The 72,089-nt window shown below is 33.4% G+C and overlaps 2 protein-coding genes across 2 annotated transcripts; one reads left to right on the forward strand and one right to left on the reverse strand.

Annotated features, from left to right (window-relative positions):
* Positions 1–21,213: 21,213 nt before the first annotated feature.
* Positions 21,214–24,956, reverse strand: LOC127080735 (uncharacterized mitochondrial protein AtMg00810-like). Its single transcript, XM_051021032.1, has 4 exons — positions 24,830–24,956; positions 23,690–24,139; positions 23,328–23,578; positions 21,214–21,312 (listed from the first exon to the last, which is right to left on the reverse strand). Exons 1-4 carry the CDS (start codon positions 24,954–24,956, stop codon positions 21,214–21,216), a joined length of 927 nt encoding a protein of 308 aa, XP_050876989.1.
* Positions 24,957–30,837: 5,881 nt separating this feature from the next.
* LOC127084728 (nudix hydrolase 10) lies at positions 30,838–33,909 on the forward strand. Its single transcript, XM_051025236.1, has 8 exons — positions 30,838–31,038; positions 31,132–31,328; positions 31,893–31,958; positions 32,109–32,246; positions 32,352–32,429; positions 32,532–32,582; positions 32,787–32,930; positions 33,232–33,909. Exons 2-8 carry the CDS (start codon positions 31,140–31,142, stop codon positions 33,427–33,429), a joined length of 864 nt encoding a protein of 287 aa, XP_050881193.1. The 5' UTR covers positions 30,838–31,038; positions 31,132–31,139; the 3' UTR covers positions 33,430–33,909.
* Positions 33,910–72,089: the final 38,180 nt, after the last annotated feature.

The following is a 72,089-nucleotide window of genomic DNA, read 5'->3' on the forward strand; positions in this document are numbered from 1 at the left end:
TCTTCACTTATAACCATCACTACTACAAAATAGAACTTTCGTAACACCAATTTTACAATGGTCATAGTGTTAACAATGGTAATAGTTTATTTATGGGTGTTTTTTTTGTATTTACTAAAGGACATGTCACAACGGTCAAATGAAGCAACCGTAGTGAAAGGTACATAGAGTGAAATGGTTTGAATCCCAACACCAATAATTATTCATTTATCGTGATAAAAATATGATTGCCAATGTATATCACCATGGTTTTTATTACCAACCATGATGAGAGGTGATACTTATTTATATATAAGAGAAATTATCTCTCGCTTAAGTACATAACAACCGTCTCTCTCAAAACAAAACCCTGACAACTATTTCACTCGTCTCTCTCCAAACGAAACCCTAACAACTTTGTCACTCGCCTCTCTCATATGAAAACCCCAAAATGAAACCATAACATCAAATCTTAACCAATGAGTATTTATAGGTTCGTTTTCTCTATATATTTTTTTTCAAAATCTATTTCAATAGCTTGTTTCATGATGTATGAACTTTTTTTGTTTGTTTTGACTTATAGGAAGGGATACTTGTTTCAATAAAGAGGACGAAGCCAAAGTTAGCGTTGCAAACTTGTAGGTAGGGATGTTAAGTTTGATGTTCTAAATTTAGCTTTATCCTTATTTCATTGTGGACACGCCATTATGGGACATGCATGGTACGTTTCTAAAGCATTATATGACTTGATATGTTGTATTTGTTGTTTATGGTTTATTATTGATGAATGTTGTTGTTAATGTTTGTTTAAAAGATGAGTTTATTATATATTATGTGGTTTGAGTGTTTTTTTCAACCCCTTACCAAATATATAACTTTTCAAACTGCATTAGCAAATTATGATATGATAGATAAAGTTGTATTAGAAAATAAGTACACATTCAATTTTTGACAATAGTTCTTCACACCGTTAACTGCATGTTGCTCTTTGATAGTTATAACTTGGTTTAATGACTGTAGGTCTTCAACCGCTTCTCTCCACCTCTAATATTGTTTTCAAAGTAGGTAATATTTTACAAAAAGAACTAGAGGTGAAGGCAGGGGCGGTTGAAAAACTACAATTACTAAATCAAGTTCTGACGGTTAAAGAGCAAAATGCGGATAAGGAGTTGAAGATCTCTTCTCAAGCATTGAACATGAATTTGTTCCTCTAATATAACTTAATTTGTTATATTATAATGTTCTAGTGCAGATTGAAAGATTATATGTTTAGTGAGCATTGGTGAAATAAACATCTCACATAATTTATAATAAACTCAGGTCTATATATTACAACGGTTATTTAGCACAACCATTGTTAAATATTTTGCATTAAAGGATATCACAACGATTGTTTAAAGGAGTTGTTATAGTAGGCAGCGTGCTATGTAGATACAATCACGGTCGCACATCCATGGTAAAAAGCATTATACATACAATCATACCTTATCTCACAATGATTCGTCTGATATGGTGGTTTCCATTTTCCAACCGTTGTGATATGTGTTTTTCATAGTAGTGCATATGGAAAATACTATCTTGTACCATGGAATTAGCGTAACAATTATAGTTGTTGGCGTATCAGTTATTGTTGTTGTAGAAGATAAACTTAAAGAATTGTTCAAAGTGCTGCTCAATCTCATTTGTGCTAGAAAGAATCCTTTTATCCCTACTATTAGTAACGTGGATTTGATTTGTCACCGCTTTAAATTTATATAAGCACTCAAATTAATTGTCACATTTTTTCACACTTCAAAAATAAATTAATAGATATCTTTTGTTATAAATGACATGAATATCATAATTATGGATATACATCAATTAGAAATTTTTTGATTAATTATTTATTTATCATATATGTTCTATAAATATAACTCATTGTATTTAAATCACTCATTTAAAATGAGAATAATATAATAAACTATTTTCTTCTCTTTCTCTCCTTCGTCTCTACTCTTCAATTATATTTCTTCTTATTAATTTCATAACACAGTACAAAACTCTACCAAACCTTAATAGGACAAAACACGAAACTCTATCAAATCTTAAAAGGACAAAAATTAAAACCCTAACTATCACAGGTAATATTAGTTCATTATTTTATTATTTTTCTTATTTATTATCCGGGTTAAATTTTGATATTATATTTTATTAAATTATCAATAATCCCGGAAGGATTACAAAATAAATGAGTTTGTTAATTTCGATAGAACATATGAATCATCCATTGAGGATAGAAAAATAATTGTTTATTATATAATTTCTGAAAAACTTATCAAGTATCATTGAAGAATATCAATAGTTTGTTATATGGTTTCTAAAGAACTTATCAATAATCTCAAAGGATAAGAATGTGTTTGTTATATAGTTCCCAAATAACTTATCAAGCATCTATGCCTTCGAAGGACTTCACAATGGATAAGAGTTTTTTTTTTATCATGAATTATAAATAACATGTATGATAAAGTTATTGAAGATTATAACAAAATAAGTATTTAAGTAATTTCAAAAAATTGCATACATCTACAAAGTTTAGTTTTTAATAAAAGATTTGCGATTAGATTCTTGAAGAACTACTCATTTATACTGTACCCGAGTTTCTGAAAAACTACGCATTTATAACCTACATTAATTTGTATGAATACTATTAAAATATCCCAGAAGGATCACATAAAAAATATGTAAAGATTTATACCATACTCATAAAGCATCCTAGAAGGATGACACAAATAATTCTCTCTCTCTCTCTCTCTATATATATATATATATATATATATATATATATATATATAAAATATCCCAGAAGGATCACATAAAAAATATGTAAAGATTTATACCATACTCATGAAGCATCCTAGAAGGATGACACAAATAATTCTATATATATATATATATATATATATATATATATATATATATATATATATATATATATATATATATATATATATATATATATATATATATATATATATATATATATATATATATTTATGATCCAATCATTTTTATAGTTTTTGAACAACTCATATTCCTTATAAATATTTCTGATTAAAAATTTTATATGTTTTATTCGAAAGAGAGGTGAGAAAAATAAAATTTTTACTTACATAATAATTTTATTTTATTTGATAGTATTTAAAATTTGATAGGGATTTTATTCTCTCTAATATGATAATTTATTGTATTTGATAGTTTTAGTTTTGATTTTTTTTGGTATACAGTGTGTTTTTAGAACATATACAAGTAAAATAAAATCTTTGATTATAAATTTATTAAGATGGACAAATACTTATTTTATAATTTAATATTTCTAATTTGTGATTAATTTATTAAGATTGACAAAATTAATCTGATTAATTTAATATTTGTTTCATAATTTAATGTTATAAACTTGGGACTAATTTATTAAGATTGGGACTAATTTTTGTTCTCATTGTACTTTATAAGAAAATAAATCATGAAGTGAGTGAATAAAAACTAACTCGTATACATGTCGACTCATTTAAGACATCCTTTAATTTTTTTTCTTCATTTCATCTTCTTATCTTTTAATAAATACCTAAGATTGTAACATATACTTATAAAGATAAATTTTAGTCGTGATTTGAGTGAATAAATTATTTTCTTAAAATTATCAAATTATATAATCATGTCCATAAATTGTTTTACAATATCTATTTTTATTTGCATTATAACAAATTTAAAATTATATTTATTCATTGTTGATTCAAACGGATTAGAATAATTGAAATACATGTATTATATAAATAAGAAGTTTATATTTCAAATTTTAATTTGTCGTTGGTAAAATCGGTTGAGTTATCTCAGATATAATATGATACATAAACTAATATTGAAGAGTCAAAAGTTTCTAAGAAGTTTGTGAAATTGTTTTCTCAACTAAAATATCATGCATATGTATTATGATGCGAAAACTAATATTGAAGAACCATAAGTTTCTTCAATCTAATACATTTTCTGTTTTTTTAAATTAAATTAAAAGTTCTGAGAAATTGTGTTTTTTATGACATAAATTATTGCATCGACTAAAATGTCATGCAAATGTTTATAGTTTACTCACAATCAGAAGTTGTGAGATTATTTTCTCAGACTAAGATCTCATTTTTTAAAATTTTTAAAACTTTCTTGATAAGTATCATATATATTATTAAAATTGATATTGAGCATCTTGTCGCACATGTTCATAAAAAAATGGACTTGAAGATTCATTCTTTAGACGTCTAAAGTTAATTATATGATTGATGATACTTGTGAGATCATAAATTCTAAATTAGATATTAGAAACACACAATATATGAATATTAAGATATTTATTCGCATTAAGCCAACACATTACCATATGTATCTCCATGTATAATTTATTTCAGGTTAATAACCTGATATTTCTTATATAAGTGAACTTTTGGATGTGTTGTGTATTTTTCAATTGCTCCAATATAATACACTAAGATGAGTTCTGAAAGAATATTGAAAAAATATTTGATATGAATCTCATTTTTGAGATATAATTTGAACAAATAGTTGTATACTTGATTGCAGCCTGATAGGCTGATTGTGAATTGAGAAATTAATTTTCTCAATATTTGGAGGGGAGTTTAAGCGGCTAAAGAGTGTATTAGAAGTTCAAATGAATAATTTAAAGTAAATTGTATCTTGATTCTCTTATAAACATATATGAACCAAAAGTTCAATACATTTTTTATTTGCAAAGTTTATAAAATCAATTATCATCTGCTAATACTCCAATCAAAGTAGATTCTCTTGTTTGACAATCTAATATTGCAAATGAGTTGAAACCGCATATGAAGCGTGTTAGACAAGTTGGTTCAAATATTAAAAGTCTTCTACAAGAAAATGAGATAAAATAAAAGATGACTCAAGTGAGGATATGAAAACTTTAAAAGTAGTATGACATAATTTATTTTTAGTTCTAGAATAACTAACAAAGTATCTGAAATTTATCAAAATAAAGAGATCTCGATAAATTATGTCATAAATGAAATATGATGAAACCAAAATAAAGTCAATATTGACAATGTCTTTGTATAAAATATAGCGCTAAAGATGATAAATGATAATGAGGATCATGAATCAAAGTCTATAAGAGATTGTAGACAAAGTGAGAATTGGTCAAAATGATTAGATTCAATTGAAGAAGAATTAAACTCACTTTACAAGTGACTTTCTTTTGGACCTGTAGTCCGAACACATCAAGGTGTGAAACCAATTGGATATAAATGAGTTCTTATGAAAAAAGCAAAATAAGAATGTTATAAATAAAGATTGATTTTGATTAAACATACCCACATATAATGGATTAAATTAATTTTCGATATTTAATTAACCCGGTAGAACATGAAGGACTTAATTTGAACATGATGGATGTTGTGACATCTTATTTATACGACTCACTTGATAGTAATATTTATTAAAACTCCCTACAGGGTTTAATATGTCATAGATACATAATTTTGGATCTCGAGAAAGTTACTCCATCAAATTGAACAAGTCTTTCTATGAGTTAAAACAATATGGACACATGTGGTATAATTGTCTCAGTGAATATTTGCTAAGGGAGAGATATACAAATAACTCCATATGTCGTTGTATTTTTATGAAAATATTTCGAAACAAATTTGATATAATAGATACCCATGTGGGTGACATAAATATTATTGGAACTTTTGAAGAACTTCCAAAAGTTATAAATTGTTTAAAGAAATTATTTAAGATGAAGGACTTGCGAAGAAAAAGTCTTTACTAAATGAATATTTAAACAACGAAACTTTTATACACCAAAAAAATTATATAGAAAAAGTGTTAAAATGTTTCTATATGGACAAATCTCGTATATAGCAAAAATGTTAAAATGTTCCTATATGGACAAATCTCGTATGTTGTCTACCTCTATGATGTTAGATCATGGGATGTACATACGATTCTTTTAGACCTCGAGAAGATGATGAAAAACTAATTGGTCATGAAGTACCATGTCCTAGTGTAATACAAGCACCGGCCTATCTTGCTAATTATACACACCATGATATGTTAATTTCTTTAACTCTATTAGAAAAATATAGTTCTTCACCTACACAAAGACATTGGAACGAAGTAAAACATATACTTCATTATCTTAGAGGCATAATATATATGAGTTAGTTTTATTTAAAAGTATCCAAATTAGAATTAATAGATTATGCAAATGCAATTTACTTGTCTGATCCTCATAATTGTAGATCACAAACATGATATTTTGTTTACTTACGGTTGAACAACTATTTCATGGATATTTGTGCAACGAACCATGGCAACAACTCCATATTATCTTACATAACTTCCAGCACTACATGAGGCAACTAGATAATACATTTGGTTGAGATCCATAATTCAATACATACAAGAGACTCATGGTTTGTCTTTCAGAAAAATAAATACAACATACATATATGAAGATAATATTGTATGCATCACTCAATTGGAAGATGGTTACATTAAAGGAGACCCAACAAAATACATATCTTCAAATTCTTTTTCACTCACAATCTTCAAAAGAGTGGTAATATCAACGCCCAACAAATTCTTTCAAATGATAATCTTCTAGACTTTTTCTCAAAGTCACTCCCAAATAAAACTTTTAACCAACTAGTACGGAAAATTGGTCTTCATCATCGAATAAATGACCGTTCACATGAGGGGGAGAAATGAATTTATCTTAAACGAGTATTGTACTCTTTTTCTTTCACTAAATTTTTTCACTGAGATATTTTTAGTAAGGTTTTAACGAAACATATCCTAAACAAACATCCAAGGGTGACTATTATGAATATTGGATGATTGTCTCCCTATAATTTTCTTTTTTATTTGTAATAATTTGTATTGATTAGTAACGAGGTAGTTCCCTCACAAAGAATATTGTACTCTTTTTTCTTCACTAAAATTTTTTCTATTTTTTTTTCTAGTAAGATTTTAACGAGACATATTTTTTATGGACATTCAATGAAGAGTGTTATATATGGAATGATTGTCATGATTATGGATGTCCATCAATTATGAGATTTATTAATTTTCCATTTATTATATATAAATAAGATTCATATTGTATTTGAATCATTCACTCAACATATGAATAATATAATAAATTACTTTTTTTACTTTTTCTCATTCTTCTATATTCTTCTATTCTATTATTTTTTATTAAATTTTCATAATACATTTTTATAAATAAAAAACTTTTTATCTAATACTTTTCAAAACAAAAGAATAATCAGTGATCATGTTTCCATTAATGTAACATACCTTCCTATACTTATGACACATGGATCATGGGCCTTCTTTTGGAGGCAGGTTTTTGTCACACCATTGTTTGACTCAGTGGGGTGGTGTGTTACCAACTTATTTACTGGGTGGACCTATTAACATTAACATTAACTAATATTTGGTTGACCTGCTTATCTAAATTTATTGTATTTTGATCGTGTCGAGTTGTAAGCAATTGGAGAGTGTCTTCTTTGTCTCATCTTAATCAAACTATATACTTCAATACAAATTTTGATTTATTATTTTAGTTAAAAATATTGAAATTAATATTTAAATGGTTAGATTTTGAACGAATATTTTAAATGGGGTTGACTATGTATGATCATGAAATGCAGGGCTGACTCAATCAAACTAAAAGCCAAATTTTAATTTAAAAATGGGTCAAAAGTATAAAAAAATAATAATTATAATAATTAAAAATAATATATAAAAAATATGATTATATATTAATAATTTTTTTTAAACTTTAATCAATTTTTTTTAATGTTTTAGATTTTTATTATAGTATTTTTAATTTATTTAATTTTTTATAATATCTTTTTATATTTATAATATAATATATAAAAAATTAGATTTTTTAAAATTTTGGGACTCTTTAAAATTTAGGTTTCGGTACTATAGAGTCTGCTGCTTTTGCACATGGTCAGACCTGATAGGATAAGGTTGAGTTGACTCAATTTAAATTCGATGATGATATTAGGAGTCTGTTTGATTTAATATATATATATATATATATATATATATATATATATATATATATATATATATATATATATACCATTTTTTTTAAATAATCATATTTTTAAAAAAAAATCAAAAATAACCATAATTTAAATTTTTTTACAAAAATGGGCAGTTTTTTACCCTAAAGACACATGGGCGCCACCCTAGATGGCGCCTACCCTTTAGTTGGAGGACAAGTCGCCACTAGGAGTGGTGTCTACTCCTAAATTGAAAGATTAATTTTTACTCCCTTCGACCTTATTTATAAACAAAAAAATTAAAAAAAAAAATTAGGCCTTAAATATAAGAAAATATCAACAAACTTAGTTGCATTTAATGTTTTTATGTCATAATTATCCCTGCATTAATTACTTTATATCGTTATAGATGAAAATTTAATTAAGAGTATATTAGTAATTCTGTTATGTGTTTTATATGAAATCAAAAAAATTAAATATACTTAACTACTATTTTTTAATAAGTGTGAAAGTTATTTTTTTCTTATAAATCAGATCAAAAGTAATTCATTTTATAATATAAATATATATTATTGAAGATCAAAATATAGTCGAAATCACAATTTTTTCAAAAAATTGTATATCTTTTTTAAAAAAATTTATTTGAAATAGCTTCAAAATTAAGTAATTTTTTGAAATTTTAATATTCAATTTTTTTTAATGAAATCTCTAAAAAAATCATTCAAACTAAATTTTCATTTAAAATTTTTATAAAAAAAAATTTTGTAAATTTTTTTAACACAAAATAATAATACACTATAAAAATTATTTTTAAAACAAATCAAAACAATCTGATCCTAAAACTTATCCAAAATTTACTTAGACACATGTTATCAAAATTTTGTTATTGGGACACCTAAGTATCACTTTACAAGTTGATTTATTAATGTGGAGGTTAATTCATATAAAACTTCAATATATATAAGAGTCATTCCGATGTCATCATAGACATGAGAGATTTGGTTAAGAATAAATCATTCAAACTAAATTTTCATTTAAAATTTTTATAAAAAAAAATTTTGTAAATTTTTTTAACACGAAATAATAATACACTATAAAAATTATTTTTAAAACAAATCAAAACAATCTGATCCTAAAACTTATCCAAAATTTGCTTAGACACATGTTATCAAAATTTTGTTATTGGGACACCTAAGTATCACTTTACAAGTTGATTTATTAATGTGGAGGTTAATTTATATAAAACTTCAATATATATAAGAGTCATTCCGATGTCATCATAGACATGAGAGATTTGGTTAAGAATTTAATATTGAGTTAGATATGAGTTGATAATGTGTTTATAAAATGAAGACAATTGTCCAACTACAAATTGATTTTATAGAGTTAAATTAGATCAAATTCAAAATTATTTGGCATGAGAGTTTATTTAAAAGACATCAATTTAAAAGTGATGTTAAACCTCTAAAGAAGTTTTGGAGCGTGTGAGACCGGCCATGGTGTCATGCTCGAGTATATAGTTTTGGAGTGTATATATATAGAAGTAAGGAAGTGTACATGCCTTACCACTAGGCTAGAGAGGTTGTTGTTGAATACTTATGCAATGAATAAATATTAATCTAAATCTTGATTAAGATAGATTAATGAATTAATTGGGCATTATAACTCCGTTTTGAATATGGACGGATGCATTGGTAAGATAATGAAAAATGCTATTATTATAATATCATATTATAGTGTATTATGCGTCTTACAAAGTCTATGAATTTTATTTTGATGGGTGTTAAACATGGTTGATATGTTTGATTGTGAAATAACATGACTAAAGATAACGTAAAGGATTATTATTATTGTTCCATGTTATAAGATATTATGTGATTTATAAATGCCATGAATTTTATCATGATGAAAATAAAATATTGTATGAATGTGTATGTATACCATTATTGAATTGTGAATGATTTATGGTTATGGATGTGTATATGAAATAGTAGATGATATGTGATGATGAATATGTATATGTACCAATTATGAGTTATGGTGATATGTGGGATGTTAAGACGGTATAGAAGGTCTTAATTGCATATGTGTTGGTATGTGTGCATTCATTCATAGCATGGTCAAGCGGTGATCCTTTATTGGAAACAGACGTAGCAGACGTTGATTCTTGATTGGAATCAGGCGTAGTATTAAGCGGTGATCCTTAATTGGAAACAGACGTAGCAGACGTTAATCCTTGATTGGGATTAGACGTAGTATTAAGCGGTGATCCTTCATTGGAAACAGACGTAGGCTTTGGTCTTGTCCGGATCTGAAGCGTGGCTTGGATTCTAGATATTGAATCGGAAAGCGGTGAAACTTTGAGTTCACATTGCGGTACCACATGCATAGAGTCATATTGTCTTGCATTGAGTCGTCTATAGTTATGTGATCATTGGATGTGTGTATTGATGTGAGTGTGATGTACATTTGAATTATGTGGAATGATTGTCTGATAATATCATTGATATAATATTATACCAAGTGTGATGAATTCTTAAATTGTGTTTTAATTCATTGTGCCTTATTATGCTATTTCATAATGATTTGGAATTCTCACCCTTTCTGTTTGAATGTTACCTTACATGGGTATCGTGCAGATACTACAGAGTAGTATTGCTGGAGTAGGTGGACGGTAGCTTGCTCAAGATTAGCTGGAGAGTTCCGTATTTAGTTTGAAATTTGGTAATGAGTTAATGCTCTGGTCATGTAACACTGGGTAGATTAGTGGTATTGAACTCGTATCTTATTTTGACATGCTTTATGTCATTAATTGTTTTATTTTATTTGGAAGTGATTATGATGATCATGGTATGGGACATGAATCATTCCATGAAACACATGAGTATTCTTTATTTTCCGCTGCGAACGCATATGTTTGAATATTCATGATGATTGAAATGTGTTACTTTGATTGACCAGGTGTATTGTTGGTTTTCGAAAGTTTTAAGTTTCGAAAACGTCGATGTGACGCCCTTTTCTTTATATGCGTGCTTATTTACTCTGATTATATGCTGAATAATTTGGGGTAGAAAAATGGGTGTTACATGTAACGCCTGTTTCATTATGGTGTCGTTATGACCTTCCATTTTTCTTGACTGTTTCCAAATGGTGGCCCTTAGTCCGACCATTATCTCGGGTTACCCGATTTCCATACCCGACGACACGAGGCTCCATCTCTGTCCATCGGGACCCTTAACCCGATAATATGACGACTTTGTAAGGTCGAGTTATATCTCGGGTACCCCTTAGGAAAGTTTGTGTTCTATCTCTGGCTACTACCCGACTTCTATCCTAATTTTCCCTACTTCATAGATTTCTTCCGATTTTACACATCGACTGGTCAAAATAATTTATGGGATGTACATAATCCTCTGAGCATGAAATCTGAAAGAGAGAAATGTTCAGACAAAATAAGCTCGAAACATTTTCGTCAATCATGATGGGGTCGAGGTATAACTCGGACCTAACATATTATTGTTTGTTTTATAGACTTGTCTTAGTGACGTGGGAAATCGTGGCAGACATAGGGGCATATCTTTGCCAGATTTTCTCTTTCTTCTATAATGATTATTTTTTATGGGGAATTAATTTTCTTCAGAAATCTCAAACGCCTCATATTTTTAAACTCGCTAAAAAGAACTCCCCCTTTACTTAAAGTCATCTCTTCATCTTCTTGTTAATCATTCACTGAAGTAACTTATTTCTCTTTCAAGACGATTTCTAAACTTCCAAATGTTCTTTAATCTTAGGTATTTTTACTTTTATCTCTTTATTCGATTTTCTTTGTCTTAAGAAATGGCTATTGTACCTGAATGTGACAATGACGGAAATGCATTAAAATCCCTAAGTATTGATGAAATGGAGATTTCTAAACTCCGATCTTTGAAGAATATCTTCTCTACCGAAAATGAGGATGATGTTGTATTAGAGTCATGCATCCCAGGGGAACGTCTTTGTATAGTCCGTCCTAGAGGAGTTAAAGATGAGTATTTCCACCTTTATGTCGGTGTATTAGAGGATTTTTAAATCCATTTACCCTTTACCGAATTTGAATCTGACCTGTTAAGAACCCTAAACACTGCCCCTTCCTAACTCCGCCATAATAGTTGGAGATTTATCAAGGCTTTCAAAATAGTATGTGAGGCCATAAACATAGAGCCCACCATAGACTTGTTTTTTTTTCCTTTTTTGAAATCAAGGGTGTTGAGAAGGGTGGCTGGGTCACAATTAGTGGCCTTCCGGCATGAGTTTTCTTCAAGTTTATACTATCAACTATAAAGGCTTTAAAGTACGGTTTCTCCGCATTAGATATGGACCGAGATGTCATCAGGTATTGTATGCATTTGACGGATCCCATCGCTTTCCTATCTATTAGAATGGAAACCCACTTCTAGTATTTGGGTTTGATTTTGATAAGCTAAACGCCTTAGAAATCCAGTCTTTGGCCATATTAGATTCTTTTGGTATGATGAAGGTCTGAGATCTATTGCCTTTACCCTAGGAACAAGTCCTTCTTTTTTGGGGTAATACTCATTTATTTTCTATTTGCATTATTCGTCGCACTACTCTTTACTTTCCTAATCCTTTTACTGTCCTTTTTGCATAAAAAATTACTTACCTATCTGTGAAGGAGAAGAAAAGGTTTATGTTGGAAGCTCGGGTGGCGAGAAGAGGAGCCGACGAATCCAAGGGTAAAATAGGACTTGCCCGGTTTAGATACTCGAACATTAAAAAAGAGAAAGGTAACACCAAGTAAAACAACCCCAAGCGTTTATGAGCCCCAGGTCTCAACAATCCCGCAAGACTCTCATCCGGACTCCCTAAAGAAGATGAAAACTTTGATGAGTGACGAGGTTTGCAGAACCGATTGGGAAATTTCCTCTTTGATGCAAGAGGCTAGTGGAAGCGACCAAACAAACCATCCAATGAGTTCAAATCCTGGGGTAACAGCTTTGACGAATTAAAATTCCTCTACGACCATCTGAATGCCACATAAGATGTGAACAAGGTGAAGACAATAGATCAACAAAAATTGACCCAAAACATCAGCTCCTATCTGACTAGATGTGTTGTCCTAACCCGAGGCTTGTTTGAATCTGAGGACGATTATGAATAGAATGAGATCAAACTCAACAAATAGATCAATCAGCTGAAAGAGCAACAGAAGATGCAAGCAGATGAAATATCCAACCTGGAGAAACAATTTCTGAATGAGAAAACAAAGAGGGAAAAGTCGGAGGCTAATGCAAAGGATCAAGACTTGTGCCTCCCCTCAGACTTGATTTGTTTGAGGTGGTCTTCTTCAAATTTGTGGTGGATGACTGCCTCATGGATATGGAAGAAACCGAGCCTTCTCCCACTAATGACCTGACCAAGGAAGACCGTGCTGATGACACTAACCTCGGAGTTATTTATGAGGATAAGAATGAAGTATAATCTTGTTTCTATTCCCCTTTTTGTGTTAGTCATCCATTAGGATGCGGTTTTTTAATATTCTTAAGAATGTGATCCACTTTTCCTTTCTATTTTGTATCCGGATCATGTTGTGATCCGTAACATCTATGACAATATCCTATCTTGTTCCGTGTTACTTGTTGTCTCCTTTTCATAATTTATATTTATAATTGGTTTTCTGAAGTGGTTCCTGATAGAAGCCCCAAGTGATAAAAATAAATTTCTAAACATAAGTGGCTAAGTCAAAATGATTCCCCAACTAGGGGTAAGCCCATGGTAAGTCAATTAAGATATTTCTACTTTGATAGACCACTCAGTTACCTCTATGAGGCATGGTCACAATGAGAATATAACTCGGAGCACTTATAAATCCCTGATTAATTAACAAACCAATGACCCTAACCATGATAAGCATATCTGACCAAGGGTTTCTCTTTATAATTCAATCAGATCCAATTTTGCCAGAGGTTTCTATTAACTTGGACTTCAGTTAGGCTAGAGGTTTCATTTGACTTAGCCCGACCACAGCTGATTACCCCAGAGGTTTCAATTAACTTGGACTTCAGTTAGCCCATAGGTTTCAACTGACTTAGCCTAGCTGCAACCGATAATGCCATAGGTTTCAATTAAATTGGACTTCAGTTAGGCCAGAGATTTCAATTGACTTAGCCCGAACGCAATTGGTTATGCCAAAGATTTAAATTAACTAGGACTTTAGTTAGGTCAGAGGTTTCAACTGACTTAGTCAGACCGCAATCGATAATGCCAGAGGTTTCAATTAGTCTGGATTTCAGTTAGGCCAGAGGTTTCAATTAACTCAGCCTGGCCGCAACCGATTATGCCATAGGTTTCAAATGATTTGGACTTCAGTTAGGCCAAAGGTTTCAATTAACTTAGACTGACCGCTGTAAGACCCCAATTTTGTCCCTAAGATCCCTCATGGCATCATAAGATTGCACTTGCATTGCCTCAAGGATCATTAGCATCTTGGTTCCCCTTGCCTTTGGGTGAGACTCCTTGTGAGTGGTTTGAGATCACCAAGCATGCTTGAATTGTATATCATTGCTTTTCTCATTTTATTTACTAACCAAAAGCACAAAAATATGTCACTAACATCTTTTGTTTGTAGCTTGAGCAATCACAAGGTCCAAAGCTTCTAGGAGATCATTGGTACAAAGACATGGTCAAGAGGAGATGATAGCAAGCATGGTAATGGTTCCCAAAGCTCTCATCCATCAAATATGCCTCCCTAGTACCTCAATTCATCATTTTGATCAAAGCAAGTCAAAGGGCTTGAGGTCTTGTTCTTCAAGAAAATCCTAATTCATCTATGCACCACAATGCCTTGCTCATGAAGCAACCTCAGCCCATGGTCAAAAATACAATCAAGGGAAGTTATTTAATTCATCATTTAATGCCTATTTGAACTTATTTGAGTATCCTCAATCATCAATTCATCAAGATATGAGTTGTAGACTTGAGAAGTTGATCAGTCAATTCATCTAACTATTTTGAAATGCACTGAGACCTAACTTTTGATGTGTTAGTCAAATGGATATGATTCCAAAAGAAAAAGTGTTCTTAAGGACAATATGAACAACTTTCATGTTCATCAAAACTTTATTTGAAGCTTGGAAGGTCATCATCCATTCCAAAACATTATAGGTCATTTTGACTGAAACCCTAATTTTGGGTCAACTTACGAAGGACACAACTCATTCATTTTTTATGATTTTGAGGTGGGATTAAATGCATTGGAAAGCTTAAGATGTCTAATTCAAATGTTATTTTGAACAAAATTTCAAAATCGCAAAGAAAATACATGTGATAATGCAAGACATTATAGGTCCTTTTTTACCAAATGCATTGAAAGTCAAAAAAGTCCAACTTCAAGTGCCCATAAATCTTTCATCAAAAATCCAAATGATGCAAAATTTAAGTCCATTTTGATTTTCTTGAAAAGATCTACAACGTTGATGTTGGAGGTTTTTCCATTTGAGTCTTGCATCATCAAAACAGAGGGGCTTGAAAATTGGCCAATTTTAGAAACCTTGCCTTGACATGTCATGCACCTTGCACTTTAAACTCAAATTTCATAAATTTCCACACCTCAAATGGATTTTTTCCCAATATAACAATTGTTCCTTACATCAAGACCTTTCCAACCATTACTCACATGATCATGTTTGGATTTTTTCATTGGGACTTTCGAAGAGATGAATGTTTAGGTACAAATGAGGAATTCACTTGAAATCTTGGTACATAAGCAATTGCCTTGCAAGTCACACGTCCAATTTCATTTGGCTGATGCTCAGAATTCATTTGGCATTATTTTTGGGCCTTGTGCATGATCATGCAAGCCCATGCAATGAAGCTCCACATGCCATGCACACGGATTGATCACATTCTCCTTGCCACTTCCTCTATAAATAGAGACCTCATTCCATTCATTTTACACACCTGATTCAACCTGAAATGCTGCAGAATTCTCTCCATAGCCATCACTAAAGAAGCAATTTTATTTTTTCTCAAATTTTTCAGATCTAAAATTCAACTTTATCTGGTTGAATTCTTAGACCTAATGCTTCTAAACCTTCATCATTCATCTCATTGAACTTCTGTTTTGGTAAAGCAAGCAAAGAATCAAGTCCAATTCTCCAGAAATCAAGCTTACTCTTCAACTGGTATTTTCTTCGAATCTCTCATTTCTGTGATCTATTTGCTTGGCCAAAATGTTTTCTGAAGTCCTCACTTGAGAGGCAAGCTAGTGGTAGCTTCAATTTTGCTTTTCCTTGATCTGCATTTTGCATACCTGAATCTTCCACCTCAGATTTCTCCATTTATAGGAATCTTGAGTGTGATTCAAGGTTACAGGGGTGATGTACATCACCCCAGCTTCATTTTGGTATAAGGATCGTGCATTTTCATTAAGGTTTGAAAACCTGCAAAATTGACCGGAATTTGGCGGCTCATCGGAGAAGAAGGTGGCTCCGGTGGCCGCCTGTTGCCAGTTTGAATTCTGGCCGTTGGATGTGTTTCCCAGATCGAATCCTGACCATTGCTTATTATGACTTTTCTTTGGTTTCCATGTGATTGCATTGACCGTGGATTACCATGAGCGCGCGCCTCTGGATCCTTGGATCTGCCAACTCAATTAATGAGCTCAGATCCAAGGGCTCTCGTTTTTTCCAATTTCTAATTTCTGTTTTTATTTTCTTAAATTCTATTTTATTTCAAAAATCAATATCTCTTTCATTTTTAATCCAAAAATTATGGGACCAATTGCATTATTTCCCAAATAATTTCTAGTTTCTATTTCTAACTTTTAATATTTTTTATTTTGTCATTTGATATTTTTTGTGAATTTTCTCTTTTCTGGTTATTTTTAATTCATTTTAAATAGTTTTTGATATTCAAAAAATGCAAAAATATTTTCCTAACCTATTTGAATGATGATGGATCTATGAAAAATATTCCCATCAATTTTTAAATTGATTTGAGATTTATTTGAGATTTTAGTTCAATTAGGTTATTTTTATTCATTTTTAATTGATTAAAAATAGTTTCTGACTTTTAAAAATGCTGAAATTTTTTGTCAAACTTTGTTTGACCTTGTTGAACTTAGGATAAATTACTTGGACCTTTCAAGGTTGATTTGAAGTGATTTTGAAGTTTGACCTTTCCTTTATTTTTAATTCAAGTTTAATTTTAAATATTAAAAAATGCCAAAAATAGTTTATTCATTTCTTGACTCCCAATCTTCATCTCACTTCTGTTTTTGATTGTTTGACCTTGACTTTCAATGTTATTGGTCAACATATGAGGATTGGTACATTGTATTTCATTTAATGCACTTTAATTTTGCCATTTCCATTTCTCTTATCCATCTTCTCCTTCTTCTTCTTCTACTTCTTCTACTTCTTTTCTTCTTGATCAATGAGTTGAAGGTTGATAAGTTAGCATTGGTTAGGGAGATTTAATCTTCCTTGATTCAAATCTAATTCATCTTGATCAATTGATCAAGTGAATGGCTTTGCATTAAGGATAAGTTGTCTTCTAAATAATGCAAAAGGCTTAAACCAATACAAGATCAATTCTCATTTTCTTTTTGGCATGGCAAGTTGTTGGAACTTGGTTCTCTAATCAAGACTTCTAACTTGTGTTGTTGCCTATATTATTATTTTCCGGCCTCAGATAGTTGTGACTTCTACATAAGTCCAATTACGATTGCTTAACATAGCGCTAAATTTGCCTTATGGCACACTAACTACTAACACTAACTATTGACAATTAACATTTACTTTATGCAATTTACTTTTATGAAATTTACTATTCTTGCACATATTATCCATTTGCTTTTCTCTTTTCTCACTTGAGCACATGTTTATGTTAATGCCATTTGCCTTTTGCTCACTTGAGCACATAATTGTACATATACTATTGTGCTTGTGTTTTTGTTTTGTGTGTTGTGGACCAAATGCAAAGAAATGGACTTAGTTTCTAGGACTTCCCCTATGCAAAGAAATGGAGAATTGGAGTTAGATTCTAGGACCTTTCCTTATGCAAAATTGGAGTAAAAGGATCTTAATGATGAAGATGGATTAGAAGACCCAAATCTCTAAACTCACTCTTGTCCATTCTTGTTTTACTTCATGGAACTTTTAATATGTGTGCTTTTGTGCTAGGAGTTTCCATTTGAGCTTAATTGGAGAACCATTGCCATGTTCATCCAAGTGGAAGATACAAGATACATTGAGGATCTTTTAAGAGACTTGTTTGACTGCTTATGCTTTGTGGTTGCTTATTCCAAAGGATGGGAGCTACTTGGATCATCAATATGATCTCAAGAGAGGGACTCCATTGTGGTTTTGATTCTTCATCCCTTCTCTTTTTGTTTTACTTAGGACTTAGTCCTTCTTCTTCTTCTCCCACTCTAACCCAAGCCAAAACTTTTTGTGCAAACATTTAACCATTGTTTTCAAACATTAGAAACCTAAGCCTTATGCTTTTGATTTTCAAACCTTCTTTTCATAACACTTATTTTGAATTGAACCTTTGAGTCAACTTTGACCATTTTTGTATATACTCCTAATTGGTAAATATAACCCATTCAAATGCCTTTTATGGTTCCAATGACCACTTTCTTAATCAAAAATCTTTCATAACCTTTAGCTATTAGGTTTGAGTTATCCTTGTGGTAGATGTAATACTCACCTATATCCTTAGTGATGGACAATAAGTCTTCCATGCTTATTATAGGGTTAACCCCTCACTAGCATGTTGAAGCTATCCTCACATGGTGGATTTGTGGTTTGGTTGAGTTTTCTCCCTTTGATGACAAAAGACCTTAAGGCTTTTGGACCAATCAATTCACCCATTTGTTTTGAGATTTTTTACCCCGAACTACGAGGTTTTGATCCTAATCTTTTTATAAGATGGTACATAGGCAATGGGTTTATCCATCCAAACACAAAATGTGAATAACTTGTATATTCTCCTCTCACCTCTTCAATCATGTTTGCACAAACAAAATTTCTCACAAAAACAACAACCTTTGCAACAAGTGTGAAAAGGGCTCCCTAGGAGTACCTAGGATGTTTTTGGTGCCTAACACCTTCCCATTGCATAACCAACCCCCTTACCCAGATCTCTGTTCTCTTTTACTAGTTTTTGTTAAAACTTTTAGGTTTTTGTTCGCTTTCTAACCATTCCTTTGGATAAATAGAAGTGCGGTGGCGACTCGACTTGTATGATTTACCTTGGATTTAGTCAATATCTCTAATGGTAACGAATACCCCGCTACAACCGCAACCGATTATGCCAGAGGTTTCAATTAACTTGGACTTCAGTTACGCCAGAGGTTTCAATTAACTTAGCTCGGGCGCAACCGATTATGCCTGAGGTTTCAATTAACTTGGACTTCAGTTAGGCCAGGGGTTTCAATTAAGTTAGCCCGACTGCAGCCAATTATGTGGAAAGTTCCCGACATTTGGATGATTACTCACTGGCTCCGAGATTAATCCCAGATCATGTCCTAAGACTGATTTGCCTTCCTTATAAATTTATAATACAATTGTTTTAACTATGGGTGCCTCATTAAAAACCCTGGCCCTTGTAAGGAAAAAATGCATTCCCCCAATTTTATTCATGATGTTTATTACATAGTTTAGGTGAAACAAAACTTAAGGTTGGTTACATTCCAAGCCCTAGGTATTTCAATAATTTCTAAACTTTCTAACTTATAAGCTCCATTATTTAACTTCTGACGGATACAAAAAGGTCCTTCCTAATTCGGAACTAACTTGTATTTCTTCTTAGGGTCAATCACTTCTCTCAACACCAGATCTCCTTTGCGAAATACTCTTTGTCTTACCTTGATATTAAATCTCCTGGAAATTCTTTGTTTGGCCGCAAACTCCCTGATGTGGGTTATTTCGCTAACTTCATCCAATAGATATGTAGAATTGTCCAGATCCTCTGAGTTGGCGTTCTCATTAAAAATAATACGCCTCAAAGTTAGAGTATTGATTTATATAAGTATTATTGCATTAGCTCCATAAACCATCCTAAAAGGATTTTATCGAGTAGTCGAATACGTGGTAGTATGATAAGTTCATAAGATCTCGTGCAAGTACTCGGCCCATAACCCCTTAGCTTCATCCAATTTTATTTTCATCCCGGATAGAATAATTTTGTTCGCTGCCTTTGTCTGACCATTTGCTTGAGGATGATCTACCTAAATAAATCAATTGTGTATCCCTAAATCCTTATAAAACTCTACTACTAACGAACTGGCAAATTGCATGCCGTTGTCTAAAACAATGACCCCGGGAAGGCCGAAATGACATATTATGTTTCTCTAGTAGAATCGGCGTACCCTTTTCGCTGAGATCCGCGCCAATGATTCTGCCTCCTCCTATTTAGTGAAGTAATCAACGACTATTATCAAGAACTTCAAGTGTTTGGCTGCAACGGGAAATGGATCCAGAATATCTGACCCCAATTGATAAAACCACCATGGTGAAAATACCGAATGCAATAATTTCGCAGGAGGGTGGATGAAGGGAGCAAACACTTGAAATTTCTCACATCGACTTACAAACTATGCACAATCTTGAAGCATACTCGACCAGAAATACCCCAGTCTAAGTATTTTTCCTGACAAGGCTCTTCCTCCAATGTCACTTCCGCATACCCCTTTGTGGACTTCTTTCATGACCAGCATGGTATCTTCTTCCTAAATGCATCTTAATATAAGCGTTGATCTTCCGATCTTATATAACTGATCATCAATGATAAGGTATCTAGCAAATATCTTTTTAATGCACCTAACCTCAATCTCTTCTTCTGGTAACTCATTCTGGGTGAAATACCTAATGATAGGTACCATCCAACCTCTTGCATTATCCAATGTTATAAATTCATCAAACTTCATACTTGGTGCTTCCAAGGTCTCTTGAATTACCGTCTTGTTTAAACTGGAACCTTTGGTGCTCGCTAATCGGGCTAAGAGGTCATTTCTGACATTCTCATCCATGGGAATGTGGTTTACCTCAAATTCCACAAACGTCTGAGATGTCTTAAGAGATTTTCGCAAGTACCTGATTAACAATGGATCCTTCGCCTGAAAATCTCCTCTGACCTGACTGGAAATTAACTAAGAACCAATTTGAACAAGCAAATGTGTTACTCCAACCTCCTTTACCAATCTTATTCCTGCAATCAAAGCTTCGTATTCCACATGGTTATTGCTAGCCTGATAATTAAAAAACCAAGAATATTCTAAGACCAGGTCACCTGGCCCCTCCAATAGTATTCCGACTCCACTTCCTTTAAGATTAAAGGATCCATCCACAGATAAAGTCCATCTGCATGATGACTCTTCTAAGGTTGGAACACTTAATTCAACCAGGAAATTAGAAAACACTTGAGATTTTATGCTACTCCAAGGCACAAACTTTATGTTATACTCTGGAAATTCTACTGCACAGTCCACCATTCTTCATGAAAAATCCGATTTCTTTAAAACCTGCTTGGTAGGGTAATTAGTTTTGACAATGATGGGGTATTCCTGGAAGTAGTATCTCAACTTCCGAGTTGTAGTCACTACTACCAACACAAGATGCTCAATCTTCTGATAACCTAATTTCGTTCCTCTTAGCACCTTACTAACAAAATATATCGGCTTCTTTGCTTTCCCCATCTCCTGGACTAACACGGAACTCATAGCCTTGTTCTAAACGTCTAGGTACAGGATGAGATGTTCGTTCTCCTTCGGTCGTATCAAGATGGGAGGTGCAGACAAGAAAAACTTTACTTCTTTAAAAGCATCTTCACATTCTTTCATCCAATGGAACTTTGCCGACTTCTTCACCGCAACGAATAAATTAATCAACTTGTCTCCTGCATAAGATAAGAAACTAGATAAAGTGGCTAAACATCCTGTTAACTGTTGTACCTCTTTTACTGTTGATGGACTTCTCATACCGATGATTGCTTGACATTTATGTGGGTTTGCTTCCATTCCACGTCTGGTCAACATAAACCTAAGGATTTTCCCGGCTTATACCCCGAAAGTGCACTTGTATGGGTTAAGCCTCATGTTATAACTTCTGATTGGCGCAAATGTGTCTTCTGAATCATTGACGTCTCTCCGATTTTTCGGAGTTTTGATCACCATATCATCCACATATACCTCTAGGTTCCACCCTATCTATGAAGCGAATACCCTATCCACTAGTGTCTGGCAGGTATCCCCTGCATTTTTGAGTTCGAAACACATCACCTCATAATAATAATAATTTTTTTTCATGAATGTCGTCTTGGGAGCATCCAACATATTCATTCGTATCTGGTTGTAACCCGAGTAAGCATCCATGAAGCTCAGAAGACGGAAACCGGAAGCCCCGTTGATAGTTCAATCAATGAGAGGGAGCAGATAAGGATCTTTTGGACTTGTCTTATTCAAGTTAGTGAAATCCACACACACACACACACACACACACACACACACACACACATATATATATATATATACATAATCAGTATTGAATGAATGAAAATCAATCTTTTTGATTGATCACACTTCTCATTCTTCACTCTTCACTTGAGTGATTCAACCACACATTGGTTGCAAGATAATTCCCTCGCACAAAAATTTGATAAGAGGAGATAATTTTGAGAGAGAAAATTGAGGAGATGAAAATTAGGATTTTGGGAGAAGAAGAAAATTTTGTTTTTATTGAATTCTAACTGAACTCAATTGAATTACTTTACAAATGAACGTGTCTCTCTATTTATACATTAGATTACTTACACACCAATTAATCTCTAACTAACTCAGATGTTATATAAAATAAATGCTAAGTTTTAACTCTGTCAAATTTAACTCCTTCGACAACTACATACTTCAACTACTAAAAATTGTATTCGACTACTATTCTATTGAATATATTCGACTTCGACTCCGTCAAATATACAACATGCTTAACACAAAGAATTACATATTTAACACACCACCTAACTCATCGTGTATAAGCTATCTATTTTCATAATTGTTCTTAATCTCTTAAAAAAATTGACCTGCACAACCTTCGTCATGATGTCTACAATCTAATTCTCAGCTCTGTAGTGTTCCAAATTCAGCTTCCCATTTGCTACTTGCTCTCAGATATAATGGAACCTCATTTTTATGTGTTTGCTTCTTCCATGTGCTACCAGATTCTTCGTCAGATTGATAGCAGACATGTTGTCGATCTTCATGGTAATTACCCTGTGATTTTTCCTTGTAATTTCATCGATAAAATTCACCATCCATGTTGCTTGACACTCACAAAGAGAGGCGATTATATATTCAGCCTCACATGATGACAAGGATACTACTGGTTCCTTCCTTGAGTTCCAAGAAATTGATGCACCACCTAACATAAACACATAACCAGTTGTGGATTTTCTATCCTTAAAATCACCACACCAACTCAAGTCAATGTAACCCACTAGTTTGCATTCTTTTGCTTCATCTACTGCAGGAAAAAAACTATCATAGTCGAGAGTTCCTTTGAGATGCCTTAGTATTCTCTTTATGGTTGCAAGGTGTTATACCTTTGGCCATTACATTAATCCACTCACCATACCTACATTGTATGCTAGATCAGGTATTGTGTGACAAAGGCTTCTTAACAATCCAATGAGTCTTCTATACTGAGTTGGGTCGACTTTATTTTCATCTGGGTCCTTTGTCAGTTGCAATCTAGTTTCAACTGGTTTCGAGGTTACATTACATCCTTCCATCTCAAATATTTTGAGTATCTCACTTGCATATGTTCTTTGGTGCAACATCAATCCTCTACTACTCTTGTAGAATTCTATACTAAGAAAATACAAAATGTTTCCCAGGTCAGAAATTTCGAACTCCTTGCTCATATCATCTTTGAATTCTTCGATCTCCTTCTTGCAGCTACTTGTTGTGAACAGGTCATCGACATAGAGATATAGTTTAATCAGTTCACTCATGCTTCTTCTAACATATACTTCATGCTTAGTTGTGCATTCTATAAACTCTTTCTTTCTTAGAAACCCTTTATCTTCATGTTCCAAGGTTATAGAGTTTATCTTTATGTAGCCTGTATACCTTTACTTCTTGGTCGTGCTTCACAAAGCTAACTAATTGTGCTACATAAACCTCTTCATCTAAAGGTCCATTAAGGAATGCACATTTCACATCCATGCATGTTCACTAGGTCAAACAGTTTGTATTAACCAATTAAGTGATATCCTATTAGGATAATTTGACTTAACTTGTTATCAAGTTTTCTTCTTAACTAATCAGGTACATGTCTATGTGCTATAGATCCAAACACCTCCAGATGACTTAAGCTAGGCTTGACATCAAACCAACATTCTTCTGCACTACTACGGAAAACACCTAGCACAACGGTTTGAAAAGGGATACCACCACACTGGACCAACCACTATGAGGTAAGATGTGATTGTATGTATGATATTTTCCACCACGGTTGTGCGACCGAGATTATAAGTCAAGTAGAACGCTAACTACCACAATGGTTACTTTAAACAACTATTGTTGTATGTCTCAATCTATCACAACAGTTACTTTAAACAACCATTGTTATATGTCTTTTAATAAAAAAAATGCATCCGTAGAACAACAACAACATCAAGAACAACAAGAACAAAAACAAGAACAACAAGAACAAGAACAACAAATATAAGAAGAAGAACAACAACAATAACAACAAGAATAACAATAAGACCAACAACAAGAACAACAAGAATAACAACGAGAACAACAGGAAAAACAACAACAACAATAACAAAAATAACAACATCAACAATAAAAAGAACAACAAGGAAAATACCAAGAACAACACCAACTAACATTGCTAACTTGAATCCATGTTTCCCTTGTCTCATTCAAGTTGGAGAAGATGTGATGGAGTTTTGAAATTCTTTAATGAAAGAAATAATATTTTCGAGTTTTGTTTATAGAAGAAATGATTTTTTTCGAGCTTGGTTTAGTGGATAAATAGAGTGTCGTAAATGGAAGAACATGTTTGGAGGCCGAAGATAAAGTCCTTCTAAGTTGGAAGTTCATCTAAGTTTTAGGTTTCACGCGAATCACTAATGGTAATGTCTTGAGCATTGATACTCATTAACTTGACGAAAAAATTTTGTTAAAGAATGGTGAATAAACTCAATAGACACGCTTATATTTCTAACCTATCATAAAAAAGTGGCTTAAAAATAAATAAAAATAAAACTGTAGGTTCTAACCTATCACAACAGTTACTTTAAACAACTGTTGTTGTATGTCTCAACCTATCACAACAGTTATTTTAAAAAACCATTATTGTATGTCTTTTACTAAATAAATAAATAAAAACTGTAGGTGCTAGGATTCAAACTCATGACGAGACACCACTATTCACCATAGTTGAAAGTCTCAACCGTGGTGGAAAGTGGCTTAAAAGTAAATAAAAACAAAACTGTAGGTGCTAGGATTCGAACGCATGACAATGAGTCACTTTTCACTACGGTTGGTACATATGACCATTGTGAAATATCTTTTAGTAAATACCAAAAACAAAAAAGTGCCCAAAAAAATATTACCATGGTTAACAGGAAGACCGTTGTAAAATGCGTGTTATGAAAGGTCTATTTTATAGTAGTGCTGGTGTGATTCCTTTTAGCTTCTTAGTCTGACATCTCTTCAGGATGTATGTTGTAGTAGATACAACCTCACCCCATAAATCATTAGGCAAGTGGTTGCCTCTTAGCATACTCCTCACCATGTTTTAATGATGACTCTAATCTTCCTATATGCACTTCCATTTTGATGTGGAGTGTAGGGTGCTACCACCTCGTGCACAATCTATTCTTTCTCACATAAAATAACCACTACTATGGAAAACACATATAATGACGATTGCGAAACACAGATAATGACCGTTGCATGTCCATTGTTAGGTAGAGTATGATTGTATGTATGTTGGTTTCCACAATGAACGTGTGACTGTGGTTATAAGCTAGGTAGCGCGCTACTAATAACAATGGGTAAAGAAGACAACTGTTGTGAAATAATTTATAGGTCCTTTGTTCGAATCATAACAATGTCGATCTTGCCTTTTAACATCTCACCATGGTTACTTGTTCCAACTGTGATGGTAACTATAAGAATTTATTATAAAAAATGGGATTGCTTGTTTTCCCCTGCCCTCATTAACCATATACAACCATTCAAATAGATTTTTTGAGATAATAATCAGAAAAGTTAAATTATTCTTGAAAAACAATTTAAACGGTCCAAACTTTCTAAGATTGCATGCATCTTGTAATTCATGATTTCTTCGTTAACCTATATAACTATATTCAACCCCAAATTCTTCAAAGTAAAGATGATGAATGAATGTATTTGAATCAAATTCAATGGACTAAAGAGGAAATCATGAATTACAAGATGCACACAATTCAAAAAACATTGTATCATATAACTTGTTTTTCAAGATAATTTAATATTTCTTATTATCATCTCAAACATCAATTTAAATGAATGCAAGTTCAATGAGGGGTTAGTGAAACAAGAAATCACATATGATATAACAAACTCACTAACAACATAAACTCACAAAATTTAATTAACATATTGGGAGAAATGGAAAATTAAGACAAACTTGTAAAATGAAAGGAGAATGAAACTGAGGAGAAAATTGCAAACTTGTAAAAAAACAGCATATTAACATAAACTAGAAATACATTGTAATCAAACTAAAATTTACCAACATACAAAAATTTGTCAACAACAACATCCAACAACAAATTATGTGAAATATAACAAGGTCTTCAATCTTCATGCCTAGTGGAATTCTTCTAGTTCTCAAGGTCTTCGTAGTTCTCAAGGTCTTCATCTGATTCAGAATCAGTTGCATCCAGATTCATTAGGTCATTCATAACAACCTCTACCTTCTTCATCTTTTAAGGGTTAAGATTCTTTAAAAGAATCTTCTTATAGCTTGTTCCACTAAATGGTTCAACAACACTAATGTGATCCCTAACAGCTTTAGCTTCCTTGGATTTGTTCAACCATAATTCCACCATATCAATAATCCCCTTGTAACTTGAATCCCATGGATAAGTTTGTTGCTCCCACTATTCATGTTGAGAGAAGGATTTGAAATCTGAGAGAAGGATCTGAAATCCGAACAAGAAGAGAAACCCCTTTTCAAAATAACAGACAACAACAACATACAATAAAAAAAACCATAAACTCTCGAACAAAAAGAAAATCATGTGAAACATAACAACAACATACACGAAAACGAGAGAACAAGGAAGAAGAAGAATACATTTATGTATGATGTGAGAGGTAATGACGAAGAAGAAGAGAGAAAATGTGTGTTAGGGTTTGGTTGTGAGAGATACGGTGATACTGTCAAGAAGCGAGAGCTAATTTGCTTATATATGAGTAAACAATTTCACCATTATCGTATTCAAAAACCTTGATGAAATGTAATGACTTTCACAACGGTTGACATTAACAACCATGGTGATATGTATTTTAATTTAAATTTATATATCATATTATAAAGACAACACTCATTGTAACGAAAAAGTAGATAATTGTTGGAGCTAGGATTCGAACCATATCTCCATAAATGTATAATCACGGTTAATTAGTTTGATCATAGTGCAATGTTTTTTCGCAAATATAAAAAACAAAGCGCGTCCAATGAGGTATTACCATAATTAACAATCAGACTGTTGTAATTTAGTGTGACGAAAGATCTATTTTATAGTAGTGAACAGAATCATTGGAAACATAATCATTAGTTCTTAGAGTCTTGAGCTTTCGAACACTTTGTCTTTCCACTATAGATTTAAACTTTGTGAACACCTAAGGCATGTCACTTTTCTTCTTGATTATGTATGTCCACAATTTTCGATAGAAATCATCTATTAAAATGACAAAGTATTGGTCACCTTCAATCGAGTATATATAGATAAGACCATACACATTTGAATATATGACTTCAAGAGTTGTCTTCGGCTTACTTCATGCATCTTCGCTAAAGTTATTCTTGTGTTGCTTTGCTTGAACACATTCTTCACACAGTTCATTTGGAATGTCGATTTCTGGTAATCATGACACCATGTTTATTTTCTTTAGATTTATGATGTCTTTAAAGTAGAGATATCCAAGTCTGTAGAGCCATAGCCATTCATCTCTGCTAGTTGTAGTCGACCAACACTTGTGCTCCATCACATTAAGTTCAACCTTGAAGGTTATGTTCTAAGACATAGATGCCTTCAAGATTAACCTACCATCTGAGTCGAGAACTCTCACCATCTTATCTTTGATCAACACTTTGTAATTCTTCTCGATCAGTTGCCTTATGCTGAGCAAATTGCTTTTAAGGCTTGGTATGTACAATACATTGGAAATTACTGACCTTTTTCCATCTTTCCTCATGATAAGAACATCACCAATGTCTTCAGCAACCATAATATTGTGATTTGCAAATTTCATCTTGTTCTTCATCAAGGGACTTATGTTGACAAACCAATATTTCCTTCTAATCATGCATGGTGAGCAGCCTGAGTCTAAGTACCATTGGTCCTTGAGTCTTTCTCCAGCTTTCGTTGTGACATCAACAACATTTCTTATTCTTTGTGTCTTGCAAGTCTTGCATCAGTTTCTTGATTTTCTTTCTTGCCTCATCGACTTTGAATTGCATAATGTCCATACTTTTGACGATTATAACATCGAATATGGAATTTGTCATATTTTCTTCCATCTCCTCTTCCTCTACCCGCACCACCACCTTTGTGATTGCTTTGGTTTGAGGATTGTCTCAAATTTGACTTTTTGTTGGTTTTCTCTACCAATTAAATTATTGTAGCTTCCTCTACCTTAATTTTTTACCGTTCCATCTTCATTTGTCTTTCTTTTCTTTTGCTAATTGCATTTGTAGAGCTAAATCACTCTTTGTCTTACTTGTAGATCTTTCAACCATTATTTGTTCATGAGATTCAAGCGTCCCTTGATGCTCTTCTTTTTCATGCTTGACAAAACCTTCGATTCTTCTATGACTACTACCACATAATCAAATTTTAGAAGTAATAACCTCAAGATCTTTGCTACTACTGATCTTGTTGTCATCACTTCTCCACACATCTTGATTTGATTCACCGGTCTCATTACTTTGGTGAAGAAATCAACTATACTTTAACCTTTTTCCATCTGAAGCAGTTCATTTTGTGAGTTTGTAACCTCACCTCTTTGACATTCTCAACTCATCCAAACGATTTTTCCAGGATGTCCCATGCTTCATTTGATGAGTCTACATCACCAACTTTCTCAAAGTTGTCTAGATCAATACATTGATGGATTAAAAAAAGAACTTTATAATCTTTCTTTCATAAATCTTTATGTGCAGTCTTTTGTTCATCTGTAGCATCTTCTCTAATTGGTGTCACTCCATTTTTCACAAGATCCCAAATATCTTGCTAGAAAAAGACAAACTTCATTCGTTTACAACAATTCTCATAATTCTTACCATTCAAGATTGGAAGATTAGTTGAAAAATGCTCGTCCGGATGAGAAATCATTATGTTACGCTTCCCAAAATTACAGTCAGTGCTCTAGATATCAGATGTTGGAATTAAACCCCAATCTTGGAGATATTCCAAATCAATTTTGATTGAACGAAAATCAATCTTTTTGATTGATCACACCTCTCTTTCTTCACTCTTCACTTGAATGATTCAACCAGACATTGGTTGCAAGATGATTTAGACGCATAAAGATTTAATGAAGGAGATGAATTTGAGAGAGAAAAGATAGAAGATGAAAATTAGGATTTTGAGAGAAGAAGAAGAAGATTTTATTGAATTCTAACTTAATTGAATTGAATTATTTTTCAAACGAGGGTGTCTCCCTATTTATATATGAAATTACTTCCACACAAAGTAATCTCTAACTATCTCAACTATTACACAAAACAAATTCTAAATTTTAACTCTCTCAAAGTTAACTTCTTCGACAATTACATACTTCGAATACTAAAAATTGTATTTGACATTACTCTATCAAATACATTCGACTTCGATTCTATTGAATCTACATTTTATATATATATATATATATATATATATATATATATATATATATATATATATATATATATATATATATATATATATATAAAGCGCATATTGAGAAAAAAGTAAAATGGCAATCATGAATTATTTTAGAGGGTCAAAGTGTATTCAAAAACTTTGAAATTTGGTACTAACTTTGTAAATATTATGTACGTAAGGATGACAAGTTCAAAAACGTACACAATGAAGTAAACTTGTTCATACTGGTATAAGGATCAGTTGTTGATTACTTGACAGCCAAGCAACCATGACATCAAAACCTGACGTATTTAATTTCTTTGCTTAGGCTGCACAATCGTTGGATCTAAATGTAAGTTGATTTGGATACTCCGCAACACCGCGTACACACTGCAGCTACTCACGAAAATGCATGTTTAATACTACTTGTTAAAAATCTCACATCAGACAATATATGATCAGATAGGTGCAATCTTCACCTTATCTGTTGATTTTGTAAGGTTGAATTAGTACATCGGATAGACGTCTGCTATCCGATTTATCATAAGTTAGTGCAATCAGATCTAGTACTTATATCCAAATCCAAATAGTGACCAATATCTCTATATATGGGCGGCTAATGAATAATTGAATGAAGGAAAAGCTAATAATGTTATGTAGTGAAACAAGAATTGCAGTGGAACTACGTCACTAAGCACTCATAACACCAAAATAGCAATATTGTGCCTTTCAAGTTTTCAACTTCCACTTGTTAGTGCTCTTTGTAACTTCCCTTTCAAACTCTACTCTTTAAATCCTCAAGTTTTCAGTTTAATCTTCATTGGCTTTTTAAGGTTTGTTTTCCAAGGTAAAAATATTCCCTACTTTGTTTTTTTTATTGACACTTTTGTGATGTTTTTGTCTCTCATGGTTATACTTTGTGATTTGGTTGAATTTGCAGTTGAGTCCATGTCAGTGGCAGCTAGTCCAGCACCTCCTTTAGGAGACCATTTGTGTGAAAATGGATTTGAATGTGTTGAAATTCTCCCTGCCACCAATGATGCACATGGAGGAGTCATTGTTGACTTGAAAGATAGGATGGATCCCGAAGTTTTCGCTTCTTTGCTTAAATCTTCGCTTTCGAATTGGAAGAAACAGGTGACTACAAAACTCCTAAAATGAGAAACTCTAAAGATTAATCTGATTAATATCAACTGTTAATAACTGATATTATATGCAGATGCATAACAAATTAAGAGTGGTTTCGGTATTGACTCTTAATTTTTTCCCTTTAGAGGACTCCATTTTCGAAATGGTACTCATTGCATATATGTACGTGAAATAAGGATTTACTCATAGAAAACGAGATACTGAGTTTTTGATGTTAAAATATGTAATCTCGACCATTGATTTATTAATCTACGATTGAGAATACTTATCTTCTCGATTGAGTTGCTTACTTTAGAGGTGCAAAATCCATGGAATCAAATGTTCATCTAAAAAATCTAAGTACTTGGATGAGATAGTAAAAGTCTCTTTTAGCTTAACTAGTGGTTTTGCTGCCTATTATGATCCTCCATGACTCGAGTTTTGCGTGCAGATACCCAGTTTTAAAAAAAAATGTTCGGATTCGTCTGACATCGGTTTGCATTTCAATACAAATATCAAATCATCAAAGGGAAATCTTTATAGTGTTCTTACTAACTTTAGTAATCATTGTAGGGAAAAGATGGCGTGTGGATCAAGTTACCTATTGAGCTTGTTAATCTTGTTGAAATTGCAGTTAAGGTAATATTTCCATAATCTCTTCAAAATTTTGTTAAAAACCCTCTAATGAGATTTTAGAAATAGAATAACTTATCTAGACTTGTCTTATTACATAAGCACTTATATAAGTATATTAAAAAGCTTATAAAAATCACTTATGATATGTTGCAGGAAGGTTTCTGGTACCACCATGCTGAGCCAAGCTATGTAATGCTAGTTAACTGGATTTCCAAAACAGGCTGCACAATCCCTCCAAACGCTTCTCATCGCGTAAGAGTCGGCGCCATTGTCTTGAATGATAAGAAAGAGGTATAACATAAGATCCATCACTGGTTCTTCATTTTGCCGAGTTCGGTTTCTACTGATATAGAAAATTATAATTCATCTGTTTCTTTTGGCTTGGTGAGCTTGTAGGTGCTAGTTGTAAAGGAAAAAAGAGGTAGATTCCATGGAATTGGTGCTTGGAAGCTTCCTACGGGAGTAGTTGATGCAGTATGCACATTTTCAAACCGAAATTACATATCATCTTCAAAACAAAAATCACTCAACGCGCGCGATCGCAGATGGTCTAAAACTTTTGATTTGTACTTGCAGGGTGAGGAGATCTTTGAAGCCGCAATTAGAGAAGTAAAAGAAGAGACAGGAGTAAGTATCCTGATACAATGCGCGCGATCGCATATGATCTAAAACTTTTCATAATAAAATTTTGTCGCGGGTTTTACCTCGTCGAATAGAGACACCATTTATTTTTCTACCGTTGAACTGTGACTAACTTACATAGAGTGTTTCAAAAAAAATTATTGTAATGAATATAACAATTTTTATTTTGGTTTCTATTTTTTAAATCAGATTGATACAGAATTTGTGGAGGTACTAGGATTCAGACAGGAACATAATTCATTCTTTGAGAAATCAGACATATCATTTCTTTGCATGTTGCATCCTCTTTCTTTTGACATCAAAAAGCAAGAACTTGAAATTGAAGCAGCTCAGGTACTTCCGTTTTTTTTTTCTTCTTCTTCTATCATTACTTTAATCGCGTTCGATTCATTTTCAACCCTACTTATACATTCCGACGATATAGGCCGAATTCGAACCCAAATATATTATAATCCAACATCAATACTGACACATCGACACTGGCAGTATCAAGTATAGACACCAAACTACATAGATTATAGCTTCTAATGAAAGTAGACTTATGAACAATCACTTTACCTTTGAATTATGACTATTTTATTTTCATGATTGTGTTATAATAATTTCATTTGTGCTTTGTTCTATTCTCATGAAGTGGATGCCATTTGAAGAATATGCAGCACAACCATTTAATCAGAAGCATGAGCCCTTCAAGTACATAAATGAATTATGCATAGCAAAGATGGAAAATGTGTATACTGGATTTTGTCCACGTCTTGTCTCATCATTTTTCTCTAAGGATTTTAGTTATATATACTTGAACACCAAGGACTTAGACAAGTCTTCTTCATGAGTCTCATGAATCAGTCTTATTCTTCAATTATAAGTAAAAAAAGTTAATTATTCTATGAAGATTTAGTGTTGGTATTTCCTAAATAATCTTACATTAATTCTTAATGTTGTGAGGTTATGACCATTATAATTAAAGGTAGATTAATCAATGTGTTTTTTATACAATTAAAAAATTAACTATTATCTTTTAAATTCACTTTTATTTTTTATGTAAGAAAAACACATTTATTAGTCTACCTATAATTATAATTGTAATGTTCATAATATTAAGAGGTAATGTACAAGTATTTTTAAAATACTAACATTAAATAGGCGTAGAATAGTTAACTATTATACTTAATAAGGGTGGAAATATTATTTAAAATTGAGACTTGAGGGTGTAGTTGATTTTGAGAGAAATTTCTCTCTTGTAAAATGTTTGTTGCATGTAAATTTCTATCTTCATATCATAATTCCAATATGCTATTTGTATTTTAAGGGATTTTTTTTTCGTTTTAACAATTTTTTTTTCTGAAAAAAAGAAATAAGTGAGTGGATAAAGAAAGTAAAATACAATATAAAATTGTTTTAACTAGGCTTTGAATTGTCATTATCTCAAACGACTCGTCAAAATTTATTTATTTTATTTATTAATTTCTTGAGTCAAATGTAACTCTCTGACATAATACTTATTTAGAATAATATTAGTTAGAGTATTAATTTGATATTGAAACCATACATGAGTATCTAAATGACATTCTGAGTCATATACGCTACAAACTAATACAAAACATTGTACATAAATTACAAAGATGTTTATATAAGATTTTTACAAAAGAGTGCAATATGGAACAAAACATGATAAATAGAAATTTCAAGTCTTCATATCGCATTACCTTTATCTTTGTCTTTATTCAAACTATCTGAAAGTCAACAACATAAACGAGGTGAGATACTATATCTCATTGAAGTTTTCTCATCTTATGAATCCACTCGACTCTACAAAGTATTCAACCACAAAAATGACTTCCCTAGTACTACGCATACTATACATGAAATCATAACTATAAGCTAATTATCGCTTCATTCATTTCGTGAAAGATTGATCACCTAGTTACAATTTCCATGTAGAATAATATAAGCTACGAATCTTGGTCAAGTTGAATAGAATAGACAAACAACTAAAATTGCTGTCCACGCAGCTAAGGTTTACGGATGAGCATGCCCCCTTCTATTACATCATGTGCATTAAGAAGGTTTTTGGGACCCTTCTCTTAGGATCATGACTACTAAGGCGGTATCCAGAAGTGTCATTCCTACCCCTTATTGGATCATACTCTCCCACTTTACAAACTATAAATTAGACATTCCTAGACATCATATTTTTACCTATTAAATTTCCTTCATTTAGAATCGACACATCGATATATACCGGGGATTGAAGTATAATTACTCTTGAGAATTCCTCGTCGTCGAATTCTAACACGATTCTAGGTATCCTCACTTACCAAGTAATATCCATTAGGTAAGAATATCCACATGCATTAATTAAAATTTCCTATCTTTCTATCCTAATAGATTTAATTCCAATAGACATTATCTTATTCCCTTCGTCAATCAATCGATTGATTTTGCACAATCCATCCTTACATTTACACTCTTGCTTATCGTACATGATTGTCAAGAGTTTTCATTTTCACTAATCACACTTGACCTCTCATGACCTTGCAAGATAAGATGTATTACTTGAACCAACAAGGGCTCATTCACAAAACAGTTGAACCAATTAAGGCTCATACACAAATGGTTCCTCTATGAACCGGACCTCACTGAACCGAAGTCATATATATATATATATATATATATATATATATATATATATATATATATATATATATATATATATATATATATATATATATATATATATATATATATATATATATATATATATATATATATATATATATATATATATATATATATATATATATATATATATATATATATATATATATATATATATATATATATATATATATATATATATATATATATATGCATGATCATGGCAGAAAACAATAATAAAACTCAAACAATCACCAAAATCATACTCAAACAAATTCCTCTCTTGAACCATGAGTTCGGCAATAATCAAGGCACACTATAATTCTTATGAATTACTCAACTCAATTCGAAAATCAACCAACATGCTCAAAACATCTCAAAAAAGTATTTTTATCATTTTGTCATATCTTATAGCTCATCAAAGGTTATAACAATTTATATATACAATTCAACCGGGTTCTTAAAGAACTCTTAACAGCTCTACCACAATTCCTAAACCTCAAAAATGACTCTAGCATACTCAAAAGTGCTCAAAATGCTCTACTGACAGCATATCACATGTGATAACTCTACTAAGCTCTAAGGGGTTGCAACTTGGCTCAAACTACTCAAAAATAACACAAAGTAACCAAAAGGCCGCTAACACTAAAATTTCTCAGAAAATCACCTAACTGATCCCCAAACTCAAAAACTACTGAAACCGCCCCGATCGGACCTAAACCACTGGACCCGTCGGACACTCGACCTAACTCGCAGCCGTATGGCCGCGGCTCCTTCACCACAGCCGCCATCGCGTCACCCCCTCAGGTCGTTGCCCCAACTCGATATCCAGCAGGCGGTGCGGCCTGTCGTCGGTGCGACATCGATTTTTCCTCCTGCACACCATCGCGATGCGACACTATTCATTCGTACGATTTTCGGCCCATATTGACTTTTTCCCGATTTTTGTTTCAAACTTTTTTCATTATTTTCGATTTTCCAGAAAGAAAAACATTTGGGAATTTTCATGCCTCTTTCATTCAACGCTAAAAACACATATCAACAACAATTACATATATATGATGATTCAATTACTGAAAAATTCCCAAAGGGCACAAACAATAATCAACCAGGCATCAATGAGTTCAATTCATAAAAATCATACATTTTCATATCATATTCATAAAAAATAGAGCAATACAACAATCAACCGGCTCAAAGGGTTTTACCAAACATTTTTTGGCCAAAACACAGAAATCACATTCATACATATTTTTCATTACTGTAACAATAAACAGAGCAACATATCAATTGGTAACCTCAGGGATTTTGGACAAACCCATGAAAACTAAAATGCAGAGATAAAAGGGTAAAGATCCATCACCATCATGCTTGCTTAAAGCCATCGCGATGCGACACAATTCATTCTTCAACTTATACTATTAACTTAAATGTATTTTTAATCTCTTTTAATTTTTTTTAATCTTCTAATCTCATTTTTAAAAAATGCAGTTTTTTGTCTCTCTATTCAATCAACTTTGAAATTTTTTTGTCCCCTTCAGATTTGTCTTGTTTGTTAGCGCTTCATTTTATGACGTGGCACTGACATGATATTGTGTATTTGGTGTCACATCATAAAATATCTATTACATCATATTTTTAATTAAAAAATTAATTTAATAATATTATTTAATATAATTTACAATTATTAAATAATATTGACTTGTAAATTATTAGTGTCATGTGTCAATCAATGATTGGCCAATGAAGAGCTAATTAAACATAATAAAATTTATGCATTGTGTGAGAGTTACACTCATGCCCTTTCCAATAAAACACCACTTCTTAACCATTACTCCTTTTTATTAATAGGCTTAAATACATTTTTGGTCCCCTATTTTGGACATTTTAAATAATTAGTCCCCTATTACAAAACCAGATTGACTAAGTTAGGGCTTAAAGCTCATTTCATTGAAGCACATAGTCAATTCTCAAAGGCCCACTTCCATCTCAAGACACTTATGTTATGATTTTCACATGTTCAAGCTTTATAAATCCTTATCCTATATTAAGGAAAACAAATGTGGGACTATACTACCAATACCACTGCAACTCCATGCTGAAATATGTGATAGTTGTCTTACTTCTATATTTTGGTTTCAATTTCATGATGTGCAAAATATTGTTTATTAAATATTAACTTATATGATGAGTTTTTCAAATCTTGTTAGGGTTCTTCGAGCGGAGCCTCGAGAAAAAATATACTATAAGCCAGAAGAAGTGAAAGCAACAATTGTCACCTATGAAGGGCTCTGCCCTGGTCTTAATGATGTTATCAGACATGTTACTTTTTTATGAAGTTATATTTCATAAAGCTTTTAGTTCACTTCCCATTTAATCGTAATGTTAATTATTATGGTTGCTAAATTATTTGTGTGATTATTCAAATAATGAATGTGGTGCAGATTGTAATCACACTTGAAATATATAAAGTAAAAAAGATAGTGGGGATTCCTTTTGGTTATCGAGGATTTTCTGATAAAGAATTGATAGAAGTATTGATAATCTCATACCTCCCTCATTGTTTCCGGTATAACATCAATTTATTAATCTAAGGATATATAGTTCATCGAACATGATTGATCTGATCTATCAAAAACCACTTGATGATTTCGTATGATACAACATGGTATCATATTTCTCTCATATTATTGATTTTTTCAAGAGAGAGGGATCAACATGCTTTTTGTACTAGGTGGAAATGACATACATGCAGGTGTAAATGCAATTCACAGTGAGGTGAAATCCTCTAGCCTAATATCAATTAATGCTCCAATTTTGATTTTGTGATATTTTGAATTTCTTATGCGAATAAATTGTATTTTTTCTTCTTTTTCTTAACTACAAACTTTTATTTCTGTTAGTGTTGTAAAAGACGACTCAAAGTGTCTCTACTTGGAGTGCCTAAAGCTATTGATAATGATATTCTAGTGATGGATAAAACTTTCGGATTCGATTCTATTGTAGAAGAAGCACGGATTCGATAATGATATTTGATCAAAGCAATGAAGAGACACAATTCAGTTGAGTTAGACTGAATACGGATGGAGCATTGAAGAATCTTAGTTCAATATAAAGAATCTTGAAGCTCCATAACACTGTCATGTGATGGATGGTATTCACATGTTCTAGCTTTCACATGTTTCAGCATGGAGTTGTAGTGGTATCGGTAGTATAGTCCCACATTAGTTTTTCTTTGTATAATATGAGGGTTTATAAAGTTTTAACATGTGAAAACCATAACATAAATCTCTTGAGATGAAAATAGGCCTTTGAGAATTGACCTTATGTTTCAATGAAATGAGCTTTAAGCCCCAAACCTTATCTGCTTTTCAAAATTTTAATTAATAAATTTATGAAATAACTATTTATTAAACTATTAATTATATAAAAAAAATTATTAAAAAATAAATTATCCTAATCAATAATTCCATGTAATTAAAAATAATTTTTAACTCTTAATCATCACTGTCACCTATGCTTATTTTATAATACGGGGACCAATTATTTAAAATGTCCAAACTATAAAGACCAAAAGTACATTTAAGCCTTATTAATATTGTTATACAGAGTTTTATATATATATATATATATATATATATATATATATATATATATATATATATATATATATATATATATATATATATATATATATATATATGTATGTTTGTGTGAGTAATATTAACTTGTATTTTAGGGGTACAAGATAAGAACTAAAAAAAATAATTTTGTGTTGAAAATTGTACATTGATTTTAATAAAAGTATAAAATTAATTTTATAATTAATTTTTTCAATACAAATTTTCTACAAATAAATGTCTTATCTTGTGTCGCTAAGACACAAGTTAACATTACCATATATATATATATATATATATATATATATATATATATATATATATATATATATATATATATATATATATATATATATATATATATATATATATATATATATATATATATATATATTTCCATCTGATACCTGAACATACCACATAATCAACTTTGAAACAGAGAATTAAAAAAAATCCAAAAATATTTAAAACAGTGGACTTTAAATCTGTTTTCTTTTAAGAAGATTAAAAATTTAGAAAAATAAAAGAAAGGAACCAAAATTACATTTAAATTTATTTTATTTATAATTCTAAAAATTAAAAATGCACAATTTGTTCTTTCTTAACTAGAAAAAAGTGTTAGAACTTTACACTCTTATTTATTCTATTTTTGTATATAATATTTATGAATAAATAATTAAAATAATACTTGATTTTAAAGAATTAAAATCTAATAATTTAATACGTAACATTTTGACATTATAAACTCAAAAGGACTATTAGTTTTTAAAAATTATAGAGTCAACACAATATGCTTAAAAAATGATATTTTTATTTTCAAAATAAAAAATGATATTTTTTATTTTTGAGTAATTAAAATATTGATTAGAATTGTATTGAGATATTTCTTCAACTTACCTTATTTATAATTCTATAATTAGAAACAAACAAATTGTCCTTATAAAACCTAAGCTAGAAAAAGAAAAGTACAATTTTTTTTCATAATTCTACGTTTTCATATCAAACTAAAATATATTCTTTCATCCATAGAAATAATATTTTATTTAATGATGTATTTTATAATGTTTCGAACTTGATATGATCTATTAAATTAACGGCGTGAAAGTGGTCTTTCGTAGAAGATAATCCTCGTTCTAATTTTGTTAAAATTCTTTGATTTGTTTATCTTAATTTCAGTTGGTTTGGATTTTCTTCTCTTCTCATCTTTTTTTTTCTTTTAATATATTTCCTTTCACATAAAATCCTAATACTTAAGTTCTAGACGAGAACATGGGAAAACATAAGCCTCTATGACTAGAAAACACATTAAATATATGTGCTATATAACAAGTATTTTTGTGCAAACATGAGAATGGTCCCTCATTCCATATACAAAGCACAAGTAGCATGTTAGGTGAAAAATCTTAACCCTTTATATAGTGAATCATGGAAAAGAAACAAACAACCATCAGTTCCTCAGCTAAGCCACCAACTACTTTTAATGTAAACACACACATGACCACTTGAAACTTTTAATAGTGGAAAGTTCACTTTCCCTTTCATTCAAACTTTATTTCAACCTAATGTAAGCACTTGTATCTTTCAGTCAATCCTTCCATGTGATTTTTGCATCAATTTTCAAGCTACTATCATCATAGTTTTATCAACACTATCCCCAAAATGAAAAAAATGAAAACCATGTGATTAAATGTAGTTTCCAAACTCTAAAGCATTAGTAGATTACTGTCATGGCCTAATAATGAGTAAGAATGAAAAAACACATGAGTGGGGAAAATTTAACGTGAGGTACATGCATAACATTAAAAGTGCATATACTCGATAAATAAATATAATGACATGGTCATGGAGAATGTTGTTGAATAGAAGTTAGCTTACTTTATATTTAGAGGAAATAAACAAGCTCGGGTGTTTGATTAACAATCACCTTAGTAATATGCAAATATTGTCTAATATTTATGTTGTAAAATTGATAGAATATTTAAAAACACTTTAGAATAATTATTTAAAGTTTAATAGAATGAAATTTAATATGTGCGGCAAAGAATAATGACAATTAAACAAATAATTTTAAACAATAAAAATAATATTAAATTCGATCAAATCAACCTACGTCTATAGAAGAGAGTAGTTCTCCAATTTACTATAGTTCAAAATTTTTATGAGAGATTATAATGAGTTACAAGAAAATAGTCTTTAGAGTTTGTTAGAACAAAATGTATTTTTCACCGAAGTGTTTCTCAATTTTACCAACTCTCAACGTAAGAATCACACAAATCCAAGGTGTTTAAAGTGTTTACCAATCTTTTTGATAACCTTAAAAGGCTGTCAAATCACTAGAATATAATTATAAGGAATTTCACCATTTGCTTCTTCTCAATAGGATTTCTACCTTATACAACTTGTGTTACAATAAATGAGAGAAACTCATATTTATAACTAGATTTAATATCTTTTTTGGTCCCTTATCTTAAACTCAGGGTCCATTTTGGTTTCTTAACTTTTAAAAAGATCAATTTGATCCCTTATCTCTTTAGAATGTGTCACGTTTGTCTTTCTGTTATCTCTGCTAATCAAAGTCAAATTAAATAGCCAAGTTATATACACATGGAAATAATGTGGAGATTAAGTAATTGATGTGGAGATTAACTTAAGATAAAATGGAAAGGTTAAGTGAAATTTGTTTTAACTCATCATTTTCATTCTAAAAAAACCCTAGCAGACATAGGAAGGCGAATTCGTAGTAGAAGGAGAAATGAGTGAAGAAGACTTTGTAATCGAAGGAGGCAAGGAGTGAAGGCGATTTCGTAATCAAATGAGAAAATGAGTGAAGATAAAATCGAAGGTGAGTATGTTGGACAAATGACTCCACACATAAGAGGGAGTTGAATTGTGGGTTTCAGAAAAACTTGAGTTTGAAAAACTTTTTGGATCATTTTTAGAGTTTAAATTCATTTTTAAAATGTTTTAGAAATAAGCAACGGAAATTTAGAATGTGGAAAGTAAAAGTTAATGGAAGAGAGAAAACATTAGAAATTATACATGTTCAGTAAAAAATAATCAATCGTGTCCCCAAGATTTTATCTTGAGAGTATCCAATAAACTTAAGAGCTTTTAGTAGGTTAAAATCTTGATTTCTCTTATGCAAGAAAAATGAAGTTTATGGCTAACTTTCAACTAAACAACGAGAAAGGAGAGAAGTAATGAGTCTTCCTTCCAAATGATGGGTTGAAGCAGTTAGTCTTCTTTCTAAACAATAACTTAGAGCGTTTAGTCTTCAAGCTTTAAACCAAGATTTTACACAGACTGATCTCGAACCTAGGAGGTTTTATACCAGGCTAATCTCCAACCTTAGTAAGATTTTAATCGGGTTAAGCTTACAAACTAAACTAGAGTTGTACATAGGATAACCACAAACCAACTTGAGATTTTATAACGGGTTGATCTCGAACATATAAAGTTTTTGAACGAGCTGAGCTTTCGAACCTAAACGGAGACTTAATCACTAAATCCCTCAACCAAAGATTTTAACGGCTTTAGCTTGGAACCCAAATAAATATTCCTAAATGGATAAATTATTCAACCATGGCAAAAACAAATATTCATTGATGAATATACAATTTTTATCCTTCCATAATTACACAAATGTCTCACTAGCAAAAAAAAAAAAACTTTCTCGAAAGCACTACGGCTAAACTTTTAAGTGATTGAAATTGAGAAAGTATTTTTAGATAGGGAGTGAGGTGTGAGAAATGAGAGCTCATGATTCTGGATATTAAAATATGAGGGAAGGTTCCTCTAATTATCAGTTAGAAGGGTGGCATGAAAAATGAGATTTTTAATGGCCAAATTTAATGAGTCAATCTTGGCATTATGCACTAATCGTTGGTAGCCATGAAAATAATCTATTAATAGGTTTTAAAGAGTAATAAAAGATATATCATCGTTATCGTTCACTAGCATTTAGACGGGCACTCCCGTGCCCTTCTGCCCGCTTTTTTTAGTGCGCACATCAGAGAAAAATAAATGTGTGTTTTTTTTATGAGGTTTCTATTGTACGTCGAATTAAAAATAATATTATTACATTTTGAAAATGGTAAACAAATATATTCAAAATTATATTGAAGCATGCAAAATACTATTGATATTGTGTAATTAATGACGTTCTTTAAGAGGAATGAAAAAATGTAAGACTCTCAAATTAGAATTTTTTTAGAGAAAAAGATGATAAAATTAAGAGTAATTAGTGTAACATAGCTTTTTTTACCTTATAAAGATTCGAATCGATTCTTTGTACATCCTTTTATCAGTGCGCTCTTGATATTTAAAAAACTACAAATACATGATAAAATGTCATATCATCAAAGAAATACATTCAAAATATTTGACTCGTTTGAATATAATATGGTTTATTGTGACATAAATAAATGTATACCTGAGGAATGGAGATACTTTGTTTTAGTTTAGGATAGAACAACAACTATGACTTGTTTATGAATTACCTGGATTTCTGGTAAAAAAAAGGAAAACAATGAACTTAGTAAATATATATGATTTTATTTACATAAACCAATAATTGAAGTTAAATTCATGTATTCAAAAATATTCTAGACTAAAAATATTAATAAATGAATAAAATAAAAACCTCTTCATCCTTTGAGATATTATTTGTCTTTTCATAATTTTCTAAAGTTGTGTTTTATCTATTATCACCGTGGAACTCCAACTGACAAAGTAAATATTTAGAATTTGACCTGTTTCAATAAGGATGATAAAAATGTTAGTGAAAGAGTGGTGAAAGTGCAAGAAACGATTTTTTATACGTATTGCGGAAAAGGTAAATACACATTATTGTCGAGTTTGCTTATGGATGAAATTGTTTGTTCATCCTTCCATGTGTTTCATTTATCTTCAAAGTCTCATATCTAAAATTTAGTGCATAAGAATAGTGAGAATATGTATGACCCAATTGATATCTAACATAAAAGTATAAAATAAATGATTAAGTATAACTTACTTTTATGTCGAAGCAAGTTTCAACATTCTTCTGTCTCAACTCCTTACATAATTGGAAGATTTCATTGTGTTCTAGTTTGGTTGTATAAAACAATTATATTTATTATGATATAAAGAATACAATATAATACTGGTATGTCGTGTAACCAAAATGGAAATCAATGTGTGAGCAATTTTTTTAGTCTACTTAATAAATATCTGCGTGTGCGATTAAAGAATTTATTTAAAAACTACAACTTTTTAATTGAGTCAGTGTAACTTAGTTAAATTAAAAACTAAGTTAATTTTAGTTATAAATAGAGTGTAGATATAAATTAATAAAAAAATATAGTGAGAAAAGATAGTATTTTGATAAAAAAAAAAATATTTTGATCATATGTCAGAGATGAATATTTAACATCTCTTTTCATATCTCACTCAATTTGTCTCACTCTCTTGCTATCTCTCTACCCCTTTTTCTTATACCCAAATTTCAATTCACCAACAAAAAGTGAAAAATAAAAAAGAGTTGTGAATAAATAATTAATTTTAAATAGTATAAGTGGAGAGAGGAGAAGGAGAAAGAAAATAAAATGTGACACATTTAACAACTTCTCTTTTGTGGTATCTTCTTTCTTTTATGCATGTAGTTTGCCCACTTCTCCCAATTTTCTCTATGGATACTTGATATTTGAATCAATGAATATTCAAAGAGAGAGAATAAATGTATTCTATTTATCTATCATTTAATACACACGCAGGAGAAGTTATTATTTTGATGGAAGTTATATTCAAGTCAAATCATCAAAGTAAGTTTCAAGGAAAGTAGACGTGGCAATTTAGATTTTCGATTAATAGTTTTTTTAGTGCCAATTTAAATTTTGTGGAGGGTAGTAATGAAAAAAAAAACTACACCAAAGTTATATTTTGCCTCTATATATTGTTATAGATTATAGATTATAGATATAGATGAATGTAATTTTAATTGAATTAATTACGATCATTTTGGTTTATTTATATATTTTAATCTCTCTCTCTCTCTCTCTCTCTCTCTCTCTCTCTCTCTCTCTCTCTCCCTCCTATTTTCCACGCTAAAGTATCATTGATTCTAGTGTCTTTTAATAAAAAAATATGTCCGTCCTTAACTTCTTCAATGCTACAAAAGTATATGAACAAAAGAGACAATCTAAAATAAAATTCAAATATTCACACTCAAAAAATTAAAAAACATCAAATTAAAAAAAAAATCAAATAAATTAAGTAGAATTTTTTTTAATCTTACCGTCATAATTAGTTACTTCAATCATTGATGTGAAAATGCCTTAATTAATGTAAAGATGCCAAAGAAACATGAAGGGATGCAAAGGATGTAACTGCAAAATTTGGGAACTGATTTTCTTTTTTTGTCTTTATTTGATATCTTTTGCGTTCTCATTTAAAATTTTTGCAGACGGGTAGGTTTAGTAATAGAAAATTTTGAGAAAGTAAAACGGTAGTATTTGGAATCACATGTTCACAGACACAATATGATGTCATGGAAGTTATGTGTGGCAGTGATTCTCCATTTGAAATTTAAAATTTGAAAATGAAAATGAAGTACAAACCACTATTCTTATGTAGTTACCATTTTTATGTTTGGCTCTTTCTTTTTGTAACTTCCCGATGGATATTTGTGGTGAAGTAAAAATTATGGTTTGACGTGTGAAAAAGAAAATTAATGAAGGGTAATAATGGAATAGGAAATAGGTCACTCCAAAATCATGTATTCCCTTTATATATATGTATGGATTAATTCGTTATCCTAAATGGTTAGAGTGCATTTTTACACTGGCCCAATCGATTGGATATAAGTCGATTGACCAGTACAAAAAAATTGTCCAAAACTTTTTTGACAGTTCCCAATTTATCGACATTTTAGAAATATTTTCTTAGGAAAATAGGTTTTAAATTGTGTGTGTGTGTGTGTGTGGTGTGTGTGCGCGTGTGCATGTGTGAGTGTGTACGCGTGCGTGTGTGCGCATGTGTGTGCATGCGTATGCGTGCGTGCGTGCATGTGTGTGTGTCCGTGTGTGTGTGTGTGCGTGTTTATGTGTGTGTGTGTGTGTGTGTGTGTGTGTGTGTGTGTGTGTTGACACTAAAAGCGAGCTTGCTGATATTTTTACAAACCATTGTCATTAGATCCCTTTCACAAAATTTGAAGGGATTTGGGAGTTTTAGACTATTCATGCTTTAAATAGAATGAGGATTTTGTTTAGTTTCAATTGTTATATTTTTTTTCACCAACACTATTTTATAGTAAATCATATCTTTTATCGACTATATTGGTATGTCTCTATAACTCTTGTATTCGGTTTTATATCATTGTATGTGTTTGTTCTAGAGTTATGCATTGGTTTGCTTATTCTTTCCTTACCTTACTCATTCATCTCTAGCATATATTTCTGATTGTTATTCTTTGCATTTAAGTCTTTTTAAATGTGTGTTGTGAATTATGTGCATTTGAGCATTTGTTTAATTGTTCATGCATTATTTGTGTTATTAATGCATTCATGTACACAATAGTTTTGATCACTTAATTATTTGTTATTGAATGTTGTTGCATGTCTATTTTACATTTTGTTGTATGTTGCATGTTTATCTTCATGTTTTATTATTTACCGGTGTTTTTGGTTAATAATCACGAGTTTAGAGAGTCTATGAGATTAACTCGAAAAATCTCCAAACTAATTTATGCAAATGATTAGTGTGAACGCACGTGCATGTGAATTGAATGCATTCTTCGCGTGGATGATAACAGTATATGAAAAGACTTTAAATGAAGTTAAGTTGTGATAAATGACAAGGTTTAATGCAATAAATGACATTAAACAAAGCAAAAGTAAGTGTTTCGTTTAAGGAAACTAAAAACTGATGAAAAGATTGGACGCAGACATATACATGTTTCTCGCTCAACTGTTTCGCTCTTTGACTCGGGTAGTCTAGTGGTATGGAGAGTATGTATGAAATTTTGTGAGCCTTGATCACTTGTATGAGTCTTCTATTTATTCTATTTATAAAGTGACCATCGAAGACGGTTATGACCACTAATGAACTACTCCATTCACTCTGTTCAATCTTCAGGCTCTCACTAGCATGCTTACGTGTTATCCACGACTCTATGTGTTTAAAGCTCACATTGAGTTGTAACTGCTTCCAACTTCCTCACGAACCCCTGATGGTAACCGCTCCAATGTGTTGTTGACACTACCTACCAAGGACTCTGGACTTGTAAATTTATTAAGTCTTTCAACCTTACGTGGTTCAATCGACTAGTTTTCTTGCTGAAATAAAGGCCCATGCCGACTACCCTTTTTGAGATTCTAGACATGTTTCCAAGCGATCTTGGTCTTGTGGATTTATCCCTGAGATTCCTCCATACCATGTTTCCATGTGTCGATAGCTTGGTTGATCCCTCGTTATTAGTCTGTAGACGCTTTATCATAATGCTATTTAAAACACTTCATTAATTCTTTCCCATAGCAATTGTCTTTTTATTGACATTCTTTGTTGACTTTCTACTAGCTGAAAAATCCAAGTGTAACAGATGCCTCCCAAAAAATGTCACTATCGACCCATATCTGAAGGGAGAAAGGTGACATTTTTTATAACCACTTTGTCACTGCTCATATTTTGTACCACATAATCTCAATCATTCCTATTGTCGGTCATCATGACTAACTTTTTACCAAAACGCCACGTCTGAAAACGTGCAAACAACAACACATCATTGCCATGAATTCTAAGGTCATTAAATAACCACTAAACAGGGATTTAAGATTTCATTTTTTATTTTATTAATCATATTTTTCCCTACTTTGAGGCTATTCATTGGCTCTAAACACTCTATTTTTCCATGTTCCTGGGAAAAACTTTTCGCCACCTTTTCTTTTTCTATTTAAGCTTTTCCTTTCTCTAGAATCTACTTTCTTCCCTCATTTTCATCTCTGAAGAAAACGAGAGTGAAACCCTAAATATTGTTATCCACCATTTTTCTGCCTTTGTAATTCTCTTACACCATTTGCTTTCAGAAATGGCACCCAAACGTCTTATTCACTGACACCCTTCTTTTGCTACTATTCTTAATGAACTACCTCTGGTCAACAATTTGACGTATGTCCTAGAACCACCTCTTGAAGATACTCGTAGACGCCCTTGGTATATGAACTTATTGGTTCCTTATTCAGTTGCAGGTACCACTTTTGCTTTTATGGATTCTATCCCCAAAGCTTCTAAATTGCCCATATGCTTTCAAAAATTATTTCCCAGTTGTTCAAAAAAGAACTGGGAACTTGTGGCTTTCAAAGGTTCCTCCTTTCACTTCAGATTTTTGAAGAAACATATATTTAGCTCTTCACCTCCCTCTGAAACTGCTGGCTATGGTGGAGTCACAAAAAAGACCTGTGCGGGAAGAACAAGGGATCTATGATCTTATTCAGCTTTCCAAGGTAGGTCCCATATATAACCATGCCATGTTGCTCACTGCAATGTGTTTTTGGGAGGTTTCTACCAACACCTTCCAACTTCCTTGTGGAAAGATTACTCCCACCCTCTTTGATCTTGTTTTATTGTTGGCCTTTGGCCTAATGGGAAGGATTATGAGCCTTTCACTAATATTGATTTTAGGTTTTTGAGTCATGCCTATAGCACCTTTATTGAAGAGCATCAAGGTCCTGGTGTTGTTGTTGATGCTCACAAACACATAGCCTTTCTGACCTACTAGTTATGATGTTATGTCTTTTGTCCTCGTGGGGTCCAGATCACCAAGATGTTTGTATCCTTGACCACCCGACTTCATGAGGGGGTGAATGTTTACCTTAGCAAACTGATCTTGGTAAGTCTTTACGAATTGCTGGGACATGTGTATGGCGACCTTCAGCAAGGGGTTGACAATCTTCAAACCGGGGGACCTATCTGGTTGTTACAACTCTGGCTCGACACCACTCTTACCCATAACCTTGATGTCCAAATCCCTGATAGAACTGAGGTAGGTGTTAGGGGTATGTTGCTTGCTCAAACCACTCATGATGATGACAAGGCGGTGTTTAAAGAAGTCTTTGAGAAATACTTCTATATTTTTTTACAAAAGTGAAACTTCTGATTCAACAATGGCACCATTTCCCACTCGCAAGTGTATCCTGACATGGTTCCGTGCATTATTTCCTAATTATACTATCGAAGAGGAGAAGGTTATTCATGGCGTTCTTTTGGAATGTCCTCGTCCGACACCTCTATGGACGAAACTTACCACAAAGAAAATTGGGATAAGCCTTGGCATATACCCGCCTAACTTGGTTACTAGGAAATTTGGCCTGAGCTGATTACTCCCCAAACCTTTTGTCTAGGATCTGCATGGTATGATCCTTTCCAAAGATGCAATAGGGGAGGAGACTCTAGAAGTCTTTCTTGAATTCTTTTGGGATAAACTTGCTTATCTCCCCTCTTTTTACTACTCTCTATCTTTCTACTATACGAAAGAATTTGATGACTGATGGAGTTCTTATTACATCATAGTGGTGTTTTCCTAGTGCATATCGAAGCGCATCTCTATGGATTTTTCCTTTCAATTGGATAAAGGTCAAACCGGCCAAGGTATGTTCCCTTGACGCTTTTTCTAGTTGTCAGATGTTGTTCTTGGTTTCCTCTTTTAACTTGTGCCATTTTAGGTTTGTTTTAGATACCTTCAGACATCCAAAAAGTTCTTCTCAAAGAACCATTGATTCTGAGAGAGACCCTGAAGTTACTCAAAAGGCTTCACATGTAAGGTTATCAGTTGTTTTCCCTTCTAGATTCTTGATTTTTTTTACCTGTATGATATTCGATTGTAGTTTTACTTAGGGTAAGGCAAAGCTTGTCGACTCTTCAGGTGTTGGTACTTCTAAACATCAAGGTGTGGGGTAAATATTGTTGGTATAATCCCTAGAGGTCAATACTTTTGGTACTTGTATCGAATTATTTATTAATAATAAAAGGCTTTTTCTTTATTATGTTTGTTTAATAAAGTCCCTATAATAGATAGTCCGTTTAATGTATCAAGTGTGACTTAATCATGAGATCCCATTAAACATAAGGACATTATTCTTAAAGTATTCGTAGTCGAGCTTTGTTGTGAAGTGGGATAACATTAAAGCATTAAGACTATTATGTATATAAACTGATGATCATATCTCATGGATCATGGATAAGGAGTTATCAAGTCTTAAACATGGGTATGAATATTAGGAGTAATATTTATACTGGATTGACCCTCTATGAGAATACCATATAGAATGTTATGCAAAGTGTCATAAGTTATTCTCATGGTGATAGTGGCGTATACCACCCTTTCGACCTAAAACCACTATGGACCCTAGATGTAGAGTCGAGTGCTTTATTGCTGATCAAACGTTGTCCATAACTGGATGACCATAAAGATAGTTGATGGGTACTCCACGAAGCATGTTGAGGGACATGAGTGACCTAGATGGGATTTTCCCATCCTGTGTAACAGGATAAATGTCTACGAGCCCAATATTGAACTGGACAAGGATGACATAGTCTATGCCTTGTGTTCAATATAGACATATGGGCAAAAGTGTAATTATACATATAAGTATTATCACAAAAGGATTTGTCAGATCACATGACATTTTCGTGTCTTGGGTAGCAGTAATGTGTTGCTAGATATCGCTCACTGTTTATTATGTTAAATACGTGATTTAATATAATTGCTAATGTCGCGAAAACCTACAGGGTCGCACACAAAAGGACAGATTGATGAGAGCTAGAGTAAATAAGGAACACCGTAAGGTATGGTGCACTTAAGTGAATTGTAGAACATCATAAGGTACGATGTACTTAAGTAGAATACAAAATATGGTAAGGTACCACGCACTTAAGTGATTTTTACATATCATAAGATATGGGCAACATACACTTAAGTGGGCTTTTTAGATTGCAACCCATGCAAGTGGTTTTATAAATAGGACCCTTGTGCAGAAGCATTTGCGCAGTTGAAATTTCGTTTCTCTCTCTCACTCACTCAAAGCCTTCATCCGTAGCAGCTTGCACTGAGATTGAAGGAATCTGTTCGTGTGGACTGAGTAGAGGCGTTGTCACCATTCAACGTTCATAATCACTCCTTAGATCTGCATCAAAGGTTTCAATTGCCACAAGAGGTAACAATTATAACATTGATCATGCACATTCGTAAGGATCACTAAAGGAGAAAATTTTAATTTCCGCTGCGTTTTGGATCGTTATTCTCCTTCAAACACCCCTCGAGATCTCAACTAGTTAGGAAGCATTAGTTCTTACTATCTTGTTGATTTCTTCATTGTCTAATTATCTTATTTTTGGGTTTAACCTCTCTTGTTTTTGTTAGTCTCTGGAGAAGGAGTCAGACTGTTGTAATGAAGAAGAGGCTATTGGTTCTCTTCAACCATCTCCCCAAAAATCCAAAGTCTCTACCACGATAGGCTCTACCTCACTTGAGTCGTGCCAAGATACTGCGGTGTTGGAGCCTTATGGTAGGAAGAAGAAAAATAAAAAGAGGCTCAAACTTGAGTCTTCCATTTCTCTCGAAACAGCGGATGTGGGAGAGGATGAACGAGTTAGCTCAAAGAAGAAGAAAAAGAATAGGACATACAATGTTTTGACTCAATCTCTTCCAAGCTACCATGCTGCATCTTCTACCCTCTGCCCTATTTGTAGCCCAGGTAATTTGATTCTCTATTGACTCCTTTTTTTGCTTGGGTTATAACTTCCTTCTTCTGTGAAGATTTGGAGACCAATCCCAATGGTTCTCATAGCTCAGACATTCTTCGTTCCACCGCTCATTCCCCTAATAATTCTTATAGCATCAAGTACACCACTCCTACTGCTACCGTTTTACTGTCTACTCATGATGATGATTCTATGGTTAATCTAGGGGGAAAACAAAAAAAATAGGGTTCGGGAGTTGTTGCGGAGGAGACTGAAACTTTTGTAGATGAGAGTGTGTATGCAAATCTTTCCATGTGATCATCGAAGAGATATTTCCCACCCAGGAGGCAGTCGATCTCTTTCAAGGTCCACGTGATTCTCATGCTCCTGCAGATAGGCAAGAACGCACATACTCGTCGCCTAATCCTAGTTAGCAACCCAAGGTTACCAAGAGTTTGGATATCCATAACACACTTCATGCTTCCACATCAGCTACAAGTCCATCGAGTCTGAGGGAGACACCTCAAGAAGCTCCAATCGAACTCTTTAAGCGCCTTTTCGAATCATATGATGAGCCTGCTATGAATTCTCCTGCCTCGCCTGAAGCACTTTTGGTTTCCAATTTCAACGAGCTCTTTTCAACACCTGAAGTTGAAGATAGCTGACATAAACCTCTTGGAAGTCGTTCCTTACAATCTCCCTGTTCTCACTAAACTACAAGAGTTAATGTCAAAATTGAGTCAATCGGAGGGTCCTTCCTCAATCTCTATTGTTGTCTTGGATCTTGAAATCCTTTTGACCAATCAATTCAAATTGTATCTCTTAAAAGGGATTTTGTCATATGTGTCAAGGAGAAAGCCATTACCTTGACCCAACAATAATATTTGGTATCTCAGTCTCGACAAAATGTTGCCCACTAGGAAGCCAAAGTTGTTGATAAAGAGGCGTTAGCCTCTTTCGACAAAGATATCTTGTCAGGGACCGAACAAATCAACTGGCTGCAAAAGGCTCTTAATAAGGCAAATCAAAAAAGGGCTACAATAGGTACTAATAACTTGGATCTCCTCGAGGCAAATATTACATAAGAAGTTAGCTTAGGCGGTGAGTAGGCTAAAATTTCTCGCAATGAACTAATTAGTTATGTACAAGTTCCTAAATTTATGGTTGAGGGTTGAAGAAAAAAGTTCAGAATCCAATATAAAATCAACAATTAACCAATTACTTATGTACACGTTCCACAAGTTAACATCAAAATGGATCCTGACACAAGGCTTACAAGGGTAAGCAAATTCTCGCTCACTCACAAGGTAGGCTACTTTTTGGTTAAGTGGTTGTGCTCAAAATTAAACAAAATTCCTTGATCATTTTATTGCTTTCATACAAATCAACACAAATTCAAGATTAAACATAATTCAAACAAGTTAAAACAAGAATTGTTGGTATCCTGTGCATATAGTAAACAATGGAAAGGCTCATCACATTTGGCTATAATATAAAGTGATTCAAACATGAATAAGTATTACAATAGAATGAATGGCATAATATTTTTACAAAACATAAGTTTCATATTCATGGTATGTTGTAGAAAGCATTAAACATGTACCTTAACAATGTACTTTCCTTTTAAACTTTTATCATTACCATAACATTTTCTTGTTGATGCATTCAAACTTGAAACAATCACTCCATGTCTCCTCAATCCAATCAAAGACAAGCTTCTTGGACAAACACAAAAAACTTTTCTAACAACTTTAAATTAAATTACTATTAAATATAAAACAAAATAAGTTCAAAATGGGTCAAAAGACCTGGGTGAAAGTGGATAAGTGGTTGAGGTATTTTTCCATGTGCAACAGAGTGCGCTAAACGGCATCAAGATTTCCATCCACTCTCACTCTTTAATAACTATAATACTAAATGAAAAGCTATAACAAAACTTAAAAAGTTATGTTTCCTCCCAACAAGCGCTTGTTTTACGTCGTTAGCTCGACGCCTTTATTTATTAGACGCTCTTCCATGTTACCTCTTTTGTGTGGCTAGTTGTTTACCTAAAAGCTACCCCTAACCAACCCTTGAACAACCATGATAGAAAACAAGAATATATACAATATAAACAAGTATGGCAAACAAGTACAAAAAAAGTATTTATACAATATAGACAAGTTTATATACAAGTATCTAGACATTATACATAAATGTACAAAGCTTAAAAAGATAGAAACTATTGTGATGCTTTCAATATATAAACATCAAACCTCGGCAACAATGCCATTTTATTGATTACGGTAAAGCAACAAGAAAAAGTAAGTATTTTGTTTTATCGTCTCCACAGGGATTAATGCGCCATCAAACGTTGTTCAACATTCTCTACGTTTCTAAGATTTGGTTTTATAAAAAGTTGAAAATAAAAGCTAAACTATGTAAAACGAATGAATAAATAAATAAAGCTTCATAGAGATATGAGAGCTTTATAGGATTGTATTCCATCCACCATACGAACATATAATTTACCGACCAGCTATGCACAATCTAAACATTCATCAATATCATCATGTATCGCTCGTAACAGAGTTCATGTTTGTAACTTCCGTCGAGAGTTCTACCATATTGTTTAATCAGAGATCTCTCATCCTATCAAACAATATCGAGCATTAAGATTTGATACCCACACGAATGTTAAACCTAAATCTATGTCTAGAGTTTAATAACTAACAGATGATTATCCTAGATCCAGATTCAAAGAGTATTTCTCAATAACGATTCAAATCAATAGATAAACAAGTAAACAATGATAACATCGATATAGATTCGTCAATAGATCATACCTAATGCCATGATTAATAAAAATACATACTATAAAAGTGAACTTACATATAAACCCAACAAGAAAGGGATTATAAGGAGAAGAATGGAGAGGAACATGCACCCACCGTAATTTCCCAACGATAGAGGAAAATCTAACTCCGGATCTTCAAGAAGCATCCTAACTTGTTGTTTTTAAGCTACTCTAGCTCTCCTAACTGAAAAATGGTTCTGATGGAATTGGGGTTAAAATTTCTCAAAACCATCCCCTAAAAATCTATGTACAAATGAATAAATAGGGGCTGGAAAAGTGGAATCACGCTAAGCTCGTGCAGAGCTCGCTTAGCGCGACCATGAAAAAAATATAGCAAACTGCCATAACTTGTGCTAGGGCCGCGCTTAGCGCGCTCCTATCACAAGTGCGCTTAGTGTGCTCAAAGCATGCTCCTGGCACGAAAAGTGCAATTTCCCCTGCCATTATTTCTCTAAGCGCGCTAGGATTGCGCTAAGCCCTAGCAGGAACTTGATTTCCTTCCCAAAATGCATCATGAAGCTTTTGCTTTTCCTTTAAGTGTCTATTGCTTCAACCATGCAAGGAAACCTACAAAAAGAGATGAAAACTATCAAACTAGGTGACATTTACATGATAATGAAAACTATACAATATATACACATAAGTTGAGGTTTATGCATAAAAACCAATTGAAACAAGTCAATAAGTGCCAATTATTCACACACAAAATCACTATAATTTAGGACTTATCAATTGTGTATGTCCCAAAATCTCTTTCCACTTCTGATTCTGGAACATTAATTTTTGAACCACGTTCAGAGTTTGATACCAGAGTGAGTAACAACAATGAAATGCTTACTTCCTTTTCTTAACTCTGTTTCATAACCTAAGGTATCAAGCTCCGTTTCTAATACAAGTAAGAGGTTGAATAAGATCAGAGTCTGACTTCAGAGTTTGTTGCACAACAGAATATAAATGCATAAGTAAATAAATAGACATATAATGTATCTTGGTTCCTCTCAAACCGAGAGTAGCCTAGTCCCCTTGCACATAAGAGATTTTAACTATAATCGTACTTGTTACAATTTCTTAAGCCACCAAATCAAGAATTTTTGCTCAATCAACCTAGATCGACACTTCCTGCTCTACCCTCAAGCATGAGACTTCATTGCCTGAACAACCCGTCCATAACTTCTTGCTCTTCTCGCAAGCATGAGACTTCAATGCTCAATCACACTGATCGAGACTTCCTTGCTCTGCCCTCAAGCATGAGACTTCAATGGTTGAACAATCGTTCATGACTCCATGCTCTTCCTGCAAGCATGAGACTACAATGCTCAAGCACCCAAGAAGAGACTTCTTTGCTCAAGCACCCAACAAGAGACTTATTTGCTCAATCTAATAAAAAATATACTTACTATGAGCGCAATGGCTAGAGTGTTCATATTCTCTTAACAAAAGAGTATGGTATTAACCTTATGTTTATATGAGTGCTTCATGGTTAAGAAGATACATAAAGGTTACACACTATTGATAAAAATATAAGTTGATTGCTCCTAAGTGTGGAAGATTGAAGTTTTCAATCTTCTTATCTTCAAGCACAAATTTCCTTCCCTATTGTGCCTTTCTATTTTTATGATCTTCTTTGATCATTTTCACTCTACTCTCACTCACTTAACCTTTGTGGTTATATTTTCTATATAATGTATGTCTCTCTTATCTGTGTTTTTTGTATAAACACAGTCTCTCTCTCACAATCCATTTTGTAAACTGGTATCACAGCTATGTGAACACAGTCATGGATTCTTCAACCACATTCATTCTTGGTCAAAGGCAACCTACTATTTGAATGTTTTTAGTCTTCTTATTAAATAGATACTAAGAATATATCCATTGAAGATTGAAACAACTAATGGTACAAGTAGTCGTTGAAGGTCTTTAGCGGGTGTACAATAGAGTGAGCTAAAAACTCAGCTAGCATAAAGACATTGATAGAAGAAGAGCAGAGTTCAGAACATTTGAAGAGATCAGATCCTGACAATGTTAATTTATCTTGATTTGACATTAAGAAGTGTACCGTTGTCACGCGATCTTCTTTAGATAACTTTTGACCAGAGACTTCTTGTAGACGTTCGTTGAAGCTTTCTCAGAGTCATTGTTATACTTATACTTAACTTCTTGAATCATAGGATTTTTATAGAATTAGTTAAAGCATGATCAGAAGTTGAAGTATGTCTTCAGAACCTGGTTGGAGTGAGACTTCAGAGTCTAGAGTTCATAGGCTTTGAGCTTGCCTTCATCAGAGTCTTGATCAGAGCTAGTATGGATGAACACTTTCAGAGTTGATGACTTGATGTAGACAAATTCCTTTAAAGCAGTTTAATTAGAATTGCTGATGAAGCTTATTCAAAGATGCAAAGTCATTCATTTACAATAGAGTTTGCTTGCTTCAAATGATTCCAGTCTTCAAATCTTTTATGATCTTTGTATTTCAAGTAAGCTTAGGTTTAACACCTGAAAGACTTGAGTTGACTCTTCGTAGTATGAAAGATTGGTTCTGATCCTTCAGATTCAGACCAGCTTTGCTTCCCTTTAATGGTTCTTCTGAGTGATTAACTTGATTTATATCAAGGTTAATGTCTTTTGATCTTGCACACTATAATAACCATTAGTAAACCATATGGTTATTTAAATATTTTTTATCATCAAAACCTTTTAGGGGCATGAACAGATATGGTTCTGACACATCATGCATTGATCATGTCACTATACTCCTTTACATGTATTTGTGGCCTATCAGGCACAAAAGTTGAAGTTCTGAGGAACAAGCATACAACCTATCAGCAAGGGATCAAACTTGGGGTACCAAGAGCATCAACATCTATCCTCCGATCATCACATCGTTAAGTTCCAAGTGTCGGGAAATCAAATCCCTTCACCAACCAAAATTCCAATTAATTGTCATCCACAAAACCAAAAGTCCAATCCCATTGGCATCCTCAAAACCAAAAGTACAATCCCTATTGGCAACCAAAAACATCAAAGTCTAATCTCTATTATAATTTCCACAAATCAAAATCCAAACCCCATTGGCATCATTTTCAAAACCTGGTGATCATTAGTAACCCATAATCTAACAATATTAAATAAACCAAAATTCAATCTCCATTGGTACCCAAAATTCAATCTTTAGTTTTACTTGACCTTTTTGAGGAAAGGAGATCAAGCCCAAAAAATTCAGCCACTCATCTGCATTCCTACATGCATCAATCAAAAGATTTCATGTGTAGCATTTTCATCAAGGCAAAACATTACATTACACAAAAATACAATCATTCATTTGCATTCTCATATGCATTGATCATGACATTTCATGTATCATGCGTACTATTTTCACTGAGGTGAAGAATTACATCATTACAAATTAAAAAACATGCATACATAACATAATATTCCCCATCAACCCTTTGATGATGCCACTCTCTAGTGAAGTCATTTCTGTCAATTGTTTGATGATGTCACTCCCTAGTTAAGTCCTTTTTGTCAACCATTTGATGATGTCACTTCCTAGTGAAGTCCTTTCTGTCAATCCTTTGATGATATCACTTCCTAGTGAAGTCCTTTCCATCAACCATTTGATGATGTCACTCCCTAGTGAAGTCTTTTCCGTCAACCCTTTGATGATGACATTCCATAATGAATCATTTCCCCGCAACCCTTTGATGATGATATTCCATAATGAATCCTTTTCCATCAACCTTTTGATGATGTCATCAACAATTTGATGATGTCACTCCCTAGTGAATTCTTTGCCATCAACCCGTTGATGACGACATTCCACAATAAAAAAAATTCTATCAACCCTTTGATGATGACATTCCCCAATGAACTTTTCCCATCAACCCTTTGATGATGATACTCCCTAACAAGTCCGCTAAACTTTTCACACCAAACAAGGAACAAGTCCCCAGTAAATCTTCTCCCAAGGTAGCATTTTCAGGATCATTTCCTTACTCACGACATTTCATCTCTACATTTTAGGTCCGCCTTTTAGGACAAAATTTGGGGTTTTTTCGTATTTAATTATCTTCCACCGTGAATGTAAGAATATCATTGTCATTCATACCTTCTGGTTCAGGTTAATTAAATAGGGGCAACTGTCATACCCGAATTTTGTTCGGTTGTCATACCCCAAAATTTGCCCTACTTTTTTCTTATTTCATCTGGCCCATGGCTTATGATCCATATGTATATTCTTACCTTAGTCATCTATCATAAGACATTCATCTGCACTTACATTTGTTAACTGACATTATTGATTCAAAAGGTTCTTGTTATCTATGTTACAAGACATTGAATTGTGACAGTGAGGTTAATTCATGGGCTAGGGTTTTCATGGTATGCATTTGTGAAGTTAGACTTTTGGGGATCATTGTGCTACTCTTGATTTTGGCTGGTCACTTTCTTGGCCTACGTCTCTGGGAATCCCTAACTTTGGTCTAGACATGTTAATTATGTTGGATTACATCATGGTTATGATATAGGAAGTCATTGGCAAGTTTGACTTTTTGGTCAACAAAATCAACCATGGAAGGTTAACTTTTGGTTGACCATTTTATTTTGAGGTCTTACATGGTTACTTGATTGGCTATTTGTCCTCTTGATCAAGGATTCAAGATTCAAAGTTCAATATTTTAAATTTGAAAATTGGAGGGAAAATATGCTTATCTTGGAAAACAAGTCACACATCACATTCAAAAGACCAAATCTCATTACAACATCAAAAAAACATACAAAAATCCAAAGTTACAAATTACATACAAAAAATCCATTTTGACCTAGGGTTGACTTTTAGTCAATTGTTGGCTTTTGGTCAAATAGTTGACCAAAGTCAAACTAATCATAAGCCTACTTTTGTCTTCATCCTCATTAATTCATCATGTGATTCTTCAAGTTCTTCAAAATGCATTCCAAAACCTCTTCATGTTCTTGATGACATGCCAACTTTGATAATCCCATGCCAAAACCACTCCATGACCAAGACTTCATGTGTGCCCAAACCAACATATTTCAAACAAGAACAAGCATCAGTATTAAACCAGTTCTGCATAAAACATCACCTACACATTGCAAGCCATACATTTCATTCACACCATAATAAGCCATACAATCAATTCCCAAATTCAAAACCAAACCAAGCATTTAAAACTACACAATTCAATGCATACGCATACACAAGTATACCATGACAATTCCATGTTACCAAGCCTGCAAATCCATCACCAATGTAATAGCACAAGAAAATAGTTCCACAACAAACATCCAATCATCCGCTTCACAGTTATAATAACCCAAATGCAATGCATCCTAAAGTCATACCATACATCAAAACAGCCCATACACATCAACAACTTAGTGCACATACACATACATAATAGTTTGGACAAAGCATACAACCATATCTCAATATAAACATATTACTGCAGCCCATGCATCATGGCCTAATATAGACTATAAGCATCATCCACATCAAAACAAAAGCATCATGATATTAAGCCAAACAATCTGTTGGGCATCATTATATCAAAGGCCAAGTTCATTCACATAAATCACTATACCAAAATTCATCACACATCCAAAGGCATCACATTGCCTTAACTTCAACTATTAAGCTAACTAACCAAATCAGTTAGCAACTAAACCAAGCCAATTGCCCTAACCAATTAAACCAGCCCCTAACTACCAATTTAGTTAATATATAAGCTAACTAACTTACATCTAAGTTAGTTGCAATTAACTTATAACTGCCAATAACTAAACCTAGTAGCTAAATCCTACTAACATAATAGTTCAAACATTCACTAACAATTCAAAAAAATAGCTTAACAAGTTAATATCATTAACTATCACATTTCTAACTATTAAAAATTAACTAATAGTACCCTAACTATTTTCTCTAATCTAATTACCATAGCAGTTCAGTTCAATCCTAGCAAACACCAACTAACTGAAACACTAATTCAATTAGCATATCATCAGCTAACATAACTAATTGATCCTCCTCAACTAACATAACAGTTCCACTAATCAAACTAACTAAGTCCAAAAGTTTTAACCCAGTTCACTTCTAATTCACACTAACAGTTCAACTAGCCTAACAACTAACGTAACTGTCAAAGTTTCAAACTAACTAACATCAACTAACATTGTTAGTTAACCTAACTAATTTGCTCATGAAATTAACTAAACTTAATAGCTGGCCTAACTCTAAAAACCTTGCCCTAACAAATTTCCAATTTAGTTGGCGTTTCCATTTCTATTTAAGCAACATTCATCTGCAATCATCAAAAATAACAATTCACTCTCAGCGAAATTCACCCTCACCCTGACTTTACAAATTCTCTCCATTATCTCTTCTCACAATCTCACCAACGCACTCAAAGTTCAAATCACCATTGTTGAGCAAAACTTCACCTTGGAGTTTTGCTTCAACTGAGCTAAACCTCACTTCTATACACTCTTCACTTAACAAGAACAACCACACATAACAAATATCTTATAGACTATTCATAGAAGAAGAAATAAAGACAAGAAGCAAGGGATTCAAAGTGTTTACCTATTAGTATCACCGGTCTTCCCATCTTCAACGAAATTTTAACAATTCCCAGGACACGCCTCCGCCCTGTAGGTAGGATCTTCATTTCTCCCTTATTTTATCCAAATTTTTACCAGGTTGTAGAGGGGAATCAAATCCCTAAGGTGTCATGCTTTGATTCCCCTCCTATTATGTTTAATTTTAGTTTGTGTATTTTAGGGTTCTTGGTGTTTTATGTTTGAAATAGAGGATTCAATGGAAATTAGTTGATTTAAGGGTAAGAGGTGCATAAAGGAGGTGAGAACGAATATATTGGTGAGGGTTTTGGCCATTTCTGGGTTGCTCTGCCGCCTCCGGTGTGGAGTAGAGATTTCTAGTGAGGGGACATGTAGAAGAGGAGGAGAGGAGCAGTTGTTTGAAATAAAACTAAAATGAGTGAAGTTTGATACCTTTCACCCATTTGCCTCATGCATTGGCCTTCAACTCCAAGCCCAAAAGGCTTTGTTATTTGGCATGTTGTCTTGCTTACTCACCTGCCCATTATGATTCAACAAAGAGTATCAGCTTGGGCCTCTGTATTTTTGGCCCATCGCCTTTTACTAGTCAAACACCCTGGTCCAGCTTCACACCCCCATGCAGAGTGAATTAGTTTAATTATTTTTGTTTTGTTTTCTTTCTCTTTGGATATTTTCTCATAAACATAAAAAGTTACATGATAAAAATACACATTATTTTCATACTCATTTCAAAACATGAATTTAGATTAGGTTTTTTAATTAGACTTGGTTTTTTTAGGTTTATTTCTCAAATGCAAATTAGTTTGAAATTAGGGTTTGGATGTGTTAGATTCATTTTCTATCCCTTTTAAATTTTCTTCATAGTTTCATGTATGGATCTTAGCATGAAAATGATGTGGATTGATTAGCTGATCAAATTCAATTTTGATCAATTAATTACATTTTTTTGAATTAGACCTTTTGTTGTATGGATTTCATGAACAATTTGCATGCTCCCTTAGGATTCCTATTCATTCAAGGGATCATAAGTCCATTGATCACTTGATCGAATTGGATCTTTACACTCGCATTATACCTGATCCGTTAAGTCATTCATGAGGCCTTTCACATTCAAGACCCTGAAGATATAAGGACATCAAGACTTGATCATGCTGAGCTTCATCTCTTCAAGCATATTTTGACTCATCCCTTTCAAAACAAAAAACTTTTTTTTCTTCAAAATATTCTTTAATTATGATACGAATTGTGTGCCTCGAGCCTTAAGTAATGGAGAAGAATGAGATGGGGGTTTTCTACCCTTGTTCTGAATATCTTTGAATACATGACATAGGCCTTAGTTATTCAAAGTATTCTCTTCCATTCATAGACTTTAGTGTAATTTAAACCATACAATTCTCAACTTTCAACCTCATACTAAGACTTCAACAATCAACATCAATAACACTTTTCTCTTTGAACCAAACACAACGCTATTTGAATACCCATACATTCTTGAGGTTAATCACCTCTGTCATGGGTTAATCATCTTCTCTTGGTTAAACACTCATCTCTAAACCATACATAAATCTTAAGGTTAATCATGTTCTCTTGGTTTAACACCTTTTTGGGTTAATCACCTCCTCATGGTTAAAACCATTTTCATGCATGTTTGCCTTATGAGACTCAGGCTTAGGCAAACCCCTCTCATGCATGTTTGCTTTGTGAGACTCGGGCTTAGGCGAATGATGACAGTCCGTCATTGCAAGAATTTAGTCGAAGAATCGGATTAAAACAAGTGAAAGATGAGCCAAAATGAAGAAGAAAGACCAAAGAATAAGGGGAAAATAGCTAAGTGTGAAGAAAATGGACTTAGTGGAAATTTAGGTGAGAATCAGAGCAAAAAAGTGCAACTTTCGAGAAAAATCATGCACACCATCACGCGCGTGATAGTGCCATAAAAGTTGCATCGCGCCCACGATGCAAGTCATCACGCACTATGGCCCATTTTTCTGGGCTTTTTCTGACGCATCTTATCCATTTTAAGCCCTTTTTAAGGGAAAATTCTGCACTTTGATAAGGGTTACAAATTTTGGGGAGCAAGGCATGATTTTTACAACATCAAGGATTATTTTTAGGGCATTGAAAGCCATTAGAGGCCATTACTTCAAGGTAATTCATATGCTATTTTCATTTATCGTTTTCGGTATTGTAATCTGAATTATGAGTAACTAAGCTCCTCTAGGTTAGGTTGTGTTATGATGAACTTATTTCAATATTGTTGGATAATATGTTGATTTGACTTTGTATGAACCTTTCGATATATACTCTTATTCAATTGCTTATGGTTCTTAATGCTTTTTATGTGAGATGCTCTTTTAAATTGATTTTGGACACATGGGGAATACTAAACATTAGTCTATATATTAGACCTAGGGAAGTTGTTGTACCTACGTTGGTTGAATATGAATAGGAGACCCTGAGTAGTGGCATAGGGAATTAACGTTTTGTGCATCGCCTAATCCTGCTTACGCTGGTGGACTGGGGATAGGAAGCTCTGAATGATGATTAGTGAGTTATTTCATGAGGGATCAGTTATAGTGTCTTTATTAATTCACTGTAGGGGTATAGTGATAAGATCATTCATACAAGGCATCAAACATTAACAATAGAGAAATAAGAGATTATAAACACAACCTAGCCGCTTTCGTAATCTTGTTTAAGCACTTATTTACTTTTCACATTGCAAACTCGAACCCCCCCCCCCCCCCCCCCATTTTACTCTTTTTTATACATTGCACACATTTTGTCTTGTTAAAAAAAAGTCCCTATGGATTCAATCTTTTTATTACTGCGACACTATCAGTACACTTGCTGAGAAGTCATCAAGTTTTTGGCGTCATTGCCGGCGACTGTTGATATTTAAACAATGCGACGTTTGTGCAACGTTTTATTTTTTTGTCTCTTTGACTTTAATTTTATTTTCTTATTAATCCTAGGGCTACTAAGGTATTTCCTATTTGTGTATGCGCAGCCCATGATTGGTTTTGACACCGTTTGATCGAGAAATTGAAAGAACCGCATGTGTTATTATGAGAGTAGTCAGGGAAGAAAATATAGCTCAAGGGATCTTAGTTGAAGATCAACCTCTGATTTCTTCTAACTCTGAAGAAGGAATCACCATGGCAGCTATACCACCCCAAACTATGGGGGATTAATGTAAAAGAACCAATGGATGACAGGTTTCAAGAGGGTTTGTATACTTTGCCTTCGAAATGGAACGATTCAAACTTGAAAGGAATTGGAGGACAAAAGATTCATCACCACTATTCAGTTTACCTAGCGTAGAGCAGTGAAACTGAGTCGCTTTATGACTTATGGGAAAGATTCAAACTTTTGTTATATAGATGTTTGTATCACAATATGAAATATGGAGCATATGCAAAATTTCATTAAAGGTCTCAAGAGTCAAACATGTATGTTATTGGATGCTTCCGCGAGAGGCATTATCCGATCAAAGACTGAACTACAAGTGAAAGAACTTATTAAGAAAATGTGTATGAATGATTACCACTCAAAAAGTGAAAGATCGGTAAAAATCGAAACGGTGGGCACACCCAAAGGTATGTTAGTTGTTGATACCCATACTGCACTTTTAGCTCAAATTGAATCGTTAAATAAAAAGCTAGTTGGAAGCAGCTTAGCTAAAGCTGACATGAGCCAGGTACAAGCACACATGTATAAAGTTTGTGGAGGATAACATGGAAACGAAAGGTGCTCTTTGGAAGGTTCATGTGAAGAAGTCCAATTTTCTAATTTTCAGAAGAACAACCCTTATTCTAAGACCTACAATCTGGGCTGGAAAGATCACCTAAATTTTCGTTGGAGCAATAATCAAATTTCAAGTTCTAATCAAGGTATACAATAAAGCCAACAAGCTCCATTTAAAAGGAAACCTTTGTAGTTTAAAGAGACCTTGCAAAATTTTATCAAAGTAGCTTTAATCAATTAAATAAGAACCATGAAACAATGAGTAGAAACCATGATATGTTGATAAAAAATTTGGAGATGCATATTAGTCAATTATCCAGACAAAAAGTTGTTTTTCCAAGCTCAAGTGGAAGATTTACAGGTAACACTGTAGAAAATCCTAAGAATGAATCATGCAAGATTGTAAAAACAGGTTTTGGGTTGATTACCGAAAAGGGTGACGATGAAATAGTTAAAGAGGATGTGATTGAGAGAAGATGTGATTGAAAAAGAGGAGAGTAACAATCAAGGTGACCTAGATGAAAGAGGATTCACCCTTGATCAACTTATAGATAAAAACTCTCCTTGAAAGAGAACAAAGAAGTAGATCCTAAATGATCCAAATCCCGAATTACCATATTACGTCAAACTACCATATCCCATAATTAAAAAGAAACCGGTTCAAAACGATGAGGCAAGGATGTTTTCAAAGTTCAAGGAAATGTTAGCTACACTCCAAGTAAGTATTTCGTTTCATGATATTTTAGAACTAATGCCTAAGTTTTCTAAATTTATGAAGGCATTACTAAAGGGGACATGAGAGAAAGTGGTCAAGGAACAGGTAAGCATGACCGAGAAGGTTGACATGGTAATGCCTCAAACATTGCCACCCAAGCTAAAAGACCCATGTAAGATTACTATTTCTTGTAATATTAGTGAAGTGAAGATCCCACATGCTCTATGTGATTTAGGATCTAGTATAAATGTCATTCCGCTAAAAATAGTCAAAGAATTGAAAGTGGGTGAGATCACACCGAGTAACATGAATCTCACTTTAGCTAATTCATATGTTACTCAACCACTTTGTATCTTACGAGAAGTGTTAGTACATGTCAATGGTTTAGTGTTTCTTGCAGATTTGTAGTGCTTGATACAAAAGGAAATTCAGGACAATCTATTATTCTTGGACGACCATTCTTGGCAACTGGGAAAACAAATATTGATGTAGAAACTGGTGAACTTTTCTTGAAGTTCAACAAAGAGAAAGTGGTTTTTAAGGTGTATGACTGGATAACATATGCGAAGGACTTGGATACTTGCTACCATTTAGAGGAAAAAGGTAGTAAGGTGGAAAAAGGAAAAGGAAGAAGTGAATTGACCGGCGTGAGGGTATTCCTTGTGCCTGACGTGCCTTAGGCATAGTGTAACACCTCAAAATTTGCCCCCCTCTCTTGGGACTACCTTAACATATTGCATATCATTTGTTAGGTCATTAGGCATTGCATATTGCATATCATGTGGCAACTTTGTGCAAGTCATCCTCATAAGTCTTGATCAGAAGATGAAGAGGTTGGGATGCAAGTTAGGGTTTCATTGAATGGACTGGATCATTAGCCATCTGAGGATGTGTGATTCAAATTAGGGTTTCTTGATTTCTCAAGGGGGTTGAGCTTCATCTTGGTTGAAATGGTACATCATCATCATCATGGTCTTGTTATCATCCAAGAGATTCAAGAGATTGATCAGACACCTTGAGATTAGGGTTTTGACCTCTGGTCAACCCTAATCAGTTGTATTGGGGCCAATTAGGGCTTGGCAAGAAGATGGGGTCTATAATGGATATGGGGATCATTTCATGATTATATTGAGCTTATGGAGGCTAGGGTTTCATCACTGAGCCATTTCATTAGGAGATTGAGGCTCAGCTTGATCAGTGCATAGCCAAATTCATCTATCAATCAGAAAAGTCAATTGTGGTCAACTGTGCTTGATTGTATGGATTTGGAGGTGGGAGAGAGTTGGATACACTTCATTCATGTTGAAACAAGTTTCATTTGGCATTTCAAAGATCAAGAATGAAGAAAATAAAGTCAGATGGAAACTTTCCAAAAATAGAAAGTGACTTGTAATGAAAGTTTCCAAAAATGGAAAGTTTTTCACCACAAAATTACATGTCCAAAAATGCACCAAATGAAATTTTGTTCAAAATGAAAGTTGTAGATCTTGCTCTCACCTTTCCAAAAAGTCCAAGAACTTGAATTTCTCATGAATGGTTGACAAGTTATGGTCAAATCATTTTCCAAAAATGCCTAAATTCAAAGTGGCATAACTTTCACATGGAATGGCCAATTTGGGTGATTTTTCTTTGAGCAAACCACATTTCCTATGATCTTTCATGATGTATAATCACATTTCCTCAAAAACTCTCATAGGAAAATGGCATTTTTTGAGTGAATTCAATTGCATTTTTGGTGTGAGATGGTGAATTTGAGAATTACAAGGAATTTGCACATGGGACTTTTTCCAACACACTCCAAATGCCAAATGAAATTTGCTCCAACTGTCATTTGCTGTCACATTGCCCAATTTGGAAAGGACCATTTTGCCATTTCACTTAAAAACGCAATTATGCTAATCACTCTCATTTTGCTAATTTGGATTAAGGAATGGATTAAGCAGTGGTATAAAGCCTTAACTGTAACAGAAAATGCTAATCACGTTGCACATTCCAAGGTTCTAACAGAATTTCCCTCCAAATTCTCTCAAATTCTCAAAATTGCTTCACACTTTTTTTCATCAATTCTCCACAAATTCTTCATCAATCTTGTTCCTTCTTCGTGGATTCACACTCCATAATCATCATTGAAGGACTGTTTCATTGAATTCGTGGCCAAAGCTTCAAGAATTGGACTGTTGGAAAGCTTGATCTACAATGGCAACTTCATGATTCTTGCACTTGGAGCTGTTTCGAGCTGAGCTTATCACTTCAATCATCTTCCTCATCAATAAACTACATCTGTTTCGCATAATTGGAGCCAAAAACACACGAATTCTCATCTGCTTCATTCATAAGGTGAATTTTCGATTTCCTCCATTGATCAAATTGTTAGGTGGCTTTTGTAGATCTTTCAGTGTAGATTATCATGATGCTTTTGGTTTTTGATTTGGTTGAGTGTAGAGAGAGAAATCGTGATTTGAACATTTGATGTGCAATCTTTTTTCGTTCGATCCGTGCTGTGTAGAAAGAATTAGGTTAAACAAATTACATATTCATGATGTGCTAGCTTAGACGGTCACGATGATGTATAGTTTGCTGATTTTGGTTGAGATTGGTTGTTCGTCATTTTCTGGAATTTCTGAGTTTGTTCTTGACGAAGAACACTCATGAGGATGCGTTTGATCTTTGTTTGCCATGGCCTGGTTTGAATTGGTGTTTCCCGCTAGCTTCCACCAATCGTGCGCTGCCAACGTTTAAATGAGGAACGCAGCGTTTTGATTAGTTGTAGGATAATTACAACCGTGCCATTATTCCAATTATATTCAATTCATTTCTTTTTCTTTTTCATTTTTTATTTCATTTTGGTTCATGATCTTGTAAAAATTCATAGGAGATTCATTTCTTGTCCAAATTTTGTGAGATGTTTTGCATGATTCTCCTTATGATGTGTAGTTTTTAATGGTGATTTTTGTGATTTTTATGCACGTGTGAAAAAATAAAATGCCTAGGGATTGTTTGGATGTATGCAATTTGTACATGCTTTTCCATATCATTCATAAAATGATGATGCTTCCAAAGAGATTGATGAAATTTTTTGTGCTTATTCTGGACTCTTTGCTGGTGATTTTGATGTGTAGTTTGTAGTTTTTGGATACCTGATGGAGGAGATATGAATTTTTGAATAGAGGTGTGACAATTTGTGTCACACCAAGCTTGATGAATTTCATGATTTTATTTGATATGCTTAGGGATGTTGAATTGAGCCAATTTTGTTGTATGATTGAGCATATGTATGTTTAGATCACATGTGAATTTTTCTGGAATTTTTGATGGCATTTCCTATTTGATTGGAATTTTTCCCTCTGTTTGGTCATTTTGTGATTTTTTGTGACACATGTTACCATTTGATTTGTAAAATTCTGATCATTGATTGTATGAGTGTGCAATTTGGTGGAGTGATTCTAGACACATTATAGGTCATCATGGTTTTGATCCCATTCATTTCTCATATGTTGTCACTGTTTTATGATTATTGGAAGATGATGATTGTTTTGATGCCTTGTGTTGGCTTGCTTGAACTTGTCTGAACTTTATGAATTTAATTTCCATACTTCCATTGATCCAAATGAGCTGAAAATTGATATGCTACTCATTGAATGTGTTCTGTTTAGGTTGGAATTTTTGTGGAATTTATTGAGCTGTTTTGATATTGATTTGATTGTGATCATTCTATTTGGTCTTTTGAAGTTGCAAATTGCATGTTTGGTGCCTTTTCTTTCATGAAATGATGATAATAAATGATATGAGCAGGGGACCAGTGGGATTTGTTTCTAATTTGTTTGATTGTGATTTTGATTAATTTTCACTTGTTGTTTTGGATTTTTCATCCCCTTTGGACCCTAGGCTTGGCCTAGTGGTCTTGTTTCTCACTTTTGAATTGTGTTTCAGGAAGAGATGCAAAGGCTTTAAGGAGAAAAATGCAAGTTTATTAAATTGAGTTTGGTTGCTTGTTGTAAGCTAACTTGTGTGTTTTGTAGGATGCTTGGCTCAATTGAGTTGGTTGTGCTTTGCACATGGCATTGACTGTACATATTAACTGTTAACTTTGTTGTTTTGACTGTGTGACTTGAATACTGACTGTACTTGATTGATTCCAGGTACCACAGTCGCTTTAGTTCTTTAAGAACTTGTTGTGCTGCTGCTTGGTTGTATAAACCAATTGAGGTAGACTCTCTTGTCTCCATGTAGTCTGGAAGACCTGGCTTGTTATTTAGCCATGCAACTGTCTGAAGTCCTCCTTAAGAGGCGATGTTTGTGATTGTTTAACTTTGTCCCCAAGCAGGTAAAGACCTCTATGAGGCAATTGGCGGATAAGAGAGATATGCAATCTATCTCCCGCTATTCTATTGAGTCGTCCCTCTGCTCACACCACTGTGTTGATGCATTGGGACATTAACCCAAGATCTTGTATATTTGTACAGTCGATTCAGAGTCTTGAGCGTAGAAGGGTTCCTCCATTCTGGACCCACGCTCCTTTGTCTGAAGCTCTCCCTGGCCAGGGATAAGAGCTGTGAAGTCTAATCTTCACTCACCTTTCATCTGCTTCACCCTGACTCTCAATGTCAGGGTTAAGAGCGAACACTACCCTGTACAGTTGACTTGCCTCGGGAGTCCACCCTTGTTTGAGCCTCACTTGACTGGATATAGTGTGTGCTATTTGAAATGTTTGCTTTATTTTGATTGATGCTTGCATGCTTGTTTTTCCTGGTTAGGATTAGCTTGATGTTGTGCAAGTAGATAGAAACCATAACATAGGGCAATGATGCATGATAACACTAGGCTCGAGTACAGCTCCCTAGTAGTGTGTCTCCCCTTGGTTTCTGGCTAGAATTTCTTTCCCGTTCAGGGGAACTACGTCGCCCTGATCCTCATACCAGATGAGGTACGTAGGCAGGAGACCGTGCGAGGTCTCTCCGGGCACTTTTTTTTCTTTTTGTGTGTGTTTGCTTGTTAATCCTCTTGTGTGTCAGGATATGGATGTAAGCCCAGCGATTGGCTGTCCGTATCCTGATTGTGTTTGTTTGGTTCGGAAGCCGATGTAAGTCCATCGATTGGCGTTCGGGTTCCAGGTTTGCCTGTGTTTGTGTGTGTCTTGTTTGGCGTGCGTGAGCCGAACTACGGCAGCTCTGATTCTCGTTCCATACGAGATACGTAGGCATAGGATGCGATATCCTAGTGATCCCTCTCCTCTTTTACCCCACCTGTGTGGTCTTTAGTGTGTGTGTGTGATGTTTGTTTAGCAACCTTTTCTTTCGTTTAGAGCGTGGATCCCGTTGAGTACGACGGACGTGAGGGGTGCTAATACCTTCCCCTTGCGTAACCGACTCCCGTACCCTTTCTCTTTGGTCGCGAGACCATGCTTTTTTCCAGGTTTACTCCGAGCGTTTCCTTTCCCTCTTTTGGGATAAATAACGCACGGTGGCGGCTCTGTGTTGTTTTGTTTCAGCCCGCCGGTTGTTTTTCGCGGATGCGACAGCTGGCGACTCTGATGGGGATTTGAAAAGGTTGCTAAACAAACATCACACAGCACACACATGGTTGGGTAGTATTTTGCTGAATCAAATATCTCTGATTTGTATGATGGAATCAAATGATGAACATCAGAATATTGCTGCCGGGTTATTATTTTGTCTCAATGAAGCCAGGATCAAGAGACAAAGTGTTCCGCATATGGATAAACACTGCATTCATGCATGATCATAATAACTTGTGTTTTATTTTGCAGGTATCTGTTGCTAACGTGCTTGATTGTTTCAGGAATCATTGCTCGTGCTCGCAGAATTGTACCTTTGCACTCAACACGCCCGCACAGATATTTTACTCGACGCAATACTCCCAGATTGATGGATCTCCCAAATACAGATATCCTCGAGCTGAAGGACAAGATGACCGAGTTGATCAACATCATGCAAGGTTTTGCAGTTGGTCAAAAAGCTCTAGCTGACAAAGTCGAGAAGCTCGAGCGGGCTTCAGCGGCGAATAGTGGTGTTAACCTGGATGGAGTCTCCAACCAGGGGTTGGGTGGTTCTCGGGATGGTGGTAAGAGGACAACGGTCGGTATAGTGAATAACACTGCTGGAGGTTTCGGTGTTGCTGGTGGCCAACCTGGGTAGAATCTGAAAGACAGTCTGTTCCCGCCTTTCTTTGGGGTCGATGACGACAGAGAAGAAGATAGGGAAGCCGATCAGTTCTCGATGCACAACGAACCGTTCGGTCAGTATGGTGCCCCACCATAGAACAAAGAGATTCAACTGCTGGCTGAGAAGATCCGAGCTTTGGAGAGCTATGCCACTCCTGGGGTGGTTAATATGTCAAACATGGGGTTGGTAGAGGGGATTGTGATCTCGCAGAAATTTAAAGCGCCCGCGTTTGACAGATATAATGGGAATTCTTGCCCTGAGACTCATCTTCAGGCATTAGTCCGTAAGATCTCAGCTTACACTATGGACCAAAAGCTGTGGATGTATTTCTTCCAGGACAGCCTGTCCGGAGGCTCACTGGAGTGGTACACCAAGCTGAAGTCGTCTGATATTAAGAATTGGCAGGATCTTGGGGACGCGTTCTTTAAACAA

This window comes from Lathyrus oleraceus, chromosome 5 (genome assembly GCF_024323335.1).
Source record: "Lathyrus oleraceus cultivar Zhongwan6 chromosome 5, CAAS_Psat_ZW6_1.0, whole genome shotgun sequence".
NCBI classification, from domain to species: Eukaryota; Viridiplantae; Streptophyta; class Magnoliopsida; order Fabales; family Fabaceae; genus Lathyrus; species Lathyrus oleraceus.

Excerpts from the sequence above, each read along its gene's own strand:
- LOC127080735 (XM_051021032.1), bottom strand. The coding sequence starts at position 24,956 with ATGTTAGTTGGTGTTGTTCTTGGTATTTTCCTTGTTGTTCTTTTTATT. Across the intron at positions 24,140-24,829 it reads TCTTGTTGTTCTTGTTGTTG|ATAAAGGGTTTCTAAGAAAG; the intron begins GTCTTATTGTTA and ends TGGAACATGAAG. Across the intron at positions 23,579-23,689 it reads TGATCTAGCATACAATGTAG|TAGATGAAGCAAAAGAATGC; the intron begins GTATGGTGAGTG and ends TTTTTCCTGCAG.
- LOC127084728 (XM_051025236.1), top strand. The coding sequence starts at position 31,140 with ATGTCAGTGGCAGCTAGTCCAGCACCTCCTTTAGGAGACCATTTGTGT. Across the intron at positions 31,329-31,892 it reads TTTCGAATTGGAAGAAACAG|GGAAAAGATGGCGTGTGGAT; the intron begins GTGACTACAAAA and ends TAATCATTGTAG. Across the intron at positions 32,583-32,786 it reads AAGTAAAAGAAGAGACAGGA|ATTGATACAGAATTTGTGGA; the intron begins GTAAGTATCCTG and ends TTTTTAAATCAG.